Source organism: Natator depressus, chromosome 1 (genome assembly GCF_965152275.1).
Source record: "Natator depressus isolate rNatDep1 chromosome 1, rNatDep2.hap1, whole genome shotgun sequence".
Taxonomy (NCBI): Eukaryota; Metazoa; Chordata; order Testudines; family Cheloniidae; genus Natator; species Natator depressus.
The window spans coordinates 182,614,757-182,675,704 of record NC_134234.1 but is presented as its reverse complement, the minus strand read 5'-3'; the positions used below and the strand labels follow the sequence as shown (position 1 = coordinate 182,675,704).

At 43.8% G+C, this 60,948-nt stretch overlaps 2 protein-coding genes across 2 annotated transcripts; one reads left to right on the top strand and one right to left on the bottom strand.

Annotated features, from left to right (window-relative positions):
• The first annotated feature begins 410 nt into the window (after window positions 1-410).
• On the top strand, window positions 411-26,808 carry LOC141998821 (Golgi pH regulator). The gene is made up of 14 exons (XM_074971803.1): window positions 411-505; window positions 4,131-4,190; window positions 5,180-5,283; window positions 6,459-6,565; window positions 8,674-8,775; window positions 11,999-12,119; window positions 12,427-12,507; window positions 14,073-14,182; window positions 15,272-15,360; window positions 16,092-16,184; window positions 16,558-16,653; window positions 20,819-20,908; window positions 22,220-22,285; window positions 22,392-26,808. Exons 1-14 carry the CDS (start codon window positions 464-466, stop codon window positions 22,596-22,598), a joined length of 1,368 nt encoding a protein of 455 aa, XP_074827904.1. The 5' UTR covers window positions 411-463; the 3' UTR covers window positions 22,599-26,808.
• Window positions 24,359-35,870, bottom strand: PDZK1 (PDZ domain containing 1). Its single transcript, XM_074971796.1, has 9 exons — window positions 35,714-35,870; window positions 33,936-34,147; window positions 33,361-33,604; window positions 32,285-32,421; window positions 30,008-30,203; window positions 29,016-29,212; window positions 26,635-26,829; window positions 25,561-25,860; window positions 24,359-24,461 (listed from the first exon to the last, which is right to left on the bottom strand). Exons 2-9 carry the CDS (start codon window positions 34,143-34,145, stop codon window positions 24,393-24,395), a joined length of 1,548 nt encoding a protein of 515 aa, XP_074827897.1. The 5' UTR covers window positions 34,146-34,147; window positions 35,714-35,870; the 3' UTR covers window positions 24,359-24,392.
• Between the last annotated feature and the right edge of the window lie 25,078 nt (window positions 35,871-60,948).

The following is a 60,948-nucleotide window of genomic DNA, read 5'->3' as shown; positions in this document are numbered from 1 at the left end:
AAAGGCTTTTTGATTTAAGAGCATAGTTTGCCTCAGAAACTGCTCAACAAGTCCTAGCGTAAAACTCTTCCACTAAGCGGGTGGTTGGCTTGCAATGTAGGCGCGTGTGAAAATGAGACAAATAACACGCACTAAATAAAACATTTGCTAGGATGCCTCAGCTCCAAGGCCCTGGCCGCTCCAAGCCGTTCCCGCCACACCCCTACACTGAGAGCTCCCGTGCATTGGCCGCGCCCCCAAGCGGACCTCCCAGGCACCGCTCTTTTTCTCATGGCCCCGCCCCTCTAATCGAACTCCCGCGCCCCGTTCGCTGCGGAGCCGGTCTCGCGCCCTCGCGCAGGCGCCGAGGTGGGCGGGGGTGGAGCCAGGCCGGCAGCGCGGCGCGGGGCGCGCGCGCAGCCTGAGAGCCGGAGCGGCCCGTGGCGGGTCCGGGTAGCGCCCCCTGCCCCCCGCTGCCGCCGCCATGAGCTTCCTGATCGACTCCGGCATCATGGTCACCTCCCAGGTACCGCCCGGGCACGGACCCCCCCCCCGCGGGGCAGGCGGGGCCGCAGCAGCGGGCGGGGCCGGGCGCCACCCGCCCCGCCCAAACCCGGACCCGGCTGCCCCGAGGGCTGTTTGACTGGCACGCCGAGCCCCCCCCCCCCAATCGCTGGGCCCCGCCCCGGCCTGGTGGTAAAGGGGCGGCGCTGCAGCCCCCACCTCAGCTTCGTGTGACGCGCCTCGTACCCCCCTCCCAGCGCTCACCCACGGGGGGATGGTCCCGGGGCCCCCAGCGCTGTCCCCTCAGCACTGACTAAGGCGGGGACATTGAACTGGGCCCCCCCAGAGGTCTGTAATATCTGTGTAAAGAAAGTGAAACGGGCGGGGGGCCCCCAGATTTCCCTCCTCCTTCCCCAGATCCTGCCCTGTCACTGGGCGCTCGCTGCGCTGTGGGCCACAAGCCCGCAGAATCCTCCCTGATGCCTCAAGTTGACTCTTCCTGCCTCACTGCAGTCCCCAGGGTTATGGGGTGAAGGGGCTCCCCATTAATCCGGTGGCCCAGTGTGAGTGCACTTTCATTGCTAGCTTAGACTACGGCTCCCTCCTCTTTTGCTCGTGCTTCTCAACCTGTTCAGTGTCCTGACTCTCTCTGCTTCAGCGGGAGAAAACAATCAGGACTCCCCCCCCCCCCCCCCATGTAACCAAGAGAAGATGGTTGTAACCCTCCCTGGACTTATTGGTGGCCCCTGTTGAGAACCTGCTTCTGTGATGTAAAGTCCAGATCAGAATAAAACTATATACAAATCTCAAAATCAATCAGGATCTTTTAATTACTGAAACAGTATTTAGCTAAGTAAAATCTCAGGATTGTGATTCCAAGCAAGATGGGTGAGAAATTGAATTCCTATAACCCAGCATAATTTGCACAAATCATAATTTGCCAAGTGTGGGAGCCCATGGCGAAAGTTCAGTCTGCTGTCTTTTGAACTGTCTTACTTGGGTCTATCATTGTCCAGAGTGCTAGTTACTCATGGCCTCTCTCTCCTGCTTAGAGCTGAGGAATTTGCTACAGTTTTCCTTTCCAAGTTTGAAAGATTTTAGTCTGTTTCTAGAAAGTATTTTTCAACTGCTGTTGGAGCTCAGACACATCGTTCTCCCTAGATCCACCTGCAACCCAGGACCATCTCCATCTCTTTCATTTCCTCCAGTTTCCATCAGTCATCTTTCATTTAGTCTCTACTTTAGACATAGCTATCTCACTTAGAGCCTTATTAACCTTTGGTGTCTCCTGCCATCCTGTCCTTATTATTCCAGTTCAAATGGATCATTGCCCTGTTGTAGCCAAAACAATGTTATCTGCGGGGGTGGACGGGACACAACCCACTGACTTGAACCTACCTCACTTGCTAGTTACTCTTCCTATCTCCTTTCTCTTTTTTCTCTCTCATCCAGGTTCTTAAAAAATAGTGTCATTTCCTCTTGACTGCTTTCAGTCTGGTTTTTGACCGTTTCATAGTGCTGAGGCTGTCTTCTGCTTAGTAATAACTTGTGCATTGTCTCTAATGACACATCCTTTTCTTCTTATCCTGCTTGATTTCAGTGTGGCTTTTGGACCTGTTGATCACTCTGTTCTCCTTAAGCAAGTCTCCTTTTTAGTCATTTTCTGATTTGATTTCTTACCTTCTTAAATTGCTTCCCTTTTATTTCTGGGGGAGGCTTTGCATCATCTTCAGAAACATCAAGGTGCATACTTAAGTTAGCCTATGTAATTGTGCCAATTTATTACTGTTCTTCTTCTCTTCTGACCCCTTTATTATTGGCACAATAACTTGTGGTGTCCTCGGTTAGACACTAACCTCTTCAGATTGTGTCTTCCTGAGTGTTTGTACAGTGCTAGGAACAAAGGAGCCCTAATCTTGATATTATTAGGTAAAAATTGATCTGTGTACTTGATCACCGTCTTGTCTGTATTTCTCTGCTCCCTTTGTAGCCGCTCCTTGCCAGCTTCAGCCTTGGAATCACTTTATGTAAGTAACACCTACAATACTTCCTTAACTCATTCCTTAAACCTTCTGCTTGATGGTAATAAGTCTTACCTTTTTCTTATCCTTTTGCTATCAGTCACTTCAAAGACTGAAGTCCTTCTTGTCCCAATTTCTCTGACTGCTCTCAATCACCCTCCTTAATTCATACTTTAATTCTGGTTTCAAGCAAAAATGTTTGGTCTTCCTTGACTCATACTTTCCAGATCTTCCTTGTCTGTAAATTTATTTCTTCTATTTCAGGAGCATAGCCAGAATTCGTCCTCATGTTGCTCATTTACTGCTTGTTACTATTAACTTCTTTGTTCCTCCTTAATCCCTGGTCTCTGCATGTCAGGGGTCCATAATGCTATCAAATTTTTAATGTGCTCTTGGGATAGGGATACTCAATAGGTGGACTGTGGGTCAAATCTGGACCTCCAGACACTTTTGAAAGGACCCCAAAATCTTTTTATTCACTTATTATCATTATTGCTGTTATTTTTTTATTTTCTTCTCTGGCGTCTGTCCGACCTCGACTATACCTTGACCCAGAAATTTGGACCTTGACAAAAAATAGACTACCCCCTGCTCTAGAAAGTGACACTGTATCACTGCCATCTGTTCTGCCTTTCTGATCCTATCTCTGACATCAAAAATATCCCTTTAAAATAAATTTTAAAAAAGAATCCTCCATGTTCCTTCTGTTCATCTTCTCTTAACTTTTATCCACCTGTTTTTTTAGACCAATGCCTTTGTGCCATCTGGGAGACAGGTGTGGTTCTGTGGCTAGAGCAGGGCATTGGCAGTCAGGGCTCCAGAGTTCTGCTCTATTAGTTCTGCAGCTGACTTGTTCACTTTTGACCAAGTCATCTAACCTCTGTGTGCCTCAGTTTATCCATTCCCAAAATAGACATGGTATTTATTCTACCTCCCGAAAGGGTGTTGTGAGGCTTAGCTAATGTAAGTTAGTAAAGTGTTTTGCTTTGAGAATCTCTGATGACAAGCGCTATATAAGGAAAAGCATTATTGAGCTTGATCTATCTTCTCCCTGTAACTTTTTACAGATGAGGAGGCTCTTGCTTTCATGTGTTCTGCCTTATTTGTAACTCCCTTCCTCTCCCTCTAAACTGCTTCTCATCTTAAACTTTTTTTCTTTCACTTAAACCAGTCTTTCTAAAGCATTGTGAGATAGTGTGTTAAGGCTGCTATGTAAAAATAGAATGCATTCTAAGTCTTCATTAGTCTAGTGAAAGAGATGATTTCTGTAATGTCTGCTTATACCTAGAAGAGGCATGCATTGTAGAAGCCTAGATGCTTGTTTTGCCTCTATTTCCCACTTCCTCTGCCTGCTTTCATTGTAAAGTTGTGCATTACTGGGTCTGCAGTAAGGCAGTGGTACTCTGTGTCTCTGTTACATTTCGTCTCACTTTAATCTCTCCCTCTCGCCATGCTAACAGCCATTTTGGACCTTCCTGGTTATTGGATATTTGGAAACTGTGTGAAGAGCAGGTGCTGTAGTCCTTTCTGTGCATTGCCTGATGTGGTGTTATCCTGAAGCTTGGGACTTCACATTTTGCAAGTTTCTTCCTAACCAATACCTTTGGATTGGCCTCTCTTTTACAGGTGCTCTTCTTTGGATTTGGGTGGCTGTTTTTCATGCGCAAGCTATTCAAGGACTATGAGGTGAGGAGGGGCTGTTTCATTCAAACTGTGACTCTTTACCTCTTACGGTGAAGCTCTCACATTGAAATCTAGTCCGTTTAATAAAATCAGTAAAAAACAGTTTGGGGTACTTCACCTTCCTTTGAGTTACTCCTCTCAGCTGTATTTTTGTGGTTTTACAGTTACATTTTCCTGTTTTTAAAAAAGAATGTTTTTCCTCCCCTGTTGCTATTTGAAAAACCCGCCTAGACAACAGGGGAAATGGACAATACTGAGGAAACCGTGAAAGTTATCATACACAGTACTGTTAAATATAAACAAATTGAACATGTAGAAAATATATATTTAGATATATTCCTCATCACTTTTGGTTATACTCACCGTGGGTGTTCCTCATAACAGTTGTAGGTACAAAATTTTCACACAGACATTATTTTTAAGTTGATAGTGTCCCTTGAATTTAAATTTTGGAAAGCTGTTAAAAGACAGTGTGATTGGATTGTTAGGAAGAAGCTGATGGGGAATAAAATTGTGACAGTGTAGCAAAATAGGAGGGACATGAGAGAGAGTATTGTGTAGGTTAGGAACGGCCAAAGTGCAGGCCAGATCTAGTCCCATAGAGTATTACAGTACGATCCATGGGTTCTCATGTCTAGAATTCAGAGTTTGGGCCAGCTGAGACTACAGGACCCAGCAAGTGATCCACCATCTTGATTCATGTGGCCTGACTGCATTGTATGCTGGAGCATGTAGTCTTTCTACGTACAGCACCTGTCTTAAGTACAGAGGCAGCTACAATCAGCTCAATGTTGTACAAACTGGATGTAGTCCTCTGGCTCCTTGCAAACTGCTAACTTATCCCCCCTGTTTTGGCAAGGTCCGGGCACCTCAAGTGTAGACCCTGTTGTGTGCTGAGGCACCTCATGGTTTATTTCCCCTGTCTGATATGTACTTGGCCAGTACCCAGTGAGGATGGAAGTGACTCCTGTCTTGTGTTTGCTCCATCACAGGTGCGACAGTATGTGGTGCAGGTGGTCTTCTCTGTGACCTTTGCCTTCTCCTGCACCATGTTTGAACTCATCATCTTTGAGATCCTTGGGGTGCTAAATAGCAGGTAAGTATGGGGGCTACAAGATCAGGGCCTGGCCTTTGTTTTATTCTCTAGCTGCTCTGGTACTATTTCTGAGTTAATTGTCCCCATATCAAGGAAAAGCTGAAGGCAACATTATGTATAGCTCTGTGAAGACATCTGAACAGCAGGGTCATTCATATGATTGAGCATGAAGCTGGAAGCCAGGTGCTGCTGAGTTCCCATCCAGTCTCTGCTACCAGCTTGCTCTGAGACCTTTGGGCAAGTCACTTATCTTCCTTCCTCAGTTTCTCCATCTATAAAATGAGGATTCTGTTTACACTATTTCCCTCAGGGTTGTTGTGAGGGTTAACTCAGATAATGTTTGTGAAGTACTCTGTAATTATAAAGAGCTACAGAGAGTATTTGCTCAGTGCTTGATTGTAATGAAAACAGCAAATAAGATACTATGTTAACTGAAGAGTAAGAATGATAAAACAGTAACTGTAAATCTTGAACCTTGAAATCAGGATTGCTCAACTAATCTAAAATGACTGAAGATATGGAGTGAGGGCTTCCATATAAAAAGAGAGTTCAAAGTATTAGGCCTACTTCAGAAAGGAGTAGAAAAAGAGGATATTGAACAGAGGGATATAGAGGCTGCCAGCTGGGTGTTACCTTTTCCCATGATACAAGAGTAAGAGTGCACTCAAGGAAATTAAAAGGCAACACATTTAAAACAGATAAAAGGAAATGTATTATTTTTCTGTGGAATTTGCCACTGCAGTGTCAGTGATGAAAATATCTTCGCATGAGTACCACTATAAATAAGAACATATTAAATTATTCTAGCTAGGAAAAATTGACAGGGACTCTCATTCTCCTGCATTGGAGCATAAATTGATCCTTAGCTGGAATTAGGAAGAAATTTTGCCTTATTGCTCAATTAGGTGCATTATGGAGTTGCACTGGCCACTGTGGACACAGGATACTTGATTAGATGGCCCATTGTTGTGTTTTGGTATGCTAATTGCTTTTTTATGCACACTTGTGAGCTCTAGAGTAAGATCCAGTATGGTGTGTCCCAGTGTGCTGCTTTTAGGTCAGTGTTATCTAGCTGTGCAACTTAGTCTGAAGGGAAGGGGTGAGATGTTTTCAGCTTTAAGAGGAATCCTTTGCGTTATGATCAGGTCCTGACCAATCTTCTGATTCCTTTTCAGCTCCCGGTATTTTCATTGGAAACTGAACCTGTGTGTGATTTTGCTCGTCCTAGTCTTCATGGTGCCTTTTTACATTGGCTACTTCATTGTGAGCAATATTCGACTATGTGAGTATGCAGATTTACAGCAGTGAGATTGTTAGGTTTGAGAATTATGCCTCACAGTGGGGGACAGGCCTCTTTCTCTTTGAAAGATGTCTCATTTTTCTCCCTACTCTGGCAGTTCTTACTGGGTAACTCCTCTTTACCTGTCTCTGAAAGTTTTCGGGGCTTCCAGTGTGACAGACTGTTCACTCTGGAAGTAATTAAATCAACCGTTGGCCCTTAATACTCTAAACAAGGGGGCTCATTAAAAATACCGGTATTCAGTAAATTGTCTCAGTACATAAGAGTTGATTATTATTTATTTCTTCTTGCCCAAACTCAGCAACTGCTATTTCGGTTCTTCCTTTCAGCCATGTTTCTGCCTCTTCACCTTTCTTTCTATTTCTTTACTTCTTTTAGCTTTGTTTCCCTCCCGCCTTCCTCCCCCCCTCCCCCTTCCTTTCATTTGTTTGATTTTCAGTCTTTGTTTATATTGAAGCTGATCGGTAAATGTAAAGCACCAAATTCTAGTCACAATACCTCTCTGGGCTCAGAGCCCCCACTAAGCAGGTTGGGAGACATTCTGCATGGTACCTACAGATGATGGTTTTTCTTCATGTTTTCTTCCCTTTCCTGGTTCTTGGAGGTGATTGGTGCCTGTTGGTAACATTATTGGAATTCGTTGCTTTACCGTTTGCAGGTCATTTGGTCCTTAGAGCCCTTGTGTTGACTGTCTTGTTTTGGGGGGAAGTCAAATGACACACAGAAGCCTAGTAAATTAGTCCTCGCTCTTCTCCCCAACCCTCCTAAGATAAGGACTCAGGCTCCTCATTGGCTGACATACCTGTCTGCTGCTGCTGCTTACTCTCCTGTGTGCTAGTCCTTCCCCAGCCTTAGCTGCTGATGTTCACCATCTTTCTGTTGTTACAGCTTGAGAGTGGAGGGTGGGTGCACTGACTGGGTTGAAGAAGAGGTTCCTGGCAGAGGACACATGGGATGGGTGTTGACTTTAGTGCTTCCATTAACTCTTTCTTGCTATGTGTTCTTGCTACTTAGCCTCCAGTGTCTTCCATTTCTCCTGCAGGTATTTTTAAACTCAGAACTTTAATTTGCTCATTAATCCTTGTATTCCTTGTAATATATTCCAGAAGCATTGTTAGTTCTGGCAATGTTTGGGTTCCCCAGCTGCATTCTTCATTGATGGATTTAAACATTCCCTCCCATTGGCCTTTAATCACAAGATTACTTAATTCCTTTTGGAAAATTTGTTTGTTTAAAAATATTATTTCTAATTAACAAGAATTTCTGGTGGTCAGAGCTCAGGAAAAGCTTATAGTTACAAATCATAAAGCCTGGGTCACATATGAGCACATACCGACCCTGTCAGTTGTAACACTTTCTAGCCCAGTCTTCTGTGTGCATTCACAAGTAGGGCTAGGTTCCCCTCACTCTCTCCCCTACACGGAAGAAGGGCAAGATGCAGTCCACAGACTCTTCCAAGTGCAGGAACTGTTCCCTTACAGCAGTTGTTCTCAGCCCATGGGCTGCTTGCAGCCCAATCAGCACACAGCTGTAGACCATTTGACATCCTTAGGGCCATACAGGTAGTTAATATATTGTGTGGCTGTGGCCTACATAACACACAGAGAGCTGCATATGTAGCCCACAGTGGTAAATAGGTTGAGAACCACTGCCTTACAGTGCTAATGGGGGTAGGAAGTACCAACAGAAAGTGGGGTCAGGGCTCTGCTCTACCCCTGCCCATGCTAGAACAGCTGATCATGCATATTGCATCTCCTTAAGAGATGTGGCAGCATGTGTCCTCCCAGTGTGTGCGAGCTCCAGGATTGTTTGAGGAGCAGGCTGTCCCAGAGCTCCCAAAAAGAGGCAGCATTGCATTACTCCTTGCTCTTGACTGTGCCTGTCAGGTGATGGAGCCATTTGGAGTTGGCCAGTTTCATAAGAGTTACGGTAATAGATACTGCTAGCACAGTAGCAGTGCCAGGTTGCTCCTGTTTTAATCATCTCTGTGCAACGCAATCTTGAGACCGCTGTAGTGATTCTGCAGCCTTGCATGAAGCCTAGACACAGGAACTTCCTAATAATGCCTCTTTTCTCTCCCCTTTTCTCAGTGCATAGACAAAGGCTGCTCTTTGCCTGTGTTGTTTGGTTGACGTTCATGTATTTCTTCTGGAAACTGGGAGATCCTTTTCCGATCCTCAGCCCAAAACATGGTGAGTTTTCATATGTATGTTTCTTTCTCCTCCTCTGCAGAGACAGTGCTTCAGCATTACACTGTGTGGCTCTTGGCAACTCTGTGAACTGAAGTACATTCCATAGCTGGTTGCTTACTCCTGAAAATAAGCTCTGAAAGTCAGGAAACCCCCATGAACCTTTAATGTCACCACAACACAGGTCCAAACAACTGGACTACCTAATTCATTTGTATTGTTTTCCCTCCAGAAAACAGCAGAAATCTAGCAGGTCAGGAAGTCCTGGGTGAATCTGGAATCCAGAGGAACTTAACATTGCTTGCATTTTGGGGGGCAGAGTCCTCAAAACCTAAGACCTAAATGTTCACCACCAACATTCTTCCTTTTCTTGCGGGTGCTAAAGCAAGTCCATGGAAGAAGAGAACTAAGAAGAATCAGCACCCATTATTGAATAGTCAGTACTGAATTCTCGAGACCTGATTTTTGTTACCATGTTGTTCTCCAGCTCCTGTTGAAATGAGTGAGAATTCTGTGCACAGAGGTGGCGGCAGAATCAGGCCTTAAATGCTTAATGGATGAATTCTCCCTCATTTGCTGATCCCCAGCATTGAAAGGACCCAAGAAGAAAGGAGAAATTATCAGGCTGGCCTGACCCTATAATAGCTGAAAGATTTCACCTGTGATTCCAAAACATTTTTTCTCTCGGAGAAAGAATGCCTGATTACTTCACATCCCACTGAAATCCACCCTCCTCTGGGATTGAATACAGCAGCTCTTCAGTAGTGTAGAGCAACATTGCACAGCAGTTTAGGGAACTGGAGGAAAGTAGTGTGTATCCATTTAAAGCTGCAGGAGGAGCTTGGTTTGGCAGAATGTGACCACCCAACTGGAATTTGGCCAGGGCATGGGAGCTAACCCTCTTAATCTATGTGTGAAAGTGCCATGGAATCTTTGACCACTGGACATTTCAAGAATCTCTCTTTTTTTTTTTTTTTTTTTTTTTAACATCTACTCTTAAAGACAGCACTTACTGTCACACGGTGCCCCTTAGCACCATATGCAGGCATTGGCATAGAGAGACTATAAGAGAAGAGTGCCCTCTGTTGTATCACCAGCGTGATTAGTATATACTTTAATTAGTTTTCCACTAAAACTTTTGTTGCCCCTCATTCTGACTTTATAAAATGAACACTTGGTATATCTCCTCTCTGATCACAAGAGGAAGAATGCTGGGAAAAGCTTGGGATATCTTGCTTTAAGTAGTTGAACATGTCATTTTTAAAGGCATCTGTATTTTACCTGCTCCAATAAAATAGCACGTGGGGCAAAAGGCCAATGTATTGTTGCTTTATAACTGGTGTAAATCTGCATGTGGCTGCACATGACTCTGTGGTCTCAATCCCCTTTTGTTAATGCCCCTTGCTATTGTTTTCATCATTTATTTCCCTTCCCTGAAGCATGAAATGTGGTCTGGCTCTCAGCCACTTCAGCTTTGCAATCAGATAAGCTCCAAATATGCAGTGTGTGGCTGCTGCTTTGTATCTCATTCCCCAAAGGTGAGTGGTGTTTACTAGTCCATGGTACCAGATTTCTATGAAAACCTGGTGTGTGGTTGTGGCTGGTAATAGAAGGTTGGGAAGGACAAATGAAACTCAGTCCAAATTTTGGCACTTAGCGTTTTAACCACCTTGGTTGCAATGCAGTGCTTTAGTCTGTGTTTTATTGCAATGTTTTTAGTGTGAATTTAGCTCTAATACAAAATGCCAGAGTGACAGTGTCACAGTTCATGGCAATTACACCTGTATTCCCCCTCCATGGTCCCTTGAGGGCACCAGCTACAGGCTCCTCAGCAGTCACCTCTCTTGGTGACCCATGTCTCTCTCCTGACCAGGGTTTTCCAGGCTGCACTGTTCCTTGCCTACACTGAGTTCCCCTGCAAGTCAGACTGCCTAACCAGGCCAGAGTCTGCTCTTTGCTCTCTCTTCAAATGCTATGAAAAATGTAATTGCCAGCAGTTGTAAGTTACCACGCAGCAATTTCTAAGCACTCATGTGTATTTTTAAGGTAAACACATAACATAGAAAATATATAAAAACAATAAAAGCTCCTGTACATGTTAAAAACTTACCAGCGCTCACCCATGAGTCTTATGGGGCCTCAGTAGGCCAAAGACCTTCCTGCCCCTGCCAAGAAGATTGGTGTCCCCCTTAGACAGCAGGTCCTGTCCATTTGCTGGATCAGAAGGAAGGCCCTGAGTCCGTTTAAATTCAGGCTATTTATCCAAAAGTCCTTTTTTTATCTGTTGGTCTCTGGAGAATCCAGTCTGAAACAGTATATGCGAGCCTCTCTAGGTGGTGGTACCTCTCTGGAAGTGTCAGAACCTGAGTGAATTTGCCTGATCTCCACCCAGTATGCCAGGAGCTGAGGTAGCCCTGCCTCATGGAGTAGAACACAATCATACTTAAACCATTCATATAAACCAGTGGACCCAAAAGGTACTTCTTGGGGTTGTAATATCTCCCCCATGAAGATGTTACATACAGTCTGATTCACAATAATACATAAATGTAATGCCATAAGTCTTTCAGGGATATTGCAGGAAATTGCTATGTCTGTTACAGATAGCACCTCTGATAGTCTCTGTATCCACAAGATGGATATAGCGCAGCCAGAAGCAGCATAAGCTTCTCTATTCTAACGCCATGCCCTGCAAGCATGTGTCAGATCTGATGTGGAGGGATCACTTCTACAAGTGAGGGGCCAGTTTTGATCTCTGTAGTCTTGTCAGTTCTTGGTCTCTTGGCTGAAAATGATACCCTTGATACCATACAATGCTAGTTGTAGGAGTGGGCTTTGTGACATGGACAGATGTCTGCCAGAAAGTGAACTAAGACCACCAAGCAGCCATCATATGACAAAAATTGGTCACTTCTGGGCTAGTGATTTAGAGCGGAAGGGTAATGTGCAGCCCATTCCCAGTCTCCTACAGACTCTGTTTAGCCTTGGTTTCCTGTCCCGTTTTTAAACTTGAGAGTTTCACATGCTTCCTTGGGAGAGCATTCTCTTCCTCCTCTCCCCACCCCCTGCCTGCATACACTTTGAATTACCCCTGGCACCTGGACTCTGAAGGCAATTAGTTTGGCTAAGTAATTGAATGAGTACTATATTCTTTTAGGAGGACACCAAAGTGTAAAGTAGTACGGTTAAAGACAACCCCTTACTTACATTGTCTTCTCTTTTTCAGGAATCCTGTCCATAGAGCAGCTCATCAGCCGAGTGGGTGTGATTGGGGTGACACTCATGGCTCTGCTTTCTGGATTTGGTGCTGTCAACTGTCCGTACACATACATGTCCTACTTTCTCAGGTAACCACAGCCTCTTGGAATTTTATTCTGTACGCTCCTTGAGATTTTGCCTTCTTTTTGCGTGTGCACTCTCTCGGATTCCCCTAGGACACTGCCCAGGTTTGGTCCTGGCCTTTCCTTTCCCATCCTCCCAATCCTGCTGATTCTAGCTGTCCCGTCTATACTGCAAGACCCCTTCCATCACTGATGTGTGCTGTCCTCACATAGCTCTTCAATTTCAATTTGTTTGTCCCACATGCTTGTCCTTGTTCACATTCTCCTTGGAGTGGAGTACCAAGGCTAATAGGCTATTGTGTGTATGTTTCAGGAATGTGACAGATGCAGATATTCTAGCCCTGGAGCGCCGTCTCCTCCAAACCATAGACATGATTATCAGCAAGAAGAAAAGGTGAGTAGAACAGAGCAGAATCAAGATACTTTAATGCTGTTGGAATTAGCAGATTGCAGGGATATGGTGTCTTTGGAATAGCCAAAATCTTGGCTGTCAGGAGTGGGAAGTAGTTGCATTACTGTATCAGATAAGATTCCTTGCTCTAGTGAAACAAGTGGCCTGAACGGGTTAGAATGGTGTATGTTATTGTAGCAGTCATTTCATGCCCTGAAACAAAATCTGTTCTGTTCCATTACAGGCCTAGACCCTGAACTTCTTGAGGTCACTTCCAGCTGCACATTTTTAGGATAAGGAGGAATTAAATAGTTAGAGATTCTTTCTTATTGGAGAACTTTTCCTCTGTTCTGTGCTGGGTGTCACAAGGGTCAATATTTTGAGTTGGGAGAGAGGGGTGCTTTAGTTTAAAATATTTATCAATGACCTTGAAGAGGGCTTGATGCCAAATGTGGCTCTACTGGCTGCAGATACAAAAAAGGGGACAAGTAAACAGAGTGGAATCATAGATTGCATTGACAATGCTATGAAAAGGTTTCAGCTTAGGGTTGGATAAGTGGCTCATACATTTCAGTGCAGTGAAATGTTGAAGTAATGAGGCTGGGAGCCAGCAGTGATTATAGAGATTAAGTTATAGTGTAAATGGGACAATGAGGGACAATACACAGCAGCTGCTTTTGTATTTGAACCAGCTCTTGAAGTCTTGTACAGATGGTCCAAAGCATCAAACAGTCCCACCCTTAATGGCTTTACATGATTCTGCTTTATGAAAGCTTGTCACATAGCCCCTTAATGACTACCAAAGTGCAGCGGTTCTCAAACTTCAATGCACCGCGAACCCCTTCTGACAACAAAAATGACTACATGACCCCGGGATTGAAGCCTGAGCCTGCCCGAGCCCCACCGCCCCAGGCAAGGGGGCCAAAGCCAAAACCCAAACCCTGTCACCCAGGGCTTAAGCCCTTGAGTTTTTGCCCCAGGCAGTGGAGCTTGTGCTTTGGCTTCAGCCCTCCGTTGTGGGGTTCAGGCCTCTGCCCTGGGTCCCAGCAAGTCTAATGCCAGCCCTGGTGACCCCATTACAATGGGGTCCCGACCCAGTTTGGGTGGGGTACAAACCCACAGTTTGAGAACTGCTGCCATAGAGTATTGCTGGATTCAGTCCAGTCCTCACAGCTCTGGGGAGAAGGCAGTTGTACAATGACAGAGGTACTCCAAAGGAGAGAGGCATTTGGTGGGTTGTGTGGTCACTGAAAGGCCCTCTGACATTGAAGACTGTGGAGTCACATGATCTGGAAGAGGACATAGGAGGCTGAGAAGTCACATGACTGAGACACTATTTGAATCTTTATTTTTAATTGGTGTGAAATCCATTCTGTATTACTGAAACCTCAACAGCATGGCAGCTTGTTTGATTAGGACTGGGTTCCATTCCTGAGCTGAGTGAGATGTTTTGGAGCAGGATTGGTGATTGGGTGAATGATAGGGGTGTGTGTCTGCACTGGATAAGTTTCACAATGTCTGCTGCACAAGGCATCTTTTTCTGAGAACTGAATCTTTTTTCTTTTCAGAATGGCAATGGCCCATAGGACCATGTTCCAAAAGGGGGAAGTGCACAACAAACCCACTGGCTTCTGGGGAATGATAAAAAGTGTTACCACATCGGCCCCTGGCAGTGAAAGTATCCTTCCTCTCCTGTCCGTGGGGCTTCAGGCTATTTCCCTGCTGAGTAGAAATGGGATTTAATTAGGAAAAAGGACAGGGAGTACAGTGTTGTTAAGTATTTATCTATCACACAGCTCTTCCCAAAGCATAGAGTCAGAAACACTTTATGCCTCAAAGAGCTTACACTATAGCACAACAAAATATTGGACATCTGCTCAGGTAAGGGTTGGTGTAGGGAGAGTGTTGATGAGAACAAGATAGAAAGGAATCCCGTGAGAAGGGGTGGGGTGAGGCTTGGGAAACAGCGGGAGTTACAGAAAGACAGTAGCTTTTGCTAAGCATTCAGATTCAAATCCCCCAAAATGCTTCAGGGGAGGGGCAGGGAACCTTACTTAGAGCCATTTGGGTAGGATTCTGGGCCAACAGGAAGGAGCAGAAGGGTATGCATGGTGAGGAAAATTCTCCACATGGTTTGATAGAATCATAGAATATCAGGGTTGGAAGGGACCTCAGGAGGTCATCTAGTCCAACCCCCTGCTCAAAGCAGGACCAATCCCCAATCAAATCATCCCAGCCAAGGCTTTGTCAAGCCTGACCTTAAAAACTTCCAAGGAAGGAGATTCTGCCACCTCCCTAGGTAACGCATTCCAGTGTTTCACCACCCTCCTAGTGAAAAAGTTTTTCCTAATATCCAACCTAAACCTCCCCCACTGATAACCAGTCTGTAACTCCCAGCAGAAGTCCTGTAGATGGTGATGGAGTGCAAGTAACACAAGGAAGTTCTAGTGGAGATTAAGGTATGCGGATGTTATCAAAACAAAGCGGCTAGTTTTTGGGAGAGACTTGGTTCTATTTGGTAGTGTGGATTCCTCTGCTTGTGATACAGAATTCAGTTATGCGGCCCTGTTGAAGGGACCATGCTGCCCAGCATTGTTACAGTGGAGTGCTCTGAAGATTCTATCATATGAAGGTTTTTGGTGCAGTTTAAACTGAGATTGTGTCTGTGCAGGGAGTCCAGGAATGGAGGAACCTCAGGGTATGTTTGTTTCCAGCTGGTGTTAGCAACTTCTGCAGAATTCTACCCTTGACTCTTCTGGTTTGCCAGATCTGTCCCTTATCCAGCAGGAAGTGGATGCGTTGGAAGAGCTGAGTCGGCAGCTTTTCCTAGAAACTGCTGACCTGCATGCAACCAAGGTACAGAGCAAAGAGCTAGATTGATAGTCTGGGAGAGGATGAGCAGAATAGGCAGAAGTAATTTTAAAGTCATTCAGCTGGCAACGACAAAAACAGTAGCTGGTTTCTCAGCTTTGGCACAATATTGGAAGAGTCTGTTTCTCAAATCTGGGGGTCAGATGGCAAGCCATTTTCCCCAGTTCAGATATGCAATGGAACATGTACTATGTCTCAGAAAAGGCCAGCAATCCCAAACTGTGTTGGGATAGGAGAAAGAGTAACCAAGGGGCCTGTGCTCAGTTCCCCTGCTAATAAGGCCCTGACCTAGTCTTTTCTTCTGCAGATTGGCCTCACAATGTACTGAAGTGATGAGTTCTTACGTTGTATAAAAATTAATACACGTCAGTGCTAAAATGTCAGCAGGTGGCATGGCTTAATGGAAGCCAGGACTGGAATTTTGGAGATCTGGATTCTCCTTCCAGATCTTTATTAGCTGTGACACCTTGGCACGTCACTGATCAGTGCCTCAGTTTCCCCATTCATAAGAGGAGCTACTGTTACAGCTGTATCTCACATGGGATTTGAGGTTCATTCATTAATGTAAGTGTTTGTAAACACTTGAATGGCGAGAGCTGTAGAAGGACAAAGTAATCATTGCTGTTTTTTATTGGTAATTGTTTAAAACTTATAAATTTGAATTTTATGTGAACCTGAAAATGTTAAATGTATGGGTGGTTTTTGTTCCCTTTCAGGAGAGAATAGAATACTCCAGAACTTTCCAGGGGAAATACTTTAATTTCCTGGGTTACTTTTTCTCCATCTATTGTGTCTGGAAAATCTTCATGGTACGTAAATGTTGTATATTGTTGTCCATAAACATCTTGCATGGAGGGTTACACCTTGCTTGGATTGTGTTTGACACATATGGGTAATGAGACTTTACACACACACTCTTGCCTGCACCTTAAGAATATTCTTCCAGTTTCCTTTCATACGTCCTGCTCCTGGAAATTTAGTTTTTGAATGAAATTAGCATCCATTTAGGATAACTGTTCCTTACTGCATTGTGTGTTTTCATACATTTTGTATACTCTGTTAACTCTATGGGATTGTTCTGCGATGAAATACAGAGCAAAGGACATGTATGAGTCTCACAGATACAGTTGTGCTGTGTATACCACATTCCCTTGAACTGATGCACTTGTGTCTCTCCTGCAGGCAACCATCAACATCGTATTTGATCGAGTTGGGAAAACTGATCCAGTCACAAGAGGAATTGAGATCACTGTAAATTATCTGGGAATCCAGTTTGATGTGAGAACCATTTAAAACCCCCACTCAATCAGTAATTGCTGTTTTATCTATTACTAACTGAACTGGTGTCATGGGAGCAGCTGGTGGGCATTAATAGGACTCCGAGAAGGGGCTTAGATTTCTCCACCAATCTCTAAGATGGGAAATATGGTGTGAACATTGCTCTTAATACACTAGTATCCAAACTTAATGGTCACTCCTCTCATCATAAAGTTATGACTCGCCTGTGCAAGTATCTTTTATGACACTGAGTCCACAACTATCCCCATGCTAGAGATGGATATAATGCAGCATTAGCCTCTAGGTATCACCTTTAGAGAGCACATCATTTTAACCATTTTTCTAGTGAAGTTAATGCTGGAGGATGTCCACTATCCACACAACAGGCCTGTTGCATGTTAGTAGCTCACCATGCTGCACACCCTGACCTGGAGGGAGGAAAGGGTCCTTTGAGCTTTTATGTCCTGGCCCCGTGACGTGCAAGCGTTCCATTCACCCCCATCTTAATGGAGTTATTTCCATAGGTGGTTGTTTATAACTCTCAGGCAGAGATTCATGGTTAGAGCAGAGAACTCTGAGCTGGATTTTTGTTTGTGGCTCTGCCGTTGATTTGTGTCCTTGGAGAAGTCACTTAACCATTAGGAGCCTCAGTTTTCCCATCTGTAAAATTAGAACAATACCTGTCTTAGGGGATGTTGAGCACTTCAATGGAAGGCACTATGGAAGTGGCTGTCCCCCGACGTGTCAGTATGTGGAGGGGTGCAGTGGACAATGTGTGTGCACGTACACCGAATGAATTTGCATTTCATGTGAATAGATCTCTGAGGACTTAAATTAGTATTTGTTAGTAAGAATGGACAACATACCCAGCTGTGAATAAGAGATTAATAGTCTCTGACCTGCAGAACTTTGTCTGTGTTAGTGTATTCATGGACAGACAATATTTACAATTGCATTCTATGTGGATCGTAATAAGTGTGTGCTTTTACAATTCGTATACTAGTTGGTTTGTGGCACATGATTACATGTAACACGTGAAATGACTCCACCTTCCCGTGTGCTCCATTTGAATAAGGGCTTGTGTTTTTATTTCTGCTTTTTTCAGCTTTCACTTTTTTCTTGTAAAGTGTTACACTTTTCTGATGCGATATAAATAATTACACATGCAAAACTACATTAAAAGGACGTGATTAAGGTTGTGACGTCAAGCACTCAAAAGTTAGGAAATGCCAGCATTAAGGTTGCCAGTGAAGCCTTAATTCAGCTTCCTTGTGCGTATGCATTCTGGTACTGTCTGTAGTTACACGATCACTAGGGGCCTACCAAATTCATGGTCTATTTTTGTCAACTTCACGGTCATGGGATTTTAAATATGGTAAATTTCATTATTTCAGATATTTAAATCTGAAATTTCATGGTGTTATAACTGTAGGGATCCTGACCCAAAAAGGGGTTGTGGGGGGGTGAGTTGCAAGGTTATTGTGGTGGGGGAATCACTGTATTGCCACCCTTACTTCTGTGCGGCTACTGGCAGCGGTCCTGCCTTCAGAGCTGGCTGGCTGGAGAGTGGTGGCTGCTGGCCAGGAGCCCAGCTCTAAAGGCAGAGCCACTGCCAGCAGCAGCAGCACAGAAGTAAGGATGGCATGATTGGGCACTGCCTTCAGAGCTAGGTGCCTGGCTAGCAGCCGCTGCTCTCCAGCCACCCAGCTCTGAAGGCAGCACAGAAGCAAGGGTGGCAATACCCAATCCTCCTACAATAACCTTCCGCCCCTCTTTAACTCCTGTTTGGGTCAGGACCCCCAGTTTGAGAAACACTGGTGAAATCTGCATAGTATAGGGCAAAAGTACACAAAAGACCAGATTTCATGGTCCATGACACATTTTTCATGGCCATGAATTTGATAGGACCCTAATGATCACATACTATTTCCTCTCCCTCCCCCCCCCCCCCCATTCCTCCCTCAGGTTTCCTGGACCAGGTGCAGAAGGAGGAAGGGGAATAATTGAGAGCACAGCAGAGACAGGCTCCCTGATCTCAGTTTAGGTGTCTGGACCTCAGGATGGATTGATTTAAATCAGGGCAAATTAAATAATGATTTAAATCACCAAGTGGAAAGCCTCTGTTTTGATCATTGATTTTTAATCAACTTTTCCATTTTTCCACTCTTTGTTATTTACTAAAGGAAGGTACATTCTCATTGGTTGATCTAACCCAGGGGTGGGCAAACTATGGCCTGTGGGCTGGATATGGCCCATCAGGGCTTTCGATCTGGCCTGCAGGATTGCCACTCCTGTGGCGCCGCAGGGCTAAGGCAGGCTCCCTACCTGCCCTGGCCCTGTGCCGCTCCCAGAAGTGGCCGGCACCATGTCCCTGCAGTCTCTCCCCTCTTCTGGCAGTGGAGCCGGGCCGGAGCCTGCACCCCGCACCCCTGCCTTGAGCCCCCTGCTGCACCCCGCACCCCTCCTGCACCTCAACCCCCTGCCTGAGCCCCCTGTTGCACCCCGCACCCCTCCTGTACCCCTCCCCCTGCTCTGAGCCCCCTCCCACACTCCTCCTGTGCCCAACCCCTTGCCTTGAGCCCCGTCCTGCACACCACACTCCCTCCCATGCCCCGCCCCCCTGTCCCTGCATGCAGTTTCCCCACTCAGATATGGCCCTTGGGCCAAAAAGTTTGCCCACCCCTGATCTAACCATTAAAACGTTGACTTACAGCTAAATAGAGCCTTTACACTAGATTTGATATGCCTGTTTGCTACCTAGGAAGATACAACACTGTATCTGCATTTATTTAAGCAATTACATAGCTTAATATTTTCAGATTCTTATTAATTCTACATTTTTAGTATGTTAGAAAATAGTGAATGAGATATTCTTTACTGGATAATTAACTTTTTGCTCATCATTTGTATCAAACTGCATTAGGATGGTAACTGGAAGTTATTTAAATACACAAAACAGCATATATTTATATTTATTAAACAAAACAACCTTAAATGTTTTGTATACATAAACTTCTCTTACCAATATATGTTTCACATTTACAAATAAATTATTAGAAGTTTAGGCCTAATGTATTTTATATCAAATTACGATTTCATTTTAAATATGTTTATTTTTAAAAAGAAAAACATTGTAATTTAAACAACAATAAAAAAAATGTGATTTAAATAAAAATTGATTTTAATCCACCCTGCTGGACCTGGCACAACCCCCAGCAGCTCAGAGCTGCAATTGCAGGGAGAGTCCTGCTGAGCCTTGGGCTGGAGCCTTTTCAATATGAATGGAATCTTCGGGGAATATAACTGCGTTCCAGCAAGTCTCTACCAAGTCTGTTCGAACTGCAGTTTATCTCAGGTTTATGTAACTTGGACACATTTGGGTGGATTTTCACAAGGATGTCAAAAGGCATATTCCCCCCCCCCCCCCCCCCCCAATTTCAAGCCCCTATTCCTATGTATGGGGGCTTTACTGCTTTTCAAAGAAAAGGTCTCTGGAATTTTTTAACATGGTCAAAACAATGTACTTTTTCATAGCTTGGAAATGGCTGAATTGTTTGACCGAAACTTTTTGGAATTTTGAGGCAGACACCTTCCATGGAAAATTTCAGCCCAAATAATTAAAATGTGACCAAGTTATAACCAATTGAAAAGAGAGTCTTATAATGAAATGTGTTGGGCAACCTTAATAATAAATGGGGCTACCAGCCCTTCCTATAATAATAATCTCCTCTGCTTGTTGTAGCCATATACCAGCTATCCAGAAGAGGGCAGTGGTTCACATGTTTATTGTGAACAGATGGAAACACAGATGGACCTTGCCTAGTATATTACATGTATCTACAAGGCAGTTACCTTTATATACCAAATAGATGTGTGTTCTTTTGTATTTACTTCTGTAAATATTCACTTCTGGACCCCCAGTTCCTTCCATGAAGTCCACATAGGCTAGATCTGTGCATTTCCCATGTGTGTAGAGTAAGCACTTGCGCATGAAAGTACCCATCTGTGTGCCCTTGCAGGAGAATATATACCTGTTTGTAAACTTCTCTATAGTGAGTATCTGCACAGTATGAGAATTCAGAGATCCTGTTAAGTGCACATCCACACACATTTTTCATATGCCTGGCTCCAGGGATTTAACAATTTCTTGTTTTTGTTGGTGCAGGTAAAATTCTGGTCTCAGCACATTTCCTTTATCCTCGTTGGAATAATCATAGTCACCTCCATCAGAGGCTTATTGATCACACTCACGAAGGTATGCCTGGCCAGAGCCCTTTTATGTGATAGCAGTCCAGGAGAGCTTGCATGTATTTCTAAATTAGTCAAGAGAGCACTGTGTAAACAAGAGGTTTTCAACCTTTTTCATTTGTGGACCCCTAAAAATTTTTGAATGGTGGTGCGGACCCCTTTGGAAATCTTTGACATAGTCTGCGGACCCCAGGTTGAAAACCTCTGGTGTAAACCTTCAGTACAAATGTAGGACCTGTGGTCTCAATTCAGTTAGTGAACAAATAAGGGTGAGGAGGGCTGGGATAGAAGTCCTTGCAGGGAGTGGGATGGAGAAAAAGGTCTTTTATGGCTGAATTAGAGAAGGGGAGGATAACTTTTTCTGTCTTATTTGGGGTATGGTCCTATTAAGAATTCTTTCAGCAATTTCAGTCACTAAATGCAATGCACAATCTATAAGTGCCTCCAGTCCAAGCAGAGGAATGGTGTTAATGTTAGGGCTCTAAATAGTATAAATGTTTTAAAACTCTTAGTATAATCTGTGAGACTGTCCTTGCACTAGACTTCCTCTCTCAAAACAAAATCTCCCTGTTGCTACCAACAGTAGTCATGCTAGTGTAAATTGGCTGCCATCAATTTAATCAGCAGGCTTTCTAGCTGCTCAGAACAGATCTAATGGTTAAATCCCTAGTTGCTGCCTGTGGGTGATTTATATTAGCCCTTCCACTGTTTTTACGATCAGTGGTAGTAAGATTGGGAAATTTTAAGAGAGGAAGTGTAGTGTAGACAAAGCTTAACAGTGATGTGGAAGCCTGGATTTGTTAGTATTTGGTATTGAATGGTGATTAAGAGGACTTGGGTTACTTCATTTAAACTGCTGGCTATTTCTGGGGAGCAAGTAGGGGATTAATGCTTTAGTACAACCACGAGGGAAAACTGGCAAAACACAACAGGGTGACCCATTGATGCTGGCCTGTAAACTGGGCTTAGTCGTACCTAGGCTAGAATGTATTTTGGGTTGTTGTTTGTTTTGTTTTTTTAAAACTGGATTCTCCACAGAGGCTGGCCATGCAGTGTTAGTAGCTGGTTTAGTGGGACACACGTTAAAACACTTGTAGCTCTACTGGGGACAAGGCTCAGGTCTGTACCTTTGAAAAGTGGGGTGTACGTATACATCTAGGAAGCACGTCTTTTTCTTTCAGTGCTGGTTTCTAGGACTAAAGGGAAATGATTGGAGCATGTATTCCTTCCATGTTCCTGTAGAAGGGAGCACAAACTTGCCTGTGGGTGAAAATAGGATGAGAGTCCTATTTTCAGTACTTTTTTTTCCTCTTTTCAGTTCTTCTATGCCATCTCCAGCAGCAAGTCCTCCAATGTTATTGTTCTGCTGTTGGCACAGATTATGGTGAGTATCCAGACTAGCTAGTGAGCTTTTATCAAATTGTCACATCTCAGCAAAGTTGCCACCTGTGAAGCAGTTAACTGATGTGCTTCTTGTATCTTATCTCCAGGGGATGTACTTCGTCTCTTCCGTGCTCCTAATCCGGATGAGTATGCCCCCAGAGTATCGCACTATCATTACAGAAGTCTTGGGGGAGCTGCAGTTCAATTTCTATCACCGTTGGTTCGATGTGATATTCCTGGTTAGCGCGCTCTCCAGCATCCTTTTCCTCTACTTGGCACATAAACAGGCCCCAGAGAAGCACATGGCGCTCTGAATCCATTCCAGTTCTGCCCACTGTTCTGTAATCCCTCCTGGTGGACTACTGTAACTCATTAGGGGTAACAGGATTTGGAGAGAGGGAGGGCAGCTCTTTCTGTGCTTTGATGATGTAACTGGCCCTTCTGACTTCCACAGTAGCACTTAGAAGCTACATGGTTCATCCTTTGAAGAGGGTACCATGAGCTGAACAAACAGCAGAGGCAGGATAAAAGTGGAGGACAGCTGAGAGCCATGGAATAGGAAACTCCATGGGACAGAGGTGTCTTACGGTATTGAAAAATCTGCCAGGGATGGTCTGAGGAGAGATCTCTTAAAATCACGGGTAGAAGAATTCTGCATAGAGGGCACCGAGGAAACATAATTTCAGTTTAAAAACAAATCAGTCTTAGTCCAGAGTTGGAGGGTGTTGATTCTGGATCTGAATGTCTGAGTCTGTGAAATTAAATCAGCTTTCGTAATACCTCACCACTAGCATCTTAATTGTTTGTGTCAGTCCCAGGGACTTTAATGGAGATGAGCAAGTGTGTGAATGTGTCACTGTTTGGCAGAGGGGGAAGTGGATTGAGATTCAAGGGAGATGTGTATGATTAGTATCTAGCTTCCTTAGAAACTGGAATTCAGTCCTTTGTTACCATTTAGGGCCTAATGAATCAGAATCCATGCCTTGGGTTACTGTTCACTGGAGTTTAGTGTGAAGTCAAAGATGGTAGCTACAACTAGTTTATGTTATACACTAGAAATTCAGTGCTCCCCACTGACCGATATATTCTACATCAGTCCATGTCCCTTGTTGGCTTAATGCAAGTCACTAAGATAAATTTCACCCGTGCAACTTAAACGTATAGCTTCCTGAAAACCATTCTCCCAGACCTTGCTCAGTTTAAAGCTGTTGTGGAACATACATCATAGATGGCAGGAGTAAGACCTGGGAAAGAGAAATAGCCACTCTGAATGATTTATTTATGCTTTGTCTCAAGCTTACAGCAAGGAGGTATAGCATCCACTATGGGTACTACAGAGCTGGATCATATTGCATTAGAGACAAGGTGTTGGCATGTAGTCAAACAAAGCTGTTTACACTGAATTACAGACACTGTTCAAACTGCCATGATCTTCAGCTAGGAGAGTGGGGTGGAGGGAATGGTGCTTGTAACTTCTGAACAGTGAACAATTAAGTTAACCTATTGTTTTGAATGGACGATATCTACAGCTTGTTAGCAAGTGAAAGGAGAGTTATTCACAGAATATATTAGCTTATCATGATATATTACATCTACTGGGTTAAACTGATTGTGTTACAGTAAATATAGCATGTAATAGCCACAGTGATTTGGCAGATGGGCTTTGATTAGGAGGAAAGAGGTCTCTTGTGGAGGACTTGAGAGATCAATTTCTATGTTAAGGAGCTTTCTTGTGCTTAAAAGGCCAAAATACTTATTGATTTGTGAATCGCATTTCCTCCCCCGCAAGATGACAGATGTTCCTGATTAGTCATTTAAGCTTTTACAGAGCAATAGTAGAAGTAAGTAACTGTCCACTTCACCGAGCAGAAGGCCAATCAACTACAATTAGCAGCATTAGATAAGTGAGTGATAGTTCTTGGGGGTGGTGGGATGTTCCCCTTCAGGGAAAGTTAGTTAGAAGGAAGTCTCTGTTCCCGTCCTCACAAGTATGAAGTTCCATAGCACAGCGTCGTTCTGGGAGGTGAAAGAACAGAGACTGCTCAGAGGAAGAGAACTTTTTTAAACCTTTGAAGACGTCTGATTGGTTTCTGTTGTGGTCTGTCTCATCATAACTGTGTGTCATCATCCTCTTCCGCTGAGGCGATTGAGAGTGAAGAGGAGGAGGAGGAGCTGGCCTGTGGAAAAGCAATAAGTAGAAATTTCTGATTATTTTATGGTTGTAGATAATGTGATAGAGATTCCTCATGCCACTGTGAACTATCAGTCTGTTCTGAACCATGCCCAGTAGGTATTTGACTTTGCATGAGGAGCTAGTGAATTGCTCTTTTAAATGCACTTTACAAAGTGACTAAATTATCTAGTGTGAATTCCATGTTCTTGCTCAACTTCCATATCAAATCCACCAAGGTCACAGATAAAAAGAAGGGTTTAACTATAGCTCTGCAAACCCAGCCTTCGACGTAAGACCATCACTGAAAGAATCTGCAGTTGGAACTTAGTTAACAATTCTGGTGATAATATGTGTGGAGGAATAGAATCCAGTTCGTTTCTTCCAAGCTTTATTGTGTCTCCTGCATGAACAGGAGTAAAAACTTGTTTATTTTTCACAGCAAAGAAGATAAGACCCTGAATCCACACAGGGATCAGAGCAGTTGAGTACAGGTGTCATTTTTCTGACAATAGCAAATTTCAAATTCCTGTTGCTGGCACAATTTCCCTGGACCAGCATGGTCAGAATATTTATTTTTTTCTCAGGACCTTTGTTGGTCACACTTTGTCACAGTCTATCCATCCCACACCCACCAAAGAATCTGCACTGTTTTAGAGCACTTCACATGGTTTTCCCATGTTCACAGGTGTATTTAAGCCCTGTTACTTGGGTCCTGTGCTCCCTGTGGTTGAACAGAGAATTCCTGAGGATATGGTTCTCATCTACATTAATGAATGCTATATTGGGAGTATTTCCGTGCTCTCTCATGCTCTTTCTCACATGCTCACGTGCATACATACATTCTCTCTCTCTCTCCCCTCCCCTCCCCTCCCAGGGTCCAGTAGATACTGTGTCTGTGGCGTAGGGAGAGAAGGCAGTTCTACCCTGCTGTAACCTGCTGTAACCAGGTCTGCCTCTCCATACTAATTAATGTAGATCAGATCTTGTAAATCCAGAATACAACTAGAATTCACAGACCCTACCTCAAGTGAATTTAGTGACTGTTTCAGGTTCCTTTCCCCACCACCTGGTCGGCAAGATTTGGTTAACTCAAGATTACCCACCCTTTCTCTTGGTTCTGGTGAGGTCCTCTCTGGCTCTGCTGGTGGGTTCTCTGTATAAGCAGGAGGGTCAGTAGTGTCATATAGCTGATCTGCCAGAGAGGCAGTAATAGGAATATTCTGAGACTTAAAGTATTCATAGGTTGCTTTTCTGCACACCAGTAGCGTCAATCTGTCACCACTGTCATTGATTTTTGCTACAACCTTATCATAGGTTTCGTTCAGTATGTTCACGCCATTCACTTCCACCAAAATGTCCTCTTCCTCCAGTCCTGCTGCATCAGCTGGCCCACCTTTCCGTATCTGCAAACACAGGCTCTGAAGCTGTGATACCAGCACAGTACCATTAAAGTTGAATTAACACCCAAGTATTATAAATAGAGAATGAATATTCTGTGATTTTTTTTCCCAATACAGGAGGTAGAGTAAGGATTGGAAAAAATTATTCTGGAGCAGAACTTAATTGGAGAAGGAGAAAGGATGAGACTTTTAACATAGTATTCCAATATATTCCACTTTTATTACCAGTTCTGTAATGGGTTTTGACTTGGACAGGACTTCTGTTGTGGGGAATTGGCCATGGTGGTGGTATCATGTAGACTTAACTGTGGTACTTAGGGGATCAGAGAATGGTTTGTCATATTTATCTTTTTATAGTGACTTGTGGATCTCAGATCCCTTACATATATTATTGTATTCAGTACAACACTCCTGTGGGTTAGGTAAATATTAAGGAAGAAGAGAAAATAGAGACAAAAGTTATGCAATTTACCCCAGAAGTTTTGCAGAGCTAGGAATATATCCCAGGTCTCCTCACTCCTGCTCCTGTACCTTAATCACAAGACCATCCTTTCACCTCTAGGGGTATGAATTCATCCTGAGTTCAAGGACTAAAACCTCTGTTACCAGCCAAGAGTACATAGGACAGACCTTGCCTTTTTGTTACATATGGCTTAGAATGACTTGCTCTGAGTGTAGTCACAGCACAGAAAGTAGGGAATGCATGTCTAACTGTAGCACAAACTGTCCCTTCTGGTGTCTCATGCTTCTCCCAGGCTAGAAGCCCCAGGTTAGTACCTCTTTGATGAACTGCATGGTCATATTCTTGGTTGCACTCAAACGGAAGCCAAATCCACTAGGACCCTTCACCAGCCTGCAGATTTTGGGTTTGTGATTCACCACCTGCTCAGCATGTGAGGTCGGCTCTTCCTCTGCTTCAGCTGGAAGGGAATCTTGTCTTTCCCGGTAGTACAGACATGGGGAAACTTGAGCCTGAAAGACCAAAAGCAAAGGAAAGAGTTTATATGAATGTAAAAACTCCTACAGAAAAATCTGTCTAAACTAAGGCTGTCAATTAATCGCAGATAACTCACGTGATTAATCTCAGTTTTAATTGCATTGTTAAACAATAGAATACCAATTGAAATTTATTAAATATTTGTGGATATTTTTCTACATTTTCAAATATATTAATTTCAGTTACAACACGGAATACAAAGTATACACTGCTTACTTTGTATTATTTTTTATTACAAATATTTGCACTGTAAAAATGATAAAAGAAACTGTTTTTGAATTCACCTCATACAAGTACAGTAGTGCAATCTCTTTATCGTGAAAGTGCAGTTTACAAATGTAGATTTTTTTTGTTACATAACTGCACTTGAAAACAAAACAATGTAAAACTTTAGGGCCTACAAGTCCACTCTGTCCTGCTTCTTGTTCAGCCAATTGCTAAGACAAACAAGTTTGTTTACATTTACGGGAGATAATGCTGCTCGCTTCTTGTTTACAATGTCACCTGAAAGCGAGAACAGGCATTTGCATAGCAATTTTGTAGGTGGCATTGCAAGGTATTTATGTGCCAGATATGCTAAACATTCATATGCCCCTTCATGCTTCAGCCATCATTCCAGAGGACGTGCTTCCATGCTGATGACGCTTATTTAAAAAAAAAAATGTGTTAATTAAATTTGTGACTGAACTCCTTGGGGGAGAATTGTATGTCTCCAGCTCTATTTTACCTGCATTCTGCTATATGTTTCATGTTATAGTAGTCTCGGATGATGACCCAGCACATGTTGTTCATTTTAAGAACACTTTCACTACAGATTTCACAAAACGCAAAGAAGGTACCAATGTGAGATTTCTAAAGATAGCTACAGCACTTGACCCAAGGTTTAAGAATGTGAAGTGCCTTCCAAAATCTCAGAAGGATGAGATGTGGAGCATGCTTTCAGAAGTCTTAAAAGAGCAAAACTCCAATGCAGAAACTACAGAATCCGAACCACCAAAAAAGAAAATCAACCTTCTGCTGGTGGCATCTGACTCAGATGATGAAAATGAACATGCGTCGGTCTGCACTGCTTTGGATTGTTATCGAGTAGAACCCGTCATCAGTCTGGACGCATGTCCTCTGGAATGGTGGTTGAAGCATGAAGGGACATATGAATCTTTAGCGCATCAGGCATGTAAATGTCATGCGAAGCCAGCTACAAAAGTGCCATGAGAACACCTGTCCTCCCTTTCAGGTGACATTGTGAACAAGAAGTGGGCAGCACTATCTCCTGCAAATGTAAATAAACTTGTTTGTCTGAACAACTGGGTGAACAGGAAATAGGGCTGAGTGGACTCATAGGCTCTAAACTTTGACATTTGTTTTGTTTTTGAATGGAGTGTTTTTTTTGTGCATAATTCTACATTTGTAAGTTCATCATTCGTGATAGAGATTGCACTACAGTACTTAAGTGAATTGAAAAATACTATATCTTGTTTTTTACAGTGCAAGTATTTGTAATAAAAATAAAGTGAGCACTGTATACTTTGTATTCTGTGTTATAATTGAAATCAATATATTTGAAAATGTAGAAAACATCCAAAAATATTTAAATGGTATTCTATTATTGTTCAACAGTGTGATTAATGATGCGGTTAATCTTTTTAATCACATGATTAATCTTTTAAAGCGTTTGACAGCCCTAGTCTAACATCTTGTTGCGTTTGAAATCTTTACAACAGTCAGTATAGGTCCCACCTGTGAATTTCTACTTGCTTATTAAAACCTCTTCAGTGATAGAGGTAGAAAGTTGCAACATGCTCACAATGTGAGCAGGGATTTCTCCTCTGATTCATGTAGGAAACTGCCTGGTAGTTGCAATTGGTTAGCATGTTGGTCTCTGCACTGACCTGCTCAAATATAGTATTGTTCCAGTCGTATATAGGAAGGTCTAAGGCAAGAGTAAATTGGGAAGTTTAGTGACATACTGCAGAAATCTCTTCTGAGGGAGACTGAGACATGAGCCCATCTCAGATGATCGCTATAGCGAGTATTTGAATAAGGGCTATTAAAAAGCCTGTGAAATGGTGCTTCTTTCAGAATGGACCCATTATTTCATTGCTGCCCCTGTCTTAGCTAGTGAGGAGCTGTACAAGCCCAACCCCAGCCTGCATTGCCTTACCAGTTTATACATGGTGTCTGTCTGCTTATCCACCACCAGCAATGTGGTCTTTTCCCCACACCTCTTAATCTTCTCCACCACGGTGTCGTGATCCAGTGCCTCCACCGACTCCCCATTTACAGCCACCAGGATATCATTGTCCTTTAGTCCCGCCTTGGCTGCTGGGCTGCCAGAATCAATGTCCTTAATTAAATGACCTGATCTCCAAAAAAATAAAAAAAAGAATACAGGCCTAGTTCAAATAGAGAAAAGCAGTTGTTCATGGGATGTGTTTGGTTTGGATGATAAAAGATATTTAAGATGGTAGAAACTCATTCTCTGATTTCAGGTTGAAATAAGATTCCTGATTTAGTTCATTCTTTAGTAACCCTAGTGCAGAATCTAGATCTCCTTAAAAGTGACTTGAATACAGGTTCCTTTTCCTCTGAACAAGACACATGGAAGTTGTGGTTTACTCTGAGGCAAGGGGTGGGGGAGTTTAAGCCTACTTAAAATTGAGTGCTTCATGGTTTTGGTGAACCCAATTGTGAGAGAGCAATTAAGGATCCCTTTCAAGTGATTCAGATAAGCCAGGATTCTATTGTGAAAAAACATCAAACATTACTCTGGACACGTTGCTGACCCTCAAAAATGTGGGGTTGGAGGCTGCCCCAAGTGGAGATTATGGGAGCTGGACTGTAGTGGGTGAGGAGGGCCACAAGCAGCACAGTGGAATGTTCCACCTCAGATGGGAAGGTTTGATAGAGATTCATAGATTCCAAGGCCAGGAGGGATCATTTGTGATCATCTAGTCTGGCCTCCTGTATAAAACAGGCTATAAATTGGGGGTGCCTGGCTGTGGTGAGGTGTGTTTGGGGGGGACTGGGTTGGCAGCAGGGCAGGAAATCATCTTTCCAAGGTGAGTAGTAGGCACTGAAGAGTAGGAGTCCTGCAGGCCCCATAAAAGCGCACTACAGAGCATGCAGGGGCCTGGCTGATGGCTGGGTTCTCACCGTTACCATTTTGTTCCTCCCTCAGGTAAAACCCATAGCCGTTGTCTCCTTTCTTGAGCTCCACATGTCGGGGTTTATGGGGAAGCAGTTTCAGGCTGGCTGTGTCTCTTTTCAGCATCATCTGGTGGTTGCTGTAATACTGGTCAGTTTCATTGTCCGATAGCAGAAACACAACATGGTTCCCAGACTTCTTCACCTGCAACGACACACACACACACACACAATTTCAAATACAGGCCTTTGAGTGGAGCATGGGGGCTGTGGAGAGCTTTATGTTGGCAGGTTCTTTGATGTACAATGGTGGGCTCTAGGTGAATGGGATGTAGGGTCTATACAGACTAGGTTGTGGGGTGGTGCTCTAATATGTGCACCCATGTGCTGCCTATATGACTGTAGACTCAGCCACACCTACCACAAGTTGCTAATACATTCAGCTCTGACTGCTCTGGAGCTACTTCCATCCCCCTACATTCCATACCCTAACTTTGTGTGTTTTGTCTATCCCCATCATACCTCTGCTTCTCTACTCCCATTCTTCTCTCCATCCTCACTCAAAACCCGCATGTTTTCTCTCCTTATAAAAAGTATTGCAACAATAGTACAGAACACAAGTACTGCAGTTTTTCATAGTTAATATAGTGGTTTGGATCATTATAGTGGATTGCTTCGCAAACTTATTTGATCGCCGCCCCACCTCCCCCCGCCCTTTGTGTCTGTAGTAGTTTGTGTCTTCCCACCATGTACAAAAACTGCCACCTAGCCCTGAAGGCAGAGCGGAGAGCAGCGGCTGCTGGCTGGGTGCCCAGCTCTGAAGGCAGCGCTGTGCCAGCAGCAGCAGCACAGAAGTAAGGGTGTCAATGTGAAAAGAGAGATTCAGCAATATCACTTTTCACAGCAGACTTAGCGCCCCATGGCCACCCTTATTTCTGCGCTGCTACTCCAGGATTGACAGCCACCTCCAGGTATGGGATTGGGACAGTGGGGAGGAGAACCTGAGCCTGTGCTGTCTCCCAGTAAGGGACTGTGGGGAGGGACGGGGGGAAAGGAGAGGAGAGCCCAAGGCCGGGAGGCGGAGCTCCTGCTGTCCCTGCCTCCCGGGAGTGCATGGCCCTTCTGTGCGAGCCCCAACCACCCAGGGCTGACAGCCAGAGCGCTATAAAAACAAAAACAACAACAAAAAAACCCCCACACAGCTTGCATCTCCCCTGGCAGTTTGAGAACCTCCCCTGGGAGTTCAAGAACCGTAGTGGAAAGCTGTAGGATTTGTAGTTTGGATAGTGGTACTCTGAAAGCTTTTCTAACCCAAGCTGCTTCATAGTCATACTATGTTTGAATGGTTAAAGCCTCAGCATGTGTGATTTTTACCAAAGAGACTAATGGAAAAATCACGTTCTCTTCTTTCCATCCTTACCTCTGATGCTACCCTCAGTGGATCAGTGTTTGGTTTGATCTCTTAAACTACATTCATTATATTCCCTAACACCAAGAAGATCTTTAAACCACCATCACCACAAACAGGAATATACCAGTTGTTGGGAGGATGTGGCAGAAGGACATTTCGTGATCAGAAATGCAGGCTTTCTTGCACACTTTGTTTGCTCTGGGCCCCTTTTACTGACAGCTAGGTTACATTATTTGGCTCTGATCGAGTCCTTAAACTGCATTGTTAAAATTAGTTTTGCGTTTCTTAGCAGGAGGGAATCCCATTTCGTGGAAATCCTCCTCTTTCCCTAACTATCCAGATCTTCACGTCAAACCCTCCTTCAGGTAAATCATGGAGCACAAACTTCTGTGCTTTCCAGTCTTACCATCCTAATATTAGAAAGATTCCCCATTGTACTGGACTCCATCCCAGACATGCTGACTTCATCCTCCTGGGCACCAGAAAGATTTTCAGAATTCCTAGGACTATGCTGCCATTTATTTAATTAGGCTTATGGCAACCGTACAGTTGTGGTGCTTACACCACTCGGGCCTGACTGGAGGGCAGTATTCTTCCAAAGCAAGTTTAGGGTGTATGGTGGAAGTCTGACTTTCAAGAACAGCCAACCTTTTCAGCAGCTTTGCACTCCAGCTACTCTGACCCATCCAAGAAACAAGGCCAAAGTAGCAGCATATTTTGGGACTGAAGTGTTGCTGATAATGCACGGTATTGACCTCAGCTTTTTCACCTGCTCTGTGAATGCATTCAAACAGTGTTGACACTGCTGCCCAGTAGCCTCAGGAAGAGGAACTGGCCTTAAATAAAGGAAGAAGAGGAGTCGTGCTAGCAGATACCTTTTCAACCACTTCCTTATGTTTGTCGTTTTCCACGTTCTTCCCATTCACTTCGATCAGGCGGTCATTATGTTGGACTCCTGCTTTTGCAGCCACTCCTTGCGGGGACAAGCCTATTATGAAGATTCCCTTCTGACCTAGAACAGGTGAGAGAACTTACTGTACAGAGCAAGCCACTGGAACATGCCTGCACTGATTGCCAAGCAAATGCCATGCTGATGTAAGGTGCTGTAGTGACAGCCCTGGAGACCAAGGGGCTCTGTTTATCCACAGAAGAGGTACCATGACAGCACAAGTTTTCTTTACACAGCCGCACCTGTGTGCCTTATCCTGACCCTGGAGGGATAACCTAGAGAGGGGAGGGACCTTCATCATCTATCCCAAACTATTGTTTGCCTCTCTGCTGAGAGTGCCCACGGCACCAATTATGGTGGCTTGGTTGATCGTTAGTACTACTGAGAATGGAGTGACTCTAAAGTTTGACTTGATTGAGGCCCAATTTTATTATTTAATGTGGCTTATCCACATGTGAGAGTTTTTTGTGTTTAAAAGACTTCCAAATTTCATCCGTGGGTTAGTCTAGTGCACAGTGTGTGTGTTAGCACCCTCCATGAGTTAGGCACTTTCCAAAGGTACAGGTCTACAGAACCCTACCCATTCTTTTGCCTAGCATTTTGGAAAGGGCAAGTATGGAGAGGGTTCAAAAGAAAAATAAAATTCCTTAGTTCAATTTCATGCTTCCCATGTGAACACATCTAGATCAGAAGAAGCTCTTTGCCTTTTGCACACTGTCATCCTTTGCTTCAGCCCCTTTCAGATGGTTGTCTTCAGATAAGCTCCAGAACCCTGAGGACTGGTTCCCACGGTAGTTCAAAGGTCCATGGGACTTGGAGCAATCATTTGTAGGGTGCTTCTGGCAACTGAGGAGGGCCTGGTACAAATGGTTTTAGCAAGTCTGCTTCAACAGCTGACAGAAAATTGGACAGGCTGGCAAAGAACCAACTCCCATCCCCACACCTAACCAGAGGAAATGTGCCCTTGGGAAATTGCCTACCACCTACACCCATTGTTCTCACCAGTTGTGGTTTTCAAGGAGAAGTCATAACTGTTTCTCTCCTTCACCAGGTAGCAGAGCCGAGGCTGTGGAACTGGTGCTGTCACTCCATTCATCACTGGCGGCTGCTCCTTTTGCTGCTGGGTTGTCTGCTTGTGACCCAACTCTTCAAAGTTCACCCCTTCTTTCTCTGCCTTTTCATAGGATGCCTCATCCAGAATGAGGACAGTTACAGAATTCCCACTCCTTTTGACCATCTCCACTACCTGCAATGGATAGAATGAGCTTGGAGGTGGTAATGGCAGAAAAGCATCCAGATGGTTGATATAAATTTCCCCCTCTGGAGCACAGCACATGCTAGCTCTGCAGCTTCCACTGCCCTTGGTATTTCATCAAGGATCTTTTCCCCTCTGCTCAAGCTCCAGTGAAGCCAATATGTGAGGTACAAATGATCCTGTGGGCTCAGTTATTCAGCTCTCAGATTTCCCAGCAGGAGTTACTGTGAGGAGTGGCAGGTGACGGTTTGCTGAACTGAATGCCAAAAGTGGGGCTGAGATTTTGAGAAATGGCTGGGACCAAAAGAATAGTCAGACTTACCTGTGCATGCTCTTCCTTGTCCACAAACAACCCATTGACCCTCAGAATTCTGTCTCCATCCTTCAGGCCTGCCCTGTCAGCTGGACTGCCCTCCTCCACGTTCCGGATGAGGTGACCCAATTTGTTTTTCTCAATGCGCAGGTAGAATCCATAACTCTCCCCCTCTTGTTTGGTCACTTTGCATTCTCGAGGCTGGAGAGCAGAGGTCATTTCTGCCAAGCAGGATGGAAAAGGGGTGTGTGTAAAAACAGGACCAGGAAAAGAAGTATGTCCCCTTTAAATATGCACTGAGTAGGTCATTTGAGCCAAAGTGTTTTTAACAAAGATAAAGAAAGAAGAAAATGCTTTTGTCCTCCATCTTAGATGAAGATGGTGGCTGCCTCTTGCTAACGAGGAGACTGACTGAAGGCAGAATGCCAGAGAGAACTTTTCTGCTGTGGAAAATAAGATGGGAAAACTGTGGTCATGGTCTCTTCCACAACTAGGGCCTCACGGGAGAGAAACCATACTGCCGATTAAGCTGACAGGAGTTGCCAGTGGTAAAGAAAATTGAGGTGTGGCTAAAATGGAATTCTTAGAAGAGGGAAAGATTAAGAAAGAAACAGGTAGCTTTGAGCGAAGTGACCTTTCTTCATACTACGAGGTGGGATGGAACTCTTCTTTTGGGTGCTTGACCATTATGCACACACCACTCTTGTCAATCCAGTTATATTCTGGAATAGCTATTTCTAGTTAACTCCTTGTGTGGACTCTCTCATTCTGGAATAAGAGTACCTTATTCTGAGCTATTTAATTCAGAATAAGATACTCTTATTCTTGAATGAGAGTGCCCACACAGAGTTAATCAGGAATAGTTAATCTGCTTTAAATTCACACCAGACTTTATTCTAGATTAATTTTCATGTGTAAACAAGCCCTAAAACAACCCCCCCCTTCTTTAAAAAAATATAGTTGTCCCTTTAGTGAAGAGGCATAGGTGGGTCAGGCCAGCTAGCGTATTGACGGTCAGAGGGGCACAGATGTGTTATGGAAGCTGAAGGAAGATACTGGAAGCTTTTGGTATCTTGGGACCCTGCCCATTGATCAGACAGCTGGAAGGATTTAATATACTGCAGTACCTCAAACTTAGCTCGGAACATATCCACAAAAGGGAAATTAAGACTGAAGTAAATTCTATTGTAGCAGGTGCATCCTTTCCTAGTATCCACACATACTTTTATCACTAGACCCAATTTGGAAAATTTCTCCTGGCAGAGGTTCTTCAGGCCATCCCAAATATAGCTCCCCTGTAGGTAGAGAAGAGGCGCCCACAGCACATGATTTATCTGCCTTCCCTTTGAAAATTCAAGATTTACCCTGTTTCTAGCCACCATGCAGTTGTACTATGGCAAATCTTCAGTGTAGACAGGAAAAGCTACCATTTGTACTCGTGGAGCTTACCCCGCTGGAAACCAGAGCAGGCTGCATTGGTGAAAATTGCAGCTCATAGCGGTTTGTCCTATGATCTCTAGGACTTTACACCAGAGCCTGAAACAGAGGCAAATCCCAGTGTAGACAAGGCCTAAGAAACATTCAGGTGCAGGGGAAGGCAGATGGTGAACTCATGCACCTCAGAGGGAAGTGGGGAAGCTAGCACTGGGCTCAATGTTACTTCTTCTTTTGCTGCATGAAAGCTTTATGGGGAATGGGAGTAAAAAACCTACAAAGTTAACCAGGATAGTAACTATGGGATGTTTTGGGGGGAAAGGGGTTAGTGAAGAAAGAAGGGAAGTTCTTACCTGTGTTTGTGTGGAGCTGTTCTCTAGGGAATTCTTTCCAGCAGTCTCTCCTGTGGCTGTACCTATAGGTACAGCTGGACTTTGATTGAGCAAAGGTTGATTTAAAAGATGATTTATTTAACTGAGTCTCACTGCATCTGTTCACCTACTTGATAACCAGCCTGTAGAGGTGCAAATCATTTCTCCTTTCTCAGCAACTTTGAATTCTGCTGCGGTGTTTCATTGATCATTATACTCTCAAACTCAGACCTTCACAGGGAGCAGATCCAAGATAAGCCTGATCTTTGCTCTTGGTCAGACCTTTCCCCTGAGAGAGACAAGGGTTCCCAGGGAACAGATCCAAGACCTGGCTCATCCACTAGGAATGAGCCTCTGCAGGCTCTGGTGACAGACAGGGACTCAGCTATTGGAAATAACGCTTCTGTTGCACCTCTGCTGGTTGCAGTCTCCAGATTAGTAACTGGCCTACTTACAGTGTGGTAAAATGGCATTGTGGGGTTCCATGTGTAACGTCTGATTGTTTCCATAGCAAATTAGCTCAGTTTACAAGGAAAAGTAAATTTAAAGGACACATTTCCCTGTGTAAACTGAGCAAATTTTCTATGGAATCAGTGAGGCACAATATCCATGTCTGTCATGGGCTAAAGAATAGGAACAAACAGTCCCAAGTGGGTTATGGGTAGTGGAAGTGAAAGGCATGGAAATCTCAATCTGAATGTTGCGTTAATATGATCTTTGCATATAGGCAGGATGAATGTGGATATATATACATACATATATGAAAATCTTCCTACTGGACTTTGGGCATGGACTCTGTGTGAGTTTGCAAGGCATGCTGAGGATAGGAATTATTATTTGTATTAAGCCCCATTGTGCTTGGGGCTTAATACATAGTGAGACAGAGTGCCTGCCCCAAACAGCTTACAAGGTAAACCAACATGAATGACAAAGAGTGGGCAGGAAAACAGAGGCAGAGAGGTGAAAAGCAACATGTCTGAGGTCACCCAGCAGGTCAGTTGCGGAGGTGGGAATAGAACCCAAGTGTCTCATGTTCCAGTCTTTTCTATAGGTCACGTGCCCCTCCAGGAGCAGCATGATATTTGGGTAATCTGTCAGGCGGTTTTGTTGATGTAATGTAGTTTCATTGGATATTCACTAAGGGCCAGTTGGTTCAATGAGCTTGGTGGGTACAGATGAGGCTGTAAGAGTCATGTATTGTTTTGAGAACAGTATTTTGCATCTATATTAGCAGTTCCAGAGGGGTCAGAATATGGGGTGTAGGCTGTGTGGGTAGATTCCGGAGGGGTCGAGGGAGGTAGTGTTAGGGGAGTGTCTACCAGTTGAGGGTGCGGGATTGGGATTCTCTTGTTCTGGTGGATGAGTTGCAGGAAAATTTGGTAACTGGGAATGGGGATGGGAATGATCTTTAGGTATGAGTGTGGTGGGTTTGGCCCTGCAGCTGGGCAGGAGAATGGGTGTGGGTGCATGAGTAATCGGGCAGTGAGGCCAGGGCAAGGGGCTTTGGGGAAGGGTGAGGCAGCATTTGCAAGTGTATGGGCCACATTAAAGCATGGGCAAGCTAGGCATGTGCCTAGGGCCCAATTTGTGGGCGGTGGGGAGGGAGAAGGGGGTCAACGTGAGTGTCGCTCCGACTCTGTGCATCAGGTCACAAGGCCACTCACTCAGATTTGACCCTGCTTCCTTCATAGCAGAGGAGCCAAACCTGAGTGAGCAGTGGTGTGGCCAGTGCTGCTGCACCTTGCCACTGCTGCGGGGCTGGTTCCTGCACCAGACAACTGCTGGAGCTTGACTGTCATCCAGGCTCTGGATGGGGGGGTGGGCTGAATTAATAGGGGTCATGTGATTGGCTGAAACACCTGGGCTTCATAGGGTATGTCTAGGGTTGCCAATTTTGGTTGGACATATTCCTGGAGGTTTCATCACATGACATAATCTTTAATTAAAGATTAATCTTTACTTCCTGGAGACTCCAGGACAATCCTGAAGGGCTGGCAGCCCTATATGTCTACACAGTGAGTGGCAGGGAGTCTCAGCACTTCGGTCTACAGACTTGGGCTCGTTACAATGTTAAAACTAGCCATGCAGCCATTGGGGCTCAGTCAGAACTTGGGCTCTGTAGCCTAGGGAGGGGTGTGGGCTTCACGGGCCAAGCCACAATGTCTGCACTGCTGTTTTTAGCACCATAGCACGAACCTGAATCTGTCGTCCCAGGCTCTGAGACTCACGGCCACTTGCTGTGTAGATGCACCCATAAGAGGGGCTGGGAGAACTGATTTTGGAGGAGGAACTGCAGTGAGCAAGTTGGACTCCTATGGAAGGCCCTGAAGTGGGGTCTGGGAACACTCCCTGGAATTAGCACCCTACCCCAGAGCAGGGAAGACTCAAAGATATCCCAAAGGAGCTGAGACTGTAAGGGTACTTAGAGGAAAGAGCTTGGGAGTCAGGGCTCTATCCCAGAGAGATTAAAAGATAGCCCAGAAGAGGACTGGGAACTGAGCCCAGAGGACGACCTGAGAGAGGCCCAAGGTGGGTGAAAGAATGTTGTGTTTGTTTGGACTTTTGTTATTCCAGAAGGGAATTGAACTCTGAGTGTGACCCAGCTGTAGGGCTGAGCCACGTGAATCCCGGGGGAGACAGAAAACCTTCGTTCCATAGGTCAATTTATACTTGAGTATTTATAGATGTACTAAGTTTATCACTACGCTGTAAAATGTTTTAGAAGAGTTCTGTAATAAAAGAATAAAATTAAAAAAAAAATGGAGGCAGGGAGTGCTTGCAGTGCCACATTCAGCCAGCAGGGAGAAGCGCATATTTGGGGACTGAAGTGTTGCTGATAATATGTTGACCTCAGCCTCTCCATCTGCACACCCTATGATAAGCATGTTTGTTTTCAAGCATATCTCTGCCATTGTGGGGGCTAGACGTTTACTTAAAAAAAAAAAAAAAAAAAAAAAGTTGATATTTTCATGTAACACCTGATTCCAGGAGCTCTAAGGGAAACACCAAATATTGCATGACTCATCAATATGACACAGGACAGTTTAATAGAATGATTCAAATATTCCATGACAAATTATGAGCTCACATTAACAATGACTAATTTATGGGGTCATTCTCCCCTTGGTTAATTCACCTTTTCCTAAATCCTGGGTGGGGTGGTTTAGGGCCTGGTGCACTCCATCTATCGTGTTCCTTCCCATCTCAGCTGCATTTGCCTCTTTGTGCATTCACATCTGCTAACATTTAGGGAGTAACAGCTTTAAAGCAACCCTGTGTTTTCTCTGCTCTTATTTGATCCTAACAGGTGATGCTGGCAGATGTGGGCTCAGCAAATTCCTGGAAGCTTATCTGTGCCACCTGAACAATTGCCTATTTATTAGACCTTATTCCAGCTTTGTATAACACACAAATGTTTTACAGGGTTTGAAGGTGCACGTTGTGGTGCCTTATTGATCTTAGGTTACAGGATCATATTTGCATGATGTGTTAAGAGAAAAAACTTTGTTTAGCTACAGAGTGTGGGGGCAATCCCAGGTTTTAATAAGTGTAAAGTTAGCCAATCCTCCAGCCAGTAAGTAAAAGAACATTTAGAGCCTCTATAAAACATCCATCCAAATTACATATAGTAACTATTATGTCCCTATCTTCCAAATGAAATTGAGGCATGGAAGGGTTAAATGACTTGGCCGAGGTCACAGAAAGAGAGAGGAGAATCTGGGAATGGAACCCAAGTTTTGTCAATCCTTGCCCTATGCTCTAACCTAATGGTCCTCAATGGGAGAGGTTGGGAGCAGGTGTCAAGGGGGTCACAAAAAACCTGTCATTTACCATACTGCTAAATGGGTGGGGGATTGTGGTGTGCAAATGGCTGAGAACTACTACACTAACCACAAGCCCATTCTGCTCCCCTGTGAGATATCCATTCTTCAGCCCCAGGACTGAGGGTTACTTTATTGCTGGCTCCTGAGAAAACCTGCAGTGTCACTATATACAACATAGGAATAGTGAGTAGGGAGTATAGAAGTTATAGTACCTCTTGTATTTGGCAATGGTGTGACTGCTACTGGAATACAGAGTCCAGTTCTGTTGTTCACAATTCAAGAAGGATGTTGATAAATTGGAGAGGGTTCATAGAAGACCATGAGAATGATTAAAGGATTAGAAAACATGCCTTTTCGTGATAGACTCAAAGAGCTCAATCTATTTAGATTAACAAAGAGAAGCTGTAGGAGTGACTGACAACAGATTATAAATACCTACATGGGGAACAAATATTTGATAAGTTTTTTTTTAATCTAGCATGCAGAGGTGTAACAAGATCCAGTGGTTGAAAGTTGAACTAGACAAATTCAGACTGGAAATAAGCTGTACATTTTTAACAGAGAAGGTAATTAATTAATAATTGTTCCAGTTTACCAGAGGGTCATGGTAGAGTCTCCACTGCTGGCAATTTAAATATCAAGACTGAATGTTTTTCTAAAAGATATGCTCTAGTACGGACAAGACTTATTTTGGGAAAGTGCTATGGCCCGTGCTATGCAGTCAGTGGTCCCTTCTGGCCTGGGAATCTATGACTCTATGAAAAACATTGTTTCCGCTTATTTTTCTTGTGTACATCTTCTGATCATTTTTTTTCCTGGTCTCTATACTGTGATGACTGTTTAATGGATGGGGTCCTCTGAGGATTTAAAAATGCAGATTTGTAGTAAACTAAAGAAATGTCTTTTTCTCCTTTTATAATAGTGTCATTTGAACAGCTGTTTTGATTTCTGCTCAGGTCAGTGGAAAATAAGGGGAAATACAGACAGCTGCAGCGGCACAGAGCCAGCAAACAGAGCTGTAAACAGGGGAGTGTGAGTGGGAGCTCTGTTGGAGGAGAAGGTATTTGTGTTTGGTTTTGTATTGGTAGTATTTGTATGTGGAGAGGCTGGTAGGGGCTTTGTGCTGGGAGAGAAGCTGAGCCCTGATTGGGGGCGGGGCTTCTCTGACTAGGGGTCCTATAAAGGTAGCCAGCCAGTCAGGCAGTGGCACAGACAGCTGCACAGGAGCTAGCAAACAGAGCTGTAAACAGGGGAGTCTGAGTGGGAGTTTGTAAGGGGAGTTTGTCTTGTGGTGCTTGTTGTTTGCTGTGGGTGGTGGTGTTTTGGTGTGGTTTGTGTTTCCCAGATTAACAGGATTTAGGTGGGAAGGCTATGGCAGATACAGAGGCAGCAGTGGGAGTGACCCATGTAGCGGAAGACACAATGAAGATGACTGGATGTGGAAGCTGTGGTAGGTACATGATCCTGGAGGGGGCACCTGGTAAGAGTTTTGTCTGTATGAAATGCCGTCTGATAGAGCTGATGGAGGAAAAGATCCGAGGTTTGGAGATGCAGGTGGAAAGTCTGGTAGAGTTTAGGAAGGGGTTTGAGCACAGTATGGAGCAAAGACTGAGGTATCTGAAGGGAAAAGCTCAGACTTGCAGATGGAAGCAGGACTGGGGAATTCTGAGGGGAGACTGGGTGAGGAAAGTGGTCAGTGGAAGCATGTGACTAAAAGAACCAGGCAGAGGAAAAGACGGGCTAGTGAAGGAGAAATAGAGCTTAAGAATAGGTATGCAGAGTTGGAAAATGAAGAAGGGGCTCAGCAGGTAGTCACTGAAGGTGGAAGGGCAAGGAAGAAGAGAAGAGCAGCTAGTCCTATAGGAAAAGGGGAAGATTTAATGGAGATTACACCAAATATGAGCCCCAGGAGGATACAGGATGGGTTAAAGAGGATTACAAGGGAGAATAGGAATGGAAAGAACTTGCAGCCAGAGGGAACAGGGGATAGACTGGAGAATAGCACCGTCACTAGGAAAAGACAGGTCTATGTGATTGGGGACTCTTTACTGAGAAGAATAGATAGGCCTGTAACCAGAGCTGATCCGGAGAATAGGAGGGTGTGCTGTCTTCCAGGTGCTAAGATACGGGATGTAGACCTGAGGTTGAAAAGGATTCTAAAGGGAGCGGGAAAGAATTCCCTAATTATCCTTCATGTGGGAACAAATGATACGGCTAGATTCTCGCTGGAAAGTATTAAGGGAGACTATGCTAGGCTGGGGAAGACGCTTAAGGAAATTGAGGCTCAGGTGATCTTTAGTGGGATTCTGCCTGTTCCTAGAGAAGGGCAACAAAGGTGTGACAAGATTATGACTATCAACAGATGGATAACAGAAACATGGTGGAATAGTAGTCATGACTGGGCTACAGGTATTGAGGGGTATGTGCTATTTAGGAAAGACCAAAATAAAGGTAAAGGTGGTGGAGTAGCATTGTATATCAATGATGAGGTAGACTGTAAAGAAATAAGAAGCAATGAAATGGATATGACTGAGTCCGTCTGGGCAAAAATTACATTGGGGAAGAAAACTATTAGAGCCTCCCCTGGGATAGTGCTTGGGGTGTGCTATAGACCGCCGGGATCTAATTTGGATATGGATAGAGCCCTTTTTAATGTTTTTAATAAAGTAAATACTAATGGAAACTGTGTGATCATGGGAGACTTTAACTTCCCAGATATATGGAGGACGAGTGCTAGTAATAATAATAGGTCTCTGATTTTCCTAGATGCGATTGCTGATGGATTCCTTCAGCAAGTAGTTGCTGAACTGACTAGAGGGGATGCCATTTTAGATTTGGTTTTGGTGAGTAGTGAGGACCTCATAGAAGAAATGGTTGTAGGGGATAATCTTGGCTCAAGTGATCATGAGCTAATTCAGTTCAAACTGAACGGAAGGATTAATAAAAAATAAATCTGCAGCTAGGGTTTTTGATTTAAAAAGGGCTGTGTCAAGGTTCCTCCCCCACTCTGAACTCTAGGGTACAGATGTGGGGACCTGCATGAAAAACCTCCTAAGCTTATCTTTACCAGCTTAGGTCAAAACTTCCCCAAGGTACAAAATATTCCACCCTTTTGTCCTTGGATTGGCCGCTACCACCACCAAACAAATACTGGTTACTGGGGAAGAGCTGTTTGGACACGTCTTTCCCCCCAAAATACTTCCCAAAAACCTTGCACCCTACTTCCTGGACAAGGTTTGGTAAAAAGCCTTACCAATTTGCCTAGGTGACTACAGACCCAGACCCTTGGATCTTAAGAACAATGAACAATCCTCCCAACACTTGCACCCTCCCTTTCCTGGGAAATGTTGGATAAAAAGCCTCACCAATTTGCATAGGTGACCACAGACCCAAACCCCTGGATCTGAGAACAATGAAAAAGCATTCAGTTTTCTTACAAGAAGACTTTTAATAAAAATAGAATTAGAAATAAGAAATCCCCCCTGTAAAATCAGGATGGTAAATACCTTACAGGGTAATTAGATTCAAAACATAGAGAACCCCTCTAGGCAAAAACCTTAAGTTACAAAAAAGATACACAGACAGAAATAGTGATTCTATTCAGCACAATTCTTTTCTCAGCCATTTAAAGAAATCATAATCTAACACATACCTAGCTAGATTACTTACTAAAAGTTCTAAGGCTTCATTCCTGGTCTATCTCCGGCAAAGACAAAATGTAGACAGACACACAAACCCTTTGTTTCTCTCCCTCCTACCAGCTTTTGAAAGTATCTTGTCTCCTCATTGGTCATTTTGGTCAGGTGCCAGCGAGGTTACCTTTAGCTTCTTAACCCTTTACAGGTGAGAGGAGATTTCCTCTGGCCAGGAGGGATTTTAAAGGGGTTTACCCTTCCCTTTCTATTTATGACACGCCCCCCAAATCTCAGCTAGGGTGAAACACTGGCTGGGATTTCTTCCTGGAGCTCTAGGAAAACAGAGTTAATAAGACACATGCATCTCTAAATATGCTACCAAGTACATAAAGACTAACAATATTTTCCACATCTCAAGGACGATTTTAACCAGTTGAGTCTGGGAAACTTTCACGTGAGAGTGCATCAGCCACTTTGTTAGAAGCTCCTGAGATGTGTTGGATGTCGAAATCAAAATCTTGGAGAGCTAAACTCCACCGAAGAAGTTTTTTGTTATTTTCTTTGACAGTGTGAAGCCACTTCAATGCAGCATGGTCGGTTTGCAGGTGGAAACGCCGTCCCCAAACATATGGGCGTAGCTTTTCCAGAGCGTAGACAATGGCGTAACATTCTTTTTCAGTGATTGACCAGTTGCTCTCCCTCTCAGACAGTTTTTTGCTGAGGAACACTACAGGGTGGAATTCTTGATCAGGTCCTTTCTGCATTAAAACTGCTCCCACACCACGCTCGGACGCATCTGTGGTTACTAGGAACGGTTTGTCAAAGTCTGGGGCCCTTAGTACAGGGTCAGACATGAGTGTCGCTTTTAGCTTGTTAAAGGCCTTCTGACACTTTTCGGTCCACTGAACAGCATTTGGCTGTTTCTTTTTGGTTAGGTCTGTCAGTGGGGCGGCGATTTGGCTGTACTGCGGTACAAATCGTCTGTAATAACCGGCCAAGCCTAAGAAGGATTGAACCTGTTTCTTTGACTTTGGGACAGGCCACCTTTGGATAGCATCCACTTTGGCCTGTAGGGGGCTGATAGTTCCTTGACCCACCTGGTGTCCAAGGTAAGTCACTCTGTTTAGGCCTATTTGACACTTCTTAGCCTTAACAGTTAGTCCTGCCTCCCTTATGCGCTCAAGGACTTTTTGTAGATGTTCCAGGTGGTCTGCCCAGGAATCCGAAAATATGGCCACATCGTCAAGGTAGGCGACTGCATATTCTCCTAATCCCGCTAGGAGACCATCTACAAGTCTTTGGAAGGTGGCGGGTGCATTTCGCAGCCCGAAAGGGAGTACATTAAATTCATACAGCCCGAGATGTGTGGTGAAGGCTGACCTTTCCTTGGCAGATTCATCTAGCGGTACCTGCGAGTACCCCTTGGTTAAGTCCAAGGTAGAGATGAACTGGGCCCGTCCCAGTTTCTCTAATAGTTCATCTGTGCGTGGCATTGGATAGTTGTCTGGGCGAGTTACAGCATTTAGCTTACGGTAGTCCACGCAAAAACGTATTTCCCCATCTGGTTTGGGAACTAGAACCACTGGAGATGCCCATGCACTTTCAGAGGGGCGGATTACACCCATCTGTAACATATCCCGGATCTCCCGTTCTATAGCAGTTCTAGCTTGAGGAGACACCCGGTAAGGTTGGACTCTAATTGGGCGAGCATTACCTGTGTCAATGGAGTGATATGCCCGTTCAGTCAGTCCTGGGGTGGCTGAGAACGTTGGCGCGTAGCTAGTGCACAGCTCCTGGATCTGCTGTCGCTGCATACGCCCAAGGGTCATGGAGAGGTTCACCTCTTCCACACCACCAGCACATTTCCCTTCGTAGTAGACACCTTCAGGCCACTCAGCGTCGTCTCCTCCCTGGGCTGTAAACTGACAAACCTTTAATTCTCTGGAATAAAAGGGCTTTAGAGAATTAATATGGTACACCTTAGGCTTTCGGTTGGAGGTGGGGAATGCTATGAGATAATTAACAGCTCCCAGGCGCTCCTGGACCGTGAACGGCCCTTCCCACAATGCTTCCATTTTATGGGCCTGGAGCGCCTTTAAGACCATGACCTGGTCCCCTACTTTGAAGGAACGCTCTCTGGCATGTTTATCATACCAGGCTTTTTACTCTTTTTGAGCATCCTGTAAGTTTTCTTTAGCAAGGGCTAAAGAGGTTCGGAAGGTGTTTTGTAGGTTGGTTACAAAGTCCAGAATGTTAGTTCCTGGTGAAGGTGTAAATCCCTCCCATTGCTGCTTCACCAACTGCAATGGCCCCTTAACCTCACGGCCATATACAAGTTCAAATGGGGAAAACCCTAAACTGGGGTGTGGTACAGCTCTGTAGGCAAAGAGCAACTGCTGCAACACTAGGTCCCAATCATTGGAGTGCTCATTTACGAATTTACGTATCATGGCCCCCAAAGTTCCATTAAACTTCTCCACCATGCCATTTGTTTGATGGTGGTAAGGAGTGGCAACCAAGTGATTTACCCCATGAGCTTCCCAAAGGTTTTTCATAGTTCCTGCCAGGAAATTAGTCCCTGCATCTGTGAGGATGTCGGAGGGCCAACCTACCCTGGCAAAAATGTCTGCTAGTGCCTGGCACACACTGTTAGCCCTGGTGTTGCTTAGAGCTACTGCTTCCAGCCATCGGGTGGCAAAATCCATGAAAGTCAGTATGTACTGCTTTCCTCTGGGTGTCTTTTTCGGAAAAGGACCCAGAATATCCACAGCTACTCGCTGAAATGGAACTTCAATGATGGGGAGTGGCTGGAGAGGGGCTTTGACCTGGTCTTGGGGCTTTCCCACTCTTTGGCACACCTCACAAGACTAGACATAGGTAGAAACATCCTTGCCCATTCCCTCCCAGTGGAATGACCCCCCCAAACGGTCTTTGGTCCTGTTCACCCCAGCATGGCCACTAGGGTGATCATGGGCTAAGCTCAAGAGCTTGGCCCGGTATTTAGTTGGAACTACCAACTGTCTCTGAGGATGCCAGTCTTCCTGGTGTCCACCAGAAAGAGTTTCCTTGTATAAAAGTCCTCTTTCTACAACAAACCTGGATCGATTAGAAGAGCTGAGAGGCGGTGGGTTGCTCCGTGCTGCCGTCCAAGCTCTCTGGAGGCTTTCATCTGCTTCCTGTTCGGTCTGGAACTGTTCCCTTGATGCTGGAGACATCAGTTCCTCATTGGATTGTGGACCTAGGCTTGGTCCCTCTGGAAGCGATATAGGGGATGGAGCTGTTTCTGTTGACTGTGAACCGCTCTCCGCTGGTGCACTATGTTGGGGTTCAGGCTCCGGCTGAGCCTCTTGTGTCGGGCTATTGGTTGCTGCCAGTTCAGGGTCGGTGGGGCCCTCTGGTGTTGAGGTTGCAAGTACTGGATTCAGTGCTGGCAATGGGTCTGGTGTTGGTTGTTCGGCTGGTTCCGGTTCTGGGACTGGTTCCGTCTGGGTCTCTGGGACTGGATCCACTACTGCTGTTGCAGACATTGGTCTGGGGTCCGGGTCCATCACCTCTGACCGGGTCCTGATAGAAGTTTTCGGAACAGAGCTAGGCCTCACGGCTTGTTTAGCCTGGCTGCGGGTGACCGTTCCTACCCTCTTGGCCTGCTTCACATGATTGGCCAAGTCTTCCCCCAACAGCATGGGGATGGGATAATCATCATAGACTGCAAAAGTCCACGTTCCGGACCAGCCCTTGTACTGGACAGGCAACTTGGCTGTAGGCAAATCGAAAGAGTTGGACTTGAAGGGTTGAATCGTCACTTGGATCTCTGGGTTGATTAAATTGGGGTCCACTAAGGAAGCATGGATAGCTGACACTTGTGCTCCGGTGTCCCTCCACGCGGTGACCTTCTTCCCGCCCACACTCACAGTTTCCCTCCGCTCCAAGGGTATCTGGGAGGTATCTGGGCCTGTGGACCTCTGGTGTGATTCCGGTGCAATGAACTGTAATCTGTTGGGGTTCTTGGGGCAGTTGGCCTTTACATGCCCCAGCTCGTTACATTTAAAACATCGTCCAGCTGATGGGTCACTGGGGCAAGGAGGGTTGCTGGAGAACGGGGTGGTGGGACGATAAGGGGTCTGGAGGGTTCTTTGGGAGGTAGGTGGGGCTTTGGGCGGCCCCCGGTAATAGGGTGTGGTCTGGGGTTGTCCCTTCTGGTCTCCGCTCCAACTGCGACCAGTTTTTTTCTTCTCTGCCACCTCCACCCATCTGGCTCCAATCTCTCCTGCCTCGATTACAGTTTTGGGCTTCCCATCTAGGATGTATCTTTCTATTTCCTCAGGAACACCCTCTAAGAACTGTTCCATTTGCATTAGGAAGGGCACATCTACTGGAGATTCAACACTTGCTCCTGATATCCAGGCATCCCAATGTTTCACAATGTGGTAGGCATGTCGGGTAAATGACACGTCTGGTTTCCACCTTAGGGCTCTGAACCTCCGACGAGAATGCTCGGGTGTTATCCCTATTCTGACTCTCGCCTTGGATTTAAACAGTTCATACTCATTCATGTGTTCTCTAGGCATTTCAGCCGCCACCTCAGCTAAGGGTCCACTGAGCTGTGGCCTCAGCTCTACCATGTATTGGTCGGTAGAGATGCTGTACCCAAGGCAGGCCCTTTCGAAGTTTTCTAAGAAGGCCTCAGTATCATCACCTGCCTTGTAGGTGGGGAACTTTCTGGGATGGGAAGTGGTACCTGGAGAAGGATTGCTAGGGTTTGTTGGTATATTCTGCTGAGCCTTTATCTTCTCTACCTCCTCCACATGCTTCCTCTCTTTTTCCTTCTCCTCCTCCACATGCTTCCTTGCCTCCATTTCCCTCTTGTGGGCAGCCTCCTGTACCTCCTTCTCCAGCCGCATGAGTTCTATCTGTCTTTCATGTTCCCTTTGTTTTTCCTCAGCCTGAAATTTGGCTAATTCCAGCTGTAGTCTAGCCGCAGATTTTGTCATTCTAACCTCTCTGTTTTTAACTAACTTACACCCGAGGTTTAGAAATAAACAAACAAAACTTGGCTGTAAAATTTTGCTGTGCTGGAATAGAATACCTATTCTCTGATAGTGATTGTCAGCCTACAGAAAAAGACAATTCCCTTGTCTCTGCTCTGGGCCCAAATCAAAGCAAAAACTTCCAACTACTTGGAAACCTGTTTACCCAGCCCAAAGAAAAAACAAGTTTCCTTTTTAAACTTGTGCTCCTTGTAAAAAATCAAAATCCAAAAAAAAAAACCCTGCCACTTTTGTCTCCAGGCAAATGGGTAGAACACCCCTCCTTCTATTTACTTTTAGGGAAACAAAAAACTCTGGGTTGGAAGACTGTGAATTTCCCTGCAGGAGTTAAGTACCCTGCCTCCAGGCAAAGAAAACCTGCAATTCACAAAGATAATCCCCTTTGGTCTCTGCTTGGCCACAAAGCAGAGAAAAACAAGCTGCTTTCAGTTTCAGCTGCTTCTGGACTTCCTTTTTTTTTTTAAATCTGTATTTCTAGTTCAAAAAAATCTCAACTGGATCTCAAAATGATTTCAGGTTAATCCCACCACTCTGCTACCATGTCAAGGTTCCTCCCCCACTCTGAACTCTAGGGTACAGATGTGGGGACCTGCATGAAAAACCTCCTAAGCTTATCTTTACCAGCTTAGGTCAAAACTTCCCCAAGGTACAAAATATTCCACCCTTTTGTCCTTGGATTGGCCGCTACCACCACCAAACAAATACTGGTTACTGGGGAAGAGCTGTTTGGACACGTCTTTCCCCCCAAAATACTTCCCAAAAACCTTGCACCCTACTTCCTGGACAAGGTTTGGTAAAAAGCCTCACCAATTTGCCTAGGTGACTACAGACCCAGACCCTTGGATCTTAAGAACAATGAACAATCCTCCCAACACTTGCACCCTCCCTTTCCTGGGAAATGTTGGATAAAAAGCCTCACCAATTTGCATAGGTGACCACAGACCCAAACCCCTGGATCTGAGAACAATGAAAAAGCATTCAGTTTTCTTACAAGAAGACTTTTAATAAAAATAGAATTAGAAATAAGAAATCCCCCCTGTAAAATCAGGATGGTAAATACCTTACAGGGTAATTAGATTCAAAACATAGAGAACCCCTCTAGGCAAAAACCTTAAGTTACAAAAAAGATACACAGACAGAAATAGTGATTCTATTCAGCACAATTCTTTTCTCAGCCATTTAAAGAAATCATAATCTAACACATACCTAGCTAGATTACTTACTAAAAGTTCTAAGGCTTCATTCCTGGTCTATCTCCGGCAAAGACAAAATGTAGACAGACACACAAACCCTTTGTTTCTCTCCCTCCTACCAGCTTTTGAAAGTATCTTGTCTCCTCATTGGTCATTTTGGTCAGGTGCCAGCGAGGTTACCTTTAGCTTCTTAACCCTTTACAGGTGAGAGGAGATTTCCTCTGGCCAGGAGGGAATTTAAAGGGGTTTACCCTTCCCTTTCTATTTATGACAGGCTGACTTTCAAAAATTAAGGAAATTAGTTAGGGAAGTGGATTGGACTGAAGAATTTATGGATCTAAGGGTAGAGGAGGCCTGGGATTATTTTAAATCAAAGCTGCAGAAGCTATCGGAAGCCTGCATCCCAAGTAAGGGAAAAAAAATCATAGGCAGGAGTTGTAGACCAAGCTGGATGAGCAAGCATCTCAGAGAGGTGATTAAGAAAAAGCAGAAAGCATATAGGGAGTGGAAGAAGGGAGGGATCAGCAAGGAAAGCTACCTTATTGAGGTCAGAACATGTAGGGATAAAGTGAGACAGGCTAAAAGTCAAGTAGAGTTGGACCTTGCAAAGGGAATTAAAACCAATAGTAAAAGGTTCTATAGTCATATAAATAAGAAGAAAACAAAGAAAGAAGAAGTGGGACCGCTAAACACTGAGGATGGAGTGGAGGTCAAGGATAATCTAGGCATGGCCCAATATCTAAACAAATACTTTGCCTCAGTCTTTAATAAGACTAAAGAGGATCTTAGGGATAATGGTAGCATGACAAATGGGAATGAGGATATGGAGGTAGACATCACCCTATTTGAGGTAGAAGCCAAACTCGAACAGCTTAATGGGACTAAATCGGGGGCCCCAGATAATCTTCATCCAAGAATATTAAAGGAATTGGCACATGACATTGCAAGCCCATTAGCAAGAATTTTTAATGAATCTGTAAACTCAGGGGTTGTACCGTATGATTGGAGAATTGCTAACATAGTTCCTATTTTTAAGAAAGGGAAAAAAAGTGATCCGGGTAATTATAGGCCTGTTAGTTTGACATCTGTAGTATGCAAGGTCTTGGATAAAATTTTGAAGGAGAAGGTAGTTAAGGACATTGAAGTCAATGTTAAATGGGACAAAATACAACATGGTTTTACAAAAGGTAGATCGTGCCAAACCAACCTGATCTCCTTCTTTGAGAAAGTAACAGATTTTTTAGACAAAGGAAACGCAGTGTATCTAATTTACCTGGATTTTAGGAAGGCATTTGATACTGTGCCACATGGAGAATTATTAGTTAAATTGGATAAGATGGGGATCAACAGGAAAATTGAAAGGTGGATAAGGAATTGGTTAAAGGGGAGACTACAACAGGTCCTACTGAAAGGTGAACTGTCAGGCTGGAGGGAGGTTACCAGTGGAGTTCCTCAAGGATCGATTTTGGGACCAATCTTATTTAATCTTTTTATTACTGACCTTGGCACAAAAAGTGGGAGTGTGCTAATAAAGTTTGCGGATGATACAAAGCTGGGAGGTATTGCCAATTTAGAGAAGGACAGGGATACCCTACAGGAGGATCTGGATGACCTTGTAAACTGGAGTAATAGTAATAGGATGAAATTTAATAGTGAGAAGTGTAAGGTCATGCATTTAGGGATTATTAACAAGAATTTTAGTTATAAGATAGGGATGCATCAATTAGAAGTAACGGAGGAGGAAAAGGACCTTGGAGTATTGGTTGATCATAGGATGACTATGAGCCGCCAATGTGATATGGCTGTGAAAAAAGCTAATGCGGTCTTGGGATGCATCAGGAAAGGTATTTCCAGTAGGGATAAGGAGGTTTTAGTACCATTATACAAGGCACTGGTGAGACCTCACCTGGAATACTGTGTGCAGTTCTGGTTTCCCATGTTTAAGAAGGATGAATTTAAACTGGAACAGGTACAGAGAAGGGCTGCTAGGATGATCCGAGGAATGGAAAACTTGTCTTATGAAAGGAGACTCAGGGAGCTTGGCTTCTTTAGCCTACCTAAAGGAAGGTTGAGGGGAGATATGATTGCTCTCTATAAATATATCAGAGAGGGAGAGGAATTATTTAAGATCAGTACCAATGTGGACACACGAACAAATGGATATAAACTGGCCACTAGGAAATTTAGACTAGAAATTAGACGAAGGTTTTTAACCATCAGAGGAGTGAAGTTTTGGAATAGCCTTCCAAGGGAAGCAGTGGGGGCAAAAGATCTATCTGGCTTTAAGATTAAACTCGATAAGTTTATGGAGGAGATGGTATGATGGGATAACATGGTTTTGGTAATTAAATATTCATAAATAGGCCCAATGACCTGTGATGGGCTATTAGATGGGGTGAGATCCGAGTTACCCAGGAAAGAATTTTCTGTAGTATCTGGCTGATGAATCTTGCCCATATGCTCAGGGTTTAGCTGATCGCCATATTTGGGGTCGGGAAGGAATTTTCCTCCAGGGCAGATTGGAAGAGGCCCTGGAGGTTTTTCGCCTTCCTCTGTAGCATGGGGCACGGGTCACTTGCTGGAGGATTCTCTGCTCCTTGAAGTCTTTAAACTACGATTTGAGGACTTCAATAGCATAGATATAGGTGTGAGGGGTTTTTTTTGTAGGAGTGGTGGGTGAAATTCTGTGGCCTCCGTTGTGCAGGAGGTCAGACTAGATGATCATAATGGTCCCTTCTGACCTAAATATCTATGAATTACATTGAAAAAAAAAGACTTTTTCTAATTCGCTTGTCCTGAGAGTAAAAGAAATAACATGCAGCAGTAGATGCATATGAATGGGCGTGTTTGCAATTAAGACTTACAATTCAGTCTTAAGTTTTATTTTAAATTTTTTTGTTTTGTTTTGAATTGAATGGATTTTTTAAAATTACAGCTTCTAAAAGATGGCCAGCAATTTTCAACCTTTCAGCAGTTCAAGATCAGAAGATCTTGTGACCAACATCATCAAACTGACCGAATCAATCTGATATTTTGGGACTGATAAATAGACAATTTACTTTCTGCAGTGTTCAGTTAGAAACTTGCTGAGTCTACTGGATTTTTTCTAGATTTCGACAAGACATCTCCCAAATTGGGACTTGATTATTGTGAAAGATGATGTAATAAATCCACATTGGGTGAAAGGCCTAACAGCTCCTGGGAAATGCCTTATTCTGATTCAGCCAGGTAGGTCAGAGGAGGAGGTGTGGGCATGTCCCTGTAGAAGTGGTGGTGAAAGGTGACTTGAAGTCCATGTCCCTGCCCACCCCCATCCCAACGTCAGAAGCCATGTTATTTCAATGTAACCCACTGCTGAGTGTGTTTTACCGGCCCACCTTTGTGCCCAATACACAGAGGAGATGAGTTGTTACAGCCCTCAGCTACCAAGCCATGGCTCTTTAGCTCGAACTGTAGCAGCCCATGCATTTATCTCTGGCAGTCCCCTGTTCAATCCTTGGTGTGTTTCCCAAGAGCTTGGCTATCACATAAGCAAGGTCTATTCTTCCTTCCCTGGCATCTAGCCAGTGATGGGTTGATGGAACCCAATAATAGCCAGCAACTAAGATTTATCACAGGTGAGTCTGACAGCATCCAAGCGACCGGCTAATTAACTAAACACCCACAGAAGCTGAGAAAATCCACCATCTACAGGCAAGCAATGTTCCAGAAAGATTTGACAGGTGCTGTCAGGATGAAGAGCTTGTGTTGCCATTAAGTTTTTATTTGAATTTTTATTTTGTCAAGTAGGAGATGTGTGTGAGGCTGGCAGACCAGGTGCCAGCTCATGCCAAGGCCCCTAGGCCTCACTGAACACAGACAAATGCATAGCTAGAAGCCAGTCTGGTTCACCTGTGCGTTAGCATTGTTAAAATAGATGGTGAGTTTATAAGAATGTGTTTAGTGTTTAGACGATGAAATACTTGTAGGATGCTAAATGTATTGATCTCACTTATAACATCTGTAGCCCATGGTATAAAGTTATGTGGAGTATTTGCATGGTAAAGCTCTGTCATAAATATAAAGGGAAGGGTAACAACCTTCCTGTATACAGTACTATTAAAATCCCTCCTGGCCAGAGGCACAAAATCCTTTTACCTGTAAAGGGTTAAGAAGCTCAGGTAACCTGGCTGGCACCTGACCAAAAGGACCAATAAGGGGACAAGATACTTTCAAATCGGGGGCGGAGGGGAAGGTTTTGGTCTGTCTGTTCTGAGTGGTTGCCAGACACAGATCAAGGAAGCAAGCAAACCAACTCCATTAGAATTAGTAAGTACTAGCAAGGGAATGCGTTAGCTTATTTTTGTTTTGGCTTGTGATTTTTCTCTGTGCTGAGAGGAAGGTGTATTCCTGGTTTTCTTTTTGTAACTTTAAAGTTTGGCCTAGAGGGAAATCCTCTGTGTTTTGAATCTGATTGTCCTGTAAAATTACCTTCCATCCTGATTTTACAGAGGTGCTTCTTTTACTTCTTTTTCCTTTATAATAAAGTTCTGTTTTTTAAGAATCTGATTGGGTTTTTAGCGTCCTACAAACCCAAGGGTCTGGTTTGTGCTCACCTTGTTTATTTTTCAAGCCTCCCCAGGAAAGGGGGTGTAGGCTTGGGGGGATATTTTGTGGGAATAGGAACTCCAAGTGGTCCTTTCCTTGATTCTTTGTCTAAACCACTTGGTGGTGGCAGCATACCTCAGTCCAAGGACAAATAGAGATGTGTGCCTTGGGGAAGTTTTTAACCTAACAGAGCGGCGGGGGTGAGGGGGTGTCTTGGGGAGGTGGATGAGCATGGGCAAGGCTTCCGGGGGAGGAGGCTGAGTGGGGTCAAGCCTTGGGGCAGGACCACAGTCCAGGTGTGCGCAGCTTCCCCAATGGAGGAGTCACACATCACCCATGCTGACCAGATATTAATAGAGAGACAAGGTGGGTGAGGTAACTTGTCTTTCTTACCAACGGAAGTTGATCCCATAAAAGATATTACCTCACCCACCTTGTCTCTGTAGTATCATGGCTATAATTACACTGCATGCAGGTATGAATGTGCACTTTTAGTGGTGTGTGTATGAATGAGTGAGTGTGGGTGTGAGAGCGTAAATGAGCTCTGATAAAGCCTACAGAGCAGTGGCACATAACCACGCTGAGAGTAGCTATGAGTCAAATAACGATTTACTCTGAAAAGTCCCACAGGTGTTCATGTTTGAGTTAAAAGAAGCTACATATCTAACCTTGAGAAATGTTGTTTCCACCTAATTTTTTGGTTACCCAGATATAACAAATTGGGCTTATCCTCAAAATTTTCATTAAATGATATTGAAACATTTTCTATGACCATTCCTTTGGGGGAGGGGAGCAAAAACATTGGTATTAAATAAAGACTGGCAAAGCCATTCTTTTGGGTTTGTAGTTTTATGTCTTAGTGAATTAAAATGGGAGTTGTTTTCTCCACTATTTGTTCTTCTTTGAACAAAGTGCATAAATATTGAATTGGCTTTTATAATGTCCCTTTTATTTGAGGACTGTAGACCCCCAGCAGCACCTTTTTTAGGTTATTGGCTAAGGATTGTTTGTTGGGATATGAATTTATTAGTTTGGGGATTTTAATCTTATCTTTTTAATTGAGATATTTGTAATGTTTCTATAATACATCGAGAGAGCTTTATTTTAGTGTGGGGTGTTGGCTTAGTTACTTATCTAGATCTATCAATAAAATATAAAACTCAAACTTTGTCTAGTCAATGTTCCATCATTGAACCAGACATTTGGGGTCCTTAAGTCTCCTGACAATCTGTCATTGTTACTCTGTGTGTGTGTGTGTGTGTGTGAGAGAGAGAGGAAATTTCAGTCTGCATGCAGGACTACGATTGTATCAGAACTGTTCGGGTACTCTGATATGTTGGGTTGGGAGCAGAACACAGGATTTTTTTCACTGAGGGCTGCTGCCTTTGGAATTCTTTTCCCCTGAACACCTGCTTTCCTCCCCTCTGTCACTGGTATGGTATGTGGTCTGAAGATCATAGGGAAAGGAGCTATCTGAGGCCATGTACTGGTGAAGTGGAGGAAGAGATAATGAATCCAACCTTATTTGTATGGTTGATACCCACCATGCCAGTGTGAACATTTTGGTCATTTTCGTTAAAATTCCCTTAAGTTTTGGATGTGTGGGGTAATGAAACATTAGGTCCTCAGACCTGGTGGAAAAGACTTTGCTTAAAGAATATGCCCTCTTCCCCCAGGCAGCTCCTTGCTGAGCTGCAGAGTCCAATGACAGAACAGAATGAATTCCAGTGAGGAGCCTCCTTTTACCCAGTACCCACAGAACTGAAATTGGTGTAGCTGGGTTAGATGGTGGTGCCTTAGGCATGAGTGTAGCTTCCCATAGTTCTGGTTTCCAGCCCATACAGAGAAGACATCGATGCATCCAAGGGCAAAACTGAGGCCAAAGTTGGCTGCTTGTTCTCAATTCCGTGTTTGTGTTTCCTTCATGCGCTGTTGATGTAGAAATAGCTGAGAGCCAGAAGAGCATGCTAGGTCCTAATGTGCAAATGAAATGTACCATGTGTCTTTTTTGGGGGTAGAATTCCTATTGGGTGTATCCAAGTTCTGACACAAGAAGTAACTTGACCTGGATTCTCTCAGCACTGTGGACACAGTGGAAAAGTCTACATGGTTGTAAAGGTGATGAGGTGACCTATTTTCAGCCCCTTCAGCACTAATTTCCTGTCTTTTCTTTGAACATCTTAGATGAATTGGTATTTGGCTTTGTTTTTGAGGTAATACGTGGCAGTGCACCTACTGTGTTGAGCTGCTACTAGAAATGTGTGGGGGAGGAGAGTTCCTGTACTCCATTAGCTAGTGTCACTGTGGTTTTGAAAGGCTTGTGTCTGACACCACGTGCAGTATGGTGATCATCAGAACAAGCCCTCTGTTGTTTGCAGTTACAACAGGGGAGGTGATGAGGAGGCGATACAGGCTGATTATAGTCTCCAGACTCTAGATGCAGGTGCTAGCTCTCCCCAGAGCGGAGGCACACCGACCGAAAGGGCAGACACACACAAATCAAGAAGTAAAAATAACCAGTGAGCTGTTTAATCAATGGAATTCTTTATTAAAAAAAAATCCCAATGAACCAGTGGTTACACTGGGGAGTAGCAGTTTTATAGCTTCAATACCACTTTTTAGCTTTCAACGAGGTTTGAGCTTGTCATGGTCTTGGTTAGCCTACACATCTAGATACCTGAATTGCCTTTTTAAGACACTAGGTGGAATCTCAGTGCTATGATCACATAAATGTATAACTTTACAACCCAGCTCGATATCTGTCATGGTAGTTGCGATCTGCATCATCTGAATGGATTCAATCTTAAGGTTATTTTTATATCCAAGTAGTTATGCTGTTTTTCACTCACAACAGTTGGTCTTGTTTAAAATATACTCTCCTCCTTTCCAGGATAAAAACATTGGAGGGTACATTGTCTTCATGGCAGTGCAAACAAAATAACCTCCATTATTCAGCATTGAGAAGTTCCAGACTCAGACTCCATCATCTCATATGGGCACACGCACAACAGTGTGGGACGAATATGTGTAGCTTTTAACTGTGTGTGAGTCACTTTATAATTACTAGAGCTGACTGGAGGATGACAAGTCAATTAGACGGCAACTTTTGAGTTTCAAAATTGGTGTTCCACTGAGGCGTATACCTGGGTCTTCCACCTCCCTGGCCTGTACCCTAATCACTCAGCTATTCAAATAGCATGTCTCTCTTCCTGCCCTTCCCCTCAAAAAAACCTTCCTGGTGAACATTTCATGGAACCCAATATGTCTTCATGAAACAGTTTGGCTTAGATAAAACAGAACATTTTGCCAAAATTTCATTTTGGCAACAAAGGTTCCAACCAGCTCTAATGATTATACTGTCTTTTTTGAGCAAAGTAATTTAAAAGTGACTGGATTTAAATAAAGTTAGGCTTTGAAGCTACCTCTAGTTTTGTGATAAATAGGTGCCATTTTACATCTCTGATGCAGCACGCTATACAGAAGTACTGGAACCTTAATATTTTTTCTGAATGGAAAGATTCTGCAGAGCAGAAAAATCATGGAATACATGAACACACTGGAGAATATATTGTCTGGAGCAATCCCACAATGGCAAGGAGAAAGACTAGATGATCTTATATTGCAGGTCATTTCCTGTCTAATTTAGCCTCGCCTCGCAAAACTGTCATGAAAACATACATCTTGGGCACAAAATGCACTCATCCCACCCTTTACTATGACTGAATAATTACAGTTACTGATGAATCTAAAGAGATTTTATTTGCCTTAAAACAAGCATTCATTACTTCAAGGGAGTGGGGGAATAGAATTTTGCTGTTCATTTCTTTAGTTGAAGATTAGAATTGGTTGATTGAATATTTTATTTTTTGTAGCCCTATATAAAATAAGCTGGGCATGTTTAAATTTCACATGCTACTCCTGACATCGTCCTACTTCGCTCAAAAATCCAATAGCTATGTGGGAAAGTGGATGGTTCAGGGGAGCAGTAATAGGATACAAAGCCATACACTGCAAAGTTGCCAGCTTGAATCTAGCCTGGGTCTCTAGCAGCTTAAAGGTTTTTAACCTTCTGAGGTCTGTAGAATGGCTGGTCTGGAAAGAGTGAGGTGCTTCAGATCGGTTTCTATCGGATGTGTATCCACATGACAACATCATAGTCACAGTTGATTACCTCGGTGAGTACCCTCAGCAGAGGCCCAGGATTTAATGGGCCCTAGACAGTAAGTCCCTTTCTCAACATTAGAAGTAGCCTGCTTAGGGCAATACTGAGGCACAATGAAGGGTGGATAGGAAGAGCAATGTGGGAGAATCTTGGACTGCTGCTTGAGACTTCGCACTTTTCAGAGGATGGCTGTTTCAAGGGCTATCAATCTGGCAGCCTTCACCAGCATTAAAGTCATTTGCATTTAGTTTGCTCTTGCAAACTGCCTTGCAGAGTAGAGGATTTTATTTCTCAGGCTCTGAATGAGTATGGAAGGCTGACCTACCCTCTGCTAATACAGTCTATGGTCTTGATTTGCCTTTATGAATTACTGAAACTGTGCCGTGGCTTCACTGATTCTTCCCCCCCCCCCCCGCGCGCGCGCACACACACATTAACCACCACCTTTTAAAAAGCTTTTGAAAGAGCAACAGCGTTTGCACCCTTTGTTCATGCTCTGTAACTAAAATTAATCAGATATTAAAATTAACCAAAATATCTGGGCTATCAGACAGTTTAAACTGCACTGAGTCGGTTCTTAGTGAAGAAGATGAGATTGGAATTACTCTGCTACTTAGCGTCTACAGTAAATAAAACTCTAACACAAAAAGACCATGGGGGCCCTTGCCAAACAGTGCATCATTACTGAGTTGGGACCATTAGAATCAGTTAGTTAGTGATATGCGAGGTGGTTTGGGTAATGTAGGAACTACCCCAAACCTTTGCATCACGGAAACTTCTCTGAGGTTTGGATACATATTTGTCATTTTCACACCTCTCTGTTCTTCCTGGTTCTGATCAAGAGCAGAAGAGCTGAAATATACTGAAAGTGGAGCTGTTCTTGTCATGTTTCTAGCTCAGCTGGAAATTGTTAGTACCTGAAAACTTACGAAAGCCAAGATTCCCAGCCTGGTTTTGTTCTTGTGTATGGCTTATTGAGCCTGGTGGCGGGAGGGAAATTCCCCACTTCTGGATACTTTTCCATACCAAACCTCAGAACTTCTTGAGATGTGCTCATCCTTGCTTCTAGCAGAGGGTGTTGCTAATCAGTAGGGATGAGTGAACTCAGAGTTCAAGATTTCACAAACTTCTCTAACTAGTTTTAGGTTCATAGGTTTTTCTAAGTCATTTAAACTCTTGTGTTTTTTCTGTAGTAGGTGATAGAATCTTTTAAAAATACATCTATATTTTCCTAGCTAGAAGGGAAGCATATGTTCTGTATTAGGGATTGGAGGCCTAGTAGCCCTCAACATTAGGCTGATGCAAGTGGGTGCCCTATATTTGGTACATATAATTTTTAGGGCTGTTGATTCATTGCAGTTAACTCACGCGATTAACTCAAAAAAATTAATTGTGATTAATCGCAGTTTTAATCACACTGTTAAATAATAGAATACCAATTGAAATTTATTAAATATTTTGATGTTTTTCTACATTTTCGTATATATTGTATTCTGTGTTGTAATTTAAATCAAAGTGTATATTATTTTTTATTACAAATATTTGCACTGTAAACATGATAAACAAAAGAAATAGTATTTTTCAATTCACCTCATACAAGTACTGTAGTGCAATCTCTTTGTCGTGAAAGTACAACTTAAAAATGTAAATTTTTTTTGTTACATAACTGCACGCGAAAACAAAACAATGTAAAACTTCAGAGCCTAAAAGCCCACTCAGTCCTACTTCTTGTTCAGCCAATCGCTAAGACAAACAAGTTTGGTTACATTTACAGGAGATAATGCTGCTCTCTTTTTATTTACAATGTCACCAGAAAATGAGAACAGGCATTTGCATGGCACTTTTGTAGCTGGCATTGCAAGGTATTTACATGCCAGATATGCTAAAGAATCGTATGGCCGTTCATGTTTCGTCCACCATTCCAGAGGACATGCTTCCATGCTGATGACACTTGTTAAAAAAATAATGCATTAATTAAATTTGTGACTGAACTCCTTGGGGGAGAATTGTATTCCCTTGCTCTTTTACCCGCATTCTGCCATATATTTCATATTAGAGCAGTCTCAGATGATGACCCAGCACACGTTGTTCATTTTAAGAACACTTTCACTAGATTTCACAAAACACAAAGAAGGAATCAATGTGAGATTTCTAACCAACCCAAGGTTTAAGAATCTGAAGTGCCTTCCAAAATCTGAGAGGGACAGGGTGTGGAGCATGCTTTCAGGAGTCTTAACAGAGCAACATTCCAATGCAGAAACTACAGAACCTCAACCACCAAAAAAGAAAATCAACCTTCTGCTGGTGGCATTTGACTCAGAAGATGAAAATGAACATGGGTTGGTCCGCACTGCTTTGGATTGTTATTGAGCTGAACTTGTCATCAGCATGGACGCATGTTCACTGGAATGGTGGTTGAAATATGAAGGGACATATGAATCTTTAGCGCATCTGGCATGTAAATATCTTGCAATGCCAGCTACAACAGTGCCATGTGAACATCTGTTCTCACTTTCAGGTGACACTGTAAACAAGAAGTGGGCAGCATTATCTCCTTCAAATGTAACCAAGCTTATTTGTCTGAGCAATTGGCTGGACTTGCAGGCTCTAAAATTTCACATTGTTTTATTTTTGAATGTAGTTTTTTTGTACATAATTCTACGTTTGTAAGTTCAACTTTCATGATAAAGAGATTGCACTACAGTACTTGTATTAGGTGAATTGAAAAATACTATTTCTTTTGTTTTTTTATAGTGCAAATACTTGTA

Excerpts from the sequence above, each read along its gene's own strand:
- LOC141998821 (XM_074971803.1), top strand. The coding sequence starts at position 464 with ATGAGCTTCCTGATCGACTCCGGCATCATGGTCACCTCCCAG. Across the intron at positions 6,566-8,673 it reads TGTGAGCAATATTCGACTAT|TGCATAGACAAAGGCTGCTC; the intron begins GTGAGTATGCAG and ends CCCTTTTCTCAG. Across the intron at positions 16,654-20,818 it reads ATCTGGGAATCCAGTTTGAT|GTAAAATTCTGGTCTCAGCA; the intron begins GTGAGAACCATT and ends TTGTTGGTGCAG.
- PDZK1 (XM_074971796.1), bottom strand. The coding sequence starts at position 34,145 with ATGACCTCTGCTCTCCAGCCTCGAGAATGCAAAGTGACCAAACAAGAG. Across the intron at positions 33,605-33,935 it reads ACAAGGAAGAGCATGCACAG|GTAGTGGAGATGGTCAAAAG; the intron begins GTAAGTCTGACT and ends TATCCATTGCAG. Across the intron at positions 29,213-30,007 it reads GGAGGAACAAAATGGTAACG|GTCATTTAATTAAGGACATT; the intron begins GTGAGAACCCAG and ends TTTGGAGATCAG.